The sequence below is a fragment of the Perca fluviatilis genome, chromosome 11, assembly GCF_010015445.1.
Source record: "Perca fluviatilis chromosome 11, GENO_Pfluv_1.0, whole genome shotgun sequence".
In the NCBI taxonomy this organism is placed as follows: Eukaryota; Metazoa; Chordata; class Actinopteri; order Perciformes; family Percidae; genus Perca; species Perca fluviatilis.
In genome coordinates, this window is record NC_053122.1 from 38,581,843 (window position 1) to 38,653,931 (window position 72,089).

Below are 72,089 nucleotides of genomic sequence, written 5' to 3' on the forward strand. Positions count from 1 at the left end.
GATTAGAGTTTGAAGTGAAACAAAACTACTACTACTAGGATTAGGACAAGATGATGGTTTGGGTTAAAATAAGTATGTCTGTTACGTAACTTAAGTTAGGTATGTGATGTAAGTTAAAATAAATCCACGATGACTTTTGCTTTCACACAGGACCCAAACAGAAGTCTCCTTGGTGAAAGTCCCATGTTTGTATGTTTGACCCATCCATGCACCCCAACCTCCTCCCTATGCAGACCTTGATTAGAAACATATTTGTGATACATCAAAAACAAACTGGATGAAAACATCCTTCCCCTTAAATCGTAATTGAGGATGTTGTATGGTTAGTTGTATGGGAATGTGATTTGTTAGGAGAAAGGGCTGTGATACAAGGCCTCTGCTCAGAACAATGCACAAACAGCAGCAAAGACTTTTACTTTAAAATAAAACACACTTTGCTTTTCCAATGATTTTGAACATTAAAAGTCAATACGTACAAACACAGACAGCTGTTTCCCAAAGCAGAGCAACTGAAGAAACTGGAGCTCAGGTTTCATTCACACTGTATTACTCACTAGCTTGAAAATGTCAGATATAATGCAAATTAGTTTTATTTGAATGTAGCGCATACAGCAGTGAATGAGAAAATGTTGTGATATCCCATTAAAATCACACTGTGTGCTGTCACACTGTTGTTCCATTATCCACCCTCTACGGAACAGCTCCAACGTTTGTCTCAGAATGACATCATCACTACCACCGGTTGTTCATGTGATTTTACATTTCACAGTGATATCAGATATTGTATGTGTAATCAGAATATGTAACGTATATTTCACAGTGGATTTTCTCAGCTTTGACTGTTGCAGATCAAGTTCCTGCCCTAAACCTTGTCAGTCATAAAGATGAGCTGTCATGTAGCCTCCAGCCTGAGGCTGAAGAAACGCCTCTTCACGCAGCTGAAGAAGCAGACAAAGAGTTGCACCATACAAAGAAAATGCTTTCTTTTTTTACTTTTAGCTTTGCAAATCTCCATCCATCCATCTTCGTCCGCTTCTCCGGGGTTGGGTCCGGGTCGCTTTGCAAATCTTTCTACTTTTATTCCTAAATTACTTTGACATCTCTCCGCTGAGCTAATGGCTGTCATCTAGGGGTGTCACGAGACACTCAGCTCACAAGACGATGCACGAAAGACGAAACAAGATTTGAACACTATTTTAAAGAAAACTTCAATGACGAAATATGACTGGAAAATTTGTCTTTTATTCAATCGAAAGTCACAAAATTAAAAACGAGCCCTGTGAAAAGTACTGCCACTTTTAATATAATTAAAAGTTATTGGGTCTAAAGAGGTATAACTGACCTCTTTAGACCCAATAACTGTGGCGTGAGCTTCTAACTTCTAATTGAAGCTGTCTGTGATTAACTTCTAGCTGAACTAAAAAAAATTGAAAACCGTGAAAAATAACTAACTTAATGATACGTTTCTTATTTCTATTTTAAGGGCAAACCATTATCAAAGTAGTACTCTCTCAATAATCAAAGTGCAAACCGAGACTGACCAATTTTTTTCTTCAAGCATGATGCACTGCTCAGCCTAAGATATAGTCATGTTCATTTTTAGGAATATGACCATGTCCATGTTTTCTGGCAGTAGTTGAGACCTTTTGGCACTAAATATGTCTCCTGCAGTTGAAACGACAAAGAAAAAGGCAGGTGAATTAACCATCGAAGACTCAACGGATGATTTTGTGGTGTGCCTCCTCTGCATTTCATTTGTTGCCGCAGTAAACAAGGAAGTAGATACTTTGGTATGAGGATTTTAAGACGAGGGGAGAACATTTCTCATGTTTAATATAATTAAAAGTAAAGTTAGGCCTTGCTGTCAGCTTCCCGACTCATTTGAAAAAAGACAAGAGGAAAATAGAAAGAGAGAACCGGCTTGAGACCTGTGTCTCAGGCGAGACTAAGTGGCGGTACAGTCTAACATTCTAAGGCTGGGTTTTACAGGCAACGTTCTTCCAACTGCAACTCCACTACCGCTCTGCAAAAGTTAACTGGGAGTTAGCTTTAGAGAAGGGGCGGGGGATCTTCTATGCTAATTCCGAGGTTTAAGCCAGACTGCGCCATGCTGGCTGCTGCTCTGCATTTCAACTGATATCGCAAGGGAACTTTTCACCTCGACGAGAAATCTCGTCACGTTTTAATATTGCAAGATCTCGGGGGACGAGATCTCGTCACACCTCTATTATCATCACAACATAACATGAACAACAACATCTCTGAAAGAAACCAACTGATAAAATATTTCCTAATTAATCTAATTATTGGTATATCCATGAAAAAGTGTTGGCAACAAATAAAATAATCCAACCAACCAGCTAACTAGCTAGCCATATGCTCATTTTAACTTCCTGCCACAAATATTGGCATGAGATTAAGCAGGCAACAGTGGATGTTAGGCAACGCTGCAGGAGTGAGTCATCGGTGTGAGTATCTTCACGGTTTTTCTCCCAGGAGAAATGTCTTGTTGTTTTGCCCTGATTACTCGACACACATGCCTGTCACCTTTCTGGGCTTCACATCACAGGTGTCTGTAGTGCATGACATACCACTGCACTGGGTTGGCCAACAGTTTTACTACTCATGAGAACAGTATGCACCTTAATACAGTTAAACTCCACCCAGGCTTAGCAAAGGCTTTAGCTTTTCTCTCTCCCCTCTCTATTGACTTGTATTGCGTGAAGGTGCCTCCTCATCTCTTCCATCTGCTAGCAAACAACAGAAAAATGTGTTGATATTCACTAACCCATGTCTGAAGTTTTTATAAGCTGCCAACCTAAAAAACTGAGCTTTTTTGAATCTACAAAAGTAGATACAGACATGAGAAATCAGCGGGAAGAATGTGAACACTAAGCTAACGTTATGTTCTTTTCCCCCCCGGTGGGGGCGGGACTTATATGTGCTCTGTTTCTATGAGTTCATTTTTTTTGTTTTTAGAACCTGATAAGTTCTTCTCAATATCATTTCTTAGATCATATGTGTTTACCACAACAATGTACACGATTCAGTGACGTATTTACAAGCTTGAAGATAAAACAAAAAAGATTCTGCAGAGAAAGATTTCAATAGCACAGTACATTTATGGTAAACAACCAGGGCAGGTGTTGACATACAGCAGTGTGATCTAATTAAATACCAAAACCACAAATTGAGATTCCAAAACATGTTGTGTAAATTTAGAATCATGACATCATAAAAACAACAGCATTGGTTGTTTGTTCAAATCCTTGGATGAAGTATGTATTTTCTTTACATTTGTATTAATAAAAAAATGACAGGAAATTAGACTCAAACCAGGGGACATTGCTGCTGAAGTGTTTTTGAGAAAGACAAGAAGGACAGCATTCTAACATAATAATAGGTCCTTGCAAAATGCCAAGATTTAAAAAATGGGGTGGCAGTAGCTGAGTCTGTAGGGAGTTGGGTTGGGAACCGGAGGGTTGCTGGTTCAAGTCCTCATACGGACCAAAATATGGTGGTTGACTGGTAGCTGGAGAGGTGCCAGTTCACATCCTGGGCACTGCCAAGGTGCTCTTAACCAAGGCACCAAACCCCCAACTGCTTGGGGCGCCTTTCCATGGGCAGCCCCTACTCTGACATCTCTCCATTAGTGCATGTATAGGTACTAAGCATGTGTGTGTAATTTGGTTATATATACTTCACATACAAAGTCACATTGAAGCAGATTTACAGTCTGATTTTTAATAACTTACAAAACTGGCTTGCAGTTAATAAGTTACTCCTCAATAAAACTAAAACACATACTATGATTTTTGGCACTTGACAACATCAAACTCAAATCCAAAACACATTCATTTTGTATTTCTTGTCTTGATGGCATTACATTGCAGAAAGTTGACCATATTAAATACCTGGGCCTAAACTTTGACTCTGAGCTTTCTTTTATTTACCATATTAATCACATTGTACATAAATTGAATTATAGTCATAGTCTCCTTTTCCGTTCGAGAAACTGTTTTCCACTTCCGGTCAGAAAAAAAATTGCCCTTCAACTTATATTGCCAATAATGGATTATGCTGATTCTGTGTATTGCATTGCTTCTAATACCTCTCTTACTCCTCTTACTAGAGTGTATAATATATTGTGTAGATTTATTCTTAACTTCGCATTCACAACTCATCACTGTATAATGTATGAACTTCTTGACTTGCCCACACCATATATAAGAAGACAGAGTCAGTGGTTGCACTTTGTCTTTAAGTGTGTTCATTTCAACTGTCCTTTTTATTTAAAACAGTTTTTGGTTCCTTTTTCCTCCACTCATCATTTAAGACATACTGTACAGCTTTTCTTTTCAGTACCTAATGTTTCTAAGTCCAGATCAAAAAAATTCTTTTATGTTTAAAGCACCTTCTGACTGGAATAACTTACCAGTAAATATTCATATTCATCTTTCAGACTGTTTAAACTTGCCTTGGCAACTCACTTTCATACTAACTGTACATGTAGACTTTAATTCTCTCCAATTTTATCAAATTCATCACTCTTCTCTTCTTATTGAACCACTTAATTTCACTGTTTTTCTACAGTTAATGCTTGGCTATATTTTGATTGATCATTATTCCTTGTTATTTATCATGTTGTAATTGTAGGCTCTGTGTTTTTTTTTGTTTTTTTTGTCTGTTTTGAGTTTGTTGTTGTTGTGCTATTTGTTTCTGTTTTGTTTTGTTTAACATGTTTCTATGTCTGTAATGTTTTTTTTTGTTGTATTTTATTCAGGATCCCCTCGAAAACGAGACGGTACATCTCAAGGGGTTATCCTAATAAAAGAATTTCAAAGATAATAACGAGTGAAAACATTGTAATTTCCCTTGCGGAATTAATAAAGTATAAATTAGGGCCTGAGCACCGACAGCGGCGAAGGCCCTATTGAAACAAGCAAATTAATCGCCTTTTTGAGGGGCTTTACATACTCAAAAAATCACAGAAATTGGCGGTTGCATCAATCCTTGTGAAAATTTACGTATTTTAAGGGTTTTGGGGATAGGCGCACAAAAATGGCCCGCTAGCGCAAAAAAAAAATAGAGCCCCTGCAGTACTTTTAACGTAGACTAATGAAACTTGGTACACATATGAAGCATATCAAGACGTACAAACAACGTCATCAAAGCCATACCCTAAACCCAACAGGAAGTCCGCCATTTTGAATTGAAAGTTAGAAATTAGTGCGATTTTGGCCATTTCCACGTGTCGTACTTTAACGAACTCCTCCTAGAGATTTCGTCCGATCAACTTCAAATTTGGTCTGTGCCATCTTAAGACCTTAAAGATGAAAAGTTATTAAAAGAAAAACTTTTCGGGGTGGCCTCTAGCTCACCCACTCAGAGCGTTCGCCCCATGTTGGCTGAGTCCTGCAGCGGCAGGGGTTCGAATCCGACCTGCTGCCCTTTGCTGCGTGTCATCCCCCATCTCTTTCCCCTTTTTCTGTCTATCCACTGTCACTCTATAATAAAGGGAAAAAAAACCAAAAACAATTCTTAAAAAAAAAAATCAAATTCGGTCTTTCATCTAAAGACCTTACTGATGAAAAGTTATTAAAAGCAAAACTTTTCGTCCAACGGTGGGTCAAAAAAGATTTATTTTTTGCAGCCAATCTCAGTAATGCTTGCTTTTCACTAGAGCCATGCTAGCAGTAGAATAAAAATATTATCATCAACTTTGGATTGATTGCCATAATACATTTTACTGACATTTATGGTCTCCAGAGGAGGAATGACTTTGGTTATCCTCTGACTCCTCCTGTAGCGCCACTATCAATTCAATTTTCAATTCAATTTTATTCATACTATCAAATCATAACAAGAGTTATCTCAAGACACTTTACAGATAGAGTAGGTCTAGACCACACTCTATAATTTACAAAGCCCCAACAATTCCAGTAATTCCCCCAAGAGCAAGCATTAGCAGTGGCTATTGTGAAAGTGGCAAGGAAACCTCGGCAGACCCAGGCTCTTGGTAGGCGGTGTCTGACGGTGCCGGTTGGGGTTATGATGAACAGTCGCGTAATAGTCACAATAGAGATAAAGTAACAGTGACTACAATGGTTGTCGTAGTAGTTCATGTCACAGCCGGGCACAGCAAGGCGTTACAGGATGTAGCGTGGCACAGCAGAGCATGGGTGGGTTCAGTGGACGTGGCAGGACGCAGCAGGACGTAGCCGGACATTGCAGGGAATCGGTCCACAGCGACAGCTGCACCTAAGACCCAGATCAGTGCTTGTACATGCACAACAGTAACAGGGTTTAGTAAATAACCAGGGGCCTGTTGCACAAAAGTAGAATGAAGAAATCCAGCATAACTGAAAAAGCGCAGCTTGACTTAGTGTGATCTGCTCATTGCGGTTTAATCAATTGCACGTTTGCCGAGCCAGGACAAGTAGGTGAAGCTATGTCAGCCAGGAGTAGATAGCTGGGATAAGTGCACGTTCACGGCTTTCTTAAATAGACCACGGTATCCATCACAGATTTACTGATGCAGAAATGGAAAAGACGTGTGCAGCATATGTTTCACCCGCTGAGCAGCAGCTTCTAATGGACAATTACGAGGAGGTGAAACATATAATATGCAAAAAGGGAAATACGGCTGTTATCAAACGGAAAAAAAAGCCCGACAGACAATAGCGGATCGACTGAATACGTATGGATTTAAAAAAAATCTACTTAGTCACTCCACATTTTAATTGCTTTAATATGCTTGTGTTATTAGTTGGTTTTATTGCTGTATCTGGTTTTATGCGCTAAATGTGCTGGTTTTAGTGTAAAGTGTCTTTGAGTAGCCTGTAAAGCACTATATAAATAAAATGTATTATTATTTAGCCTACTTTGCCTTAAAAGTGAGCAGAGGGAATTCTTGTTCCTCAGGTAAATTTACCCTAAGGACTAAGCTTAATTTCAAACCCTTATTCATAATGCAAGAATATGTTTTACAACCATATGCACAAATCTCCATAAGCTATGTCTAATTCTAAACATCTTTCTGCAATTAATGTTCATACAGAACAAACATGACTGGACAAAAACTAGAAAAAGAAGTGACTTCAATACATACTGTAAGCATATCTGTAAAACAGTGTAGCCTGTTATTATTCATGTTTTTTTATTCTCACGCCCAAGCTCGAAGATAACAAGTGACAGCACCAAAATAAAATGATTAAGAAGCTTTGTGGCATTCCAACACATTCTCACTCCCATTTGGTAAAAAAGGACGTTTGATCAGGTGCCAATGTCGTCGTTATTGACGCTAAAAGTCCCCTTTTAGAGTCCGCTGCACGGTGTGGGAGGACCCCCCTGCCTCCCCCGCCTCCCCGCGTTGCACGGGGCACATTTCACGGGGACAGCAGCGGAGGAAAAGCCCATTTCCTCCGTATCGTCCCACTTTATCTCAGGGTGCCAGTGCAACCATTTCTTACCATCTAAACAACTGCAATAGTAGGATTTAAATCAAACACGCGCACGTGGGCAATGATGGAGACACATGGAGAGGCGTGATTGGGAGGAACGGCCTCCCTGATCTAAACCAGAGTGGTTGTTTGTTGTTGGACTTCTGTGCTAGTCATGGATTGTCTATAACAAACACCATGTTCGAACATAGGGATGCTCATAAGTGTACTTGGTACCAGAGCACCCTCTGGGGATCCAATCTCTGTACGACCAAAGTGAGAGCTGTGTCCGGGTTCTCGGCAGTAAGTCGGACTCGTTTCAGGTGAGGGTTGGCCTCCACCAGGGCTGCGCTCTGTCACCAATCCTGTTTGTAATATTTATGGACAGGATATCAAGGCGTAGTCGGGGTGGGGAGGGGTTGCAGTTCGGTGGGCTGGGGATCTCATCGCTGCTCTTTGCAGATGATGTGGTCCTGATGGCATCATCAGCCTGCGACCTTCAGCACTCACTGGATCGGTTCGCAGCCGAGTGTGAAGCGGAGGCCATGGTTCTCAGCAGGAAACCGATGGAGTGCCTACTCCAGGTAGGGAATGAGTCCTTACCCCAAGTGAAGGAGTTCAAGTACCTTGGGGTTTTGTTCGCGAGTGAGGGGACAATGGAGCAGGAGATTGGTCGGAGAATCGGCGCAGCGGGTGCGGTATTACATTCCATCTATCGCACCGTTGTGACGAAAAGAGCTGAGCCAGAAGGCAAAGCTCTCGATCTACCGGTCAGTTTTCGTTCCTACCCTCACCTATGGTCATGAAGGCTGGGTTATGACCGAAGAACCAGATCCGAGGGTACAAGGCCCGCGAAATGGGTTTTCCTCAGGAGGGTGGCTGGCGTCTCCCTTAGAGATAGGGTGAGAAGCTCAGTCATCCGTGAGGAGCTCGAGATGAACCGCTGCTCCTTTGCGTCGAAGGAGCCAGTTGAGGTGGTTCGGGCATCTGGTAAGGATGCCCCTGGGCCTCCCTAGGGAGGTGTTCCAGGCGCACGTCAAGCCGGGGGAGGAGGCCTCGGGGAAGACCAAGGACTAGGTGGAGGGATTATATCTCCAACCTGGCCTGGGAACGCCTTGGGATCCCCCAGTCGGAGCTGGTTAATGTTGCTCGGGAAAGGGAAGTTTGGGGTCCCCTGCTGGAGCTGCTCCCCCCGCGACCCGACACCGGATAAGCAGACGAAGATGGATGGATGTTAGCATTGTAATTATGACAGTGTTGATGTTAGCATTAAGCTAAACTATTAAACACAGCCATAGCCTACATAAGCACAGCAACAGAGTCTGAGAAGGAACATTCACTCTTTGGTTGACCTGGTCAGACATAAACTATGGAACATTCTCACTCTCCCATCGCGGAAAATACGGACGCTTAGTCATGTGCCTTTGGCATTTGTTATTCACGCTAAGAGTGTGTCCTTTGGCGTTTGATATTCACGCTAAAATTGTCCTTTAGCGTTGGGACTCTTGACATCGCTTTTGACGCTCTGGGAGTTTTAAGTGACATGTGGGACAAGCACGGGACACAAACCCCGGTCTCCTGGGTGAAAGTCCTGTGTTGTGTGACCCATTCACCCCCCCCCAACCAACCTCCTTATGCAGCATTTTCTGTCTTTCATACTACTCTACCGTTGTCTCCCTTAATACTACGTCTTTTTTAATAAAGAGATAGGACCTATGTATCTCTGCATCCCAAGGACTAGATGCACCCTTGCCTCAGGACCTGTAAACACCTGCTGAGATTAGCAGCCCTATGTAGGCAGAGTATTATTATTAAAAGGGGGACCTTGTGTAATTTTTAATTAAGCCCCCAACCCTTTGTCTTTAATGAATTGCATTTGCATAAAATAGTCCTAGTCATTTTTTATACAAATGGCATACATGGAAAGTTGTTCTCCACTGTTAGTGTGTTAGTAGTTAAATGTCTTTCTATCGATAGTTACATAAGTCTTCTTGTCTGTGTATTCATGTGACTGTTAGCTTTAATTGTCAGCTTTTAACCATCTAGGTTGCTGCCTCAGTCTGCTGTATCGTTCATCTTTATAAATGAACTGTATGTAGCTGCTGGTCCATGTTTGCTTTACTGTTTTTATGCATCTGTGACTGCCTGTTTGTCTGCTTCAATTGTTAGTTTGTACAGTGCCTTGCGAAAGTATTCGGCCCCCTTGAACGTTTCGACCTTTTGCCACATTTCAGGCCTCAAACATAAAGATATAAAACTGCAATTTTTTGTGAAGAATCAACAACAAGTGGGTCCCAATTATGAAGTGGAACGAAATTCATTGGCTATTTCAAACTTTTTTAACAAATAAAAAACTGAAAAAGTGGGCGTGCAAAATTATTCAGCCCCTTTACTTTCAGTGCAGCAAACTCTCTCCAGAAGTTCAGTGAGGATCTCTGAATGATCCAATGTTGACCTAAATGACTAATGATGATAAATAGAATCCAGCTGTGTGTAAATGCACCTGCTCTGTGATAGTCTCAGAGGTCCGTGTAAAGCGCAGAGAGCATCATGAAGAACAAGGAACACACCAGGCAGGTCCGAGATACTGTTGTGGAGAAGTTTATAGCCGGATTTGGATACAAAAAGATTTCCCAAGCTTTAAACATCCCAAGGAGCACTGTGCAAGCGATAATATTGAAATGGAAGGAGTATCAGACCACTACAAATCTACGAAGACCCGGCCGTCCCTCTAAACTTTCAGCTCATACAATGAGAAGACTGATCAGAGATGCAGCCAAGAGGCCCATGATCACTCTGGATGAACTGCAGAGATCTACAGCTGAGGTGGGAGACTCTGTCCATAGGACAACAATCAGTCGTATACTGCACAAATCTGGCCTTTATGGAAGAGTGGCAAGAAGAAAGCCATTTCTTAAAGATTTCCATAAAAAGTGTCGTTTAAAGTTTGCCAAAAGCCACCTGGGAGACACACCAAACATGTGGAAGAAGGTGCTGTGGTCAGATGAAACCAAAATCGAACTTTTTGGCAACAATGCAAAACGTTATGTTTGGCGTAAAAGCAACACAGCTCATCACCCTGAACACACCATCCCCACTGTCAAACATGGTGGTGGCAGCATCATGGTTTGGGCCTGCTTTTCTTCAGCAGGGACAGGGAAGATGGTTAAAATTGATGGGAAGATGGGTGGAGCCAAATACAGGACCATTCTGGAAGAAAACCTGATGGAGTCTGCAAAAGACCTGAGACTGGGACGGAGATTTGTCTTCCAACAAGACAATGATCCAAAACATAAAGCAAAATCTACAATGGAATGGTTCACAAATAAACATATCCAGGTGTTAGAATGGCCAAGTCAAAGTCCAGACCTGAATCCAATCGAGAATCTGTGGAAAGAACTGAAAACTGCTGTTCACAAACGCTCTCCATCCAACCTCACTGAGGTCGAGCTGTTTTGCAAGGAGGAATGGGCAAAAATGTCGCTCTCGATGTGCAAAACTGATAGAGACATACCCAAGCCAACTTACAGCTGTAATCGCAGCAAAAGGTGGCGCTACAAAGTATTAACTTAAGGGGGCTGAATAATTTTGCACGCCCAATATTTCAGTTTTTTATTTGTTTAAAAGGTTTGACATATCCAATAAATTTCGTTCCACTTCATGATTGTGTCCCACTTGTTGTTGATTCTTCACAAAAAATTACAGTTTTATATCTTTATGTTTGAGGCCTGAAATGTGGCAAAAGGTCGAAACGTTCAAGGGGGCCGAATACTTTCGCAAGGCACTGTATGTCTATTTGATAGCGTTTTACCACGTGTGTCATTTCTAAAAGCCTAACCAGGGACAAGGACTGTGAATTAGCCTACAGCTAGGAGTCCCACATACATTGCATTGGTTGCACTTTAGATGTAACAGTGCCTAGATGCAGCCCGTTCTCATGGTACGAAAAGAGAAGCACTGTAATTTGTATGATTTTCACAAGGTTTTTTTGCTGTGTGCACCACATTGACTGCTGCTGTATGAGAACGTGGCTAGCTGTTTAGGGCGTTTTGTGTGGGCATTAACATGCAGGACTTTCAAGCCAGGGAGCGGAGTTCGCGTCCCGGGGAAAACAAAAGACTTTCACCCAGGAAATGCTTGTTTCTTGTGAGTGTTTTAATCCAAACCACTTTTTCCTAAACTTAAATTATTGTTTTGGTGCCTAAACTTAACTTTCATTGCTCCATAATGCTCACTTTTTCTTGCCTAAACTTAACTGTAATCTCTGCCGAAATGACCTCAAGCTCACGCTGCTCTGTACCCGCCACACATTCACCTATTCTCGGGTAACTGAACCACCAACAACGACCGGCAGTTCGCGGTGCTCTGTACCCGGCGCACAGAGCACCATGTGGAACACCGTAGCCGGTGTTGCAGAGCTCTGTAGCAGCTGAAACAGCTAGCAACTGCCGCTCTGTAGCACGGAGCTCAGTAGCCGATGTCACGTGACCAACCAGTGCTCTCTTAGTTTTCCTTTGATTTCATACGATATCATACTAGAATGCATTGCTATACGTATTGTCCCTGACAAATAAACTGATAAAATAAAAAATAAAAGATAGGTGTTGTTTATGGAGTTATATTTGTTTTTATGCATGCCCTTAGGGTAAGTGTGTGTGTGTGTGTGTGATTGTGTTATCTGTGCATGTTTCTGGCCATGTGTGCATCTGATTGGTAATTGGTGCTGGCACAGGCACCTGTAGGAGATCCATCCCCTCCACAGGCAGAGAGGCCAAGCGCCACAGCATCTCCCACACAGATGGACCTCACAGCGAGCGGGCTGGCCATGCAAACCCCCTCCCCCCTTACCAACGGATGGTGTAGCACAGTGGGAACATAGTTTCACATCCATCCCAATAACGGCCTGGCCTGCCTCACTGATGACATTTAGTTGTTGCGTATCGTTGGGTGAGAGAGACAGGGAGTTTTCTTTTGTGTGTTTGCTTTGGTGATGGAGGAATGAGCCTCTTGTGCCAATAATGCTGGTTTTCATTGTGGGAGGTTGCGACTGTGTGTGTAATTTTGTGTCCGCATGCATGCCAGAAAAATGACAGTTCAATTACTCCTAATCCATATACAAAGTATCTAGCATTATCTATATTTTAAGCATGTATTATTATAAAGATGTCTTTGGTATTTAAACAATCACAGTAAACCTGGCAGCATTCTATGATATCCTCGATCTGTTACTTTAACAATCCGATAATAATAATAATAATAATAATAATAATAATAACTATGCTAGCTCTCTTAATCACATATCCTCCTGTCATTTTCTTAACTTAAAAAAGAATAGACCTGATCGAGGTCTGATTGCAATCAGTTTAAATAAAACAGAAATGTTTTCATCAGCAAATGTGAAAATAACAGAACTCTTACTTTTGTATATACTGTATGATCTAGGGATGTTAATAATTAACTGTTTAACCATTCAACAATATGAATTTTCACTGATTACTACTGCTGTTTCAGTTAAACCGTTGCTGCTAATTACTGCAACATATATTATTTAATAATTAATCAAATTAATAATTACAAAGTTTGTTGCATGAAAATACGGGTGGACTGCTTATCTGTTAACAGTTAATGATCGGTTAACAAGGGTCGGCTATCGGTCTAACAAAACAAATCTAAATTAGCATCCCTAGGATGATCTTGTTGGTTAACTTTTGGGATTGTAAAACATTCATTTATGCTGACAGACCAAGCCACCGAAAAGCAGCTTATTTATTTATGCTTACCGTAAACAGCCAAAGATGTGGAAAATATAAATGTAAACTCCATTTTGGTGTTGAAGGACAGAAACCGCAGATAGAAACTCTATGATAATATTTATTTTTTAATCGGCTTTATGCAGCTCCTTGGCTGCGTATATTGTTTATCATGGGTGGCCTCTATGGAGATCAAACCTCAGCTTTAAGTTATTTCTTCTACTAACTGAAGGTCTAGTTTGCCCACAATGGAAATTGAGTCATTGTCTATTCCCCGTTCCATCAGTCGCAGCTCCACTGAAGCATTCAGGATGCAAGTTAGCCCACATTCTTAGCCCTCTAAGCCCTCATAAACTACTTTTTACAGCTCAAAAACAGCATAAATTATTCAGCTGTCACTCGTTTTTGCAATATACTGCAGATACTATTACACTGTTACAGTAAGAAACCTATATCCTATATTTAACTCTTATACCATCACACATACAACTTGGGTCTACTCCCCACAGTACCAAGCTCTGGCTTCTGCTACAGCACTGCAGGGTAACAACTGCATTGTCAGTGAAGAGATAAGCAAGAGGTAATGAGATAAGAATTGGATTGTCAGACCCACAGAGCCCTTGTTTGGGTACACATCACTTGAAGTATAATAAAAAAGCTAGTTTGAATAATTTAAGTTAATAAGTTTTCTGGAGACGACATGAACAACACAGCCAAATTAAATAGTAGACAAGGCTGAGATGGAAATTACTTGCCGATCCTATATGTGGACCCATAACACAACAAGGATTTCACAGGTTTCAACAGCCCAGAACTTGCAAACCAACAGAAGACAAACATTAATTCATCTCACTCTGCAAAAGCAGATTTATCATTACGTAATGCTTCAGAGTAAGGTAACCCAGCTCATGACACAGAGGCTGTTGGAATGTATCAGGACACACACCTATAGGAAAGAGTATGTGTGTGTGGGGGGGCATATTAAAAATACATGTGGGACGAGTGAGGGAGTGAGTGAATGAGTTGTCTCCTGTTATGTAATTCAGCGCTGTGCACTGCTAGACATTGAGTAACTGCTTTAGTGTTGTCGGAGTTAAGACTCATGACATTTTGCCAGAGAAAGACTGTGTGTGTGTGTTTGTGTGTGTGTGTGTGTGTGGGTGTGTGTGTGTGTGTGTGTGTGTGTGTGTGAGAGAGAGAGAGAGTCTGTTACAGCCTTTGGTTTAGTCCTAAGGGTCCAGCATGATCGAATAAGTAGACAGAAAACAATGGCAAAAGAAATGCATGTAAGATGAGATTCAGACTTTGTAATGTTTCACAAGAAAGTAAGACAGAGGAAAATTGCCAAAACCAGGAAGAGAAAAACATACTTAAAGGAACAGAGAGAGTGACAGAGAGAGAGAGAGAGAGAGAGAGAGAGAGAGAGTGTTACGTAACTTTGTCCTCAAGAAGCGCTGCCAAAACTCGGCCTGGCTTGCCTCGCTACTACGACGACAGAGCATTTTCTCATGGAACCGATTAAACGGCGCTCGAGCGGGAGACCAGCAGATGCATGATGGATCCCAGCTCTTCCAGCTCCCACAAACTGTAGTAAAACACATGGGTGCACTCTGTATATACTGCCTGAGGACGCTGAGACAGTAGAAATGGCGTGTCTTCATTTACAAACTGTACGCTCAGATAAAATTTAAAAGTTATCCATGAGGTATGTGTTCCGTTTAGCTCAGATTTAAAGGCTTTCGGCCCCTGTTTAAGATCATCCACTATTGGACTCCTGCCATTTTGGGTGCTTACTGTTTGTGGTCAATTACAGGTTGAAACAGCCCAATGTTTTTATGTGATTTTGATTGTAATTTTGGTATTTGAGCTTGTAAGTTTAGAAAACAAACCAGTCTCTCACTCAAGAAAACAAACTTTTTTTTTAGAGCAACTGAATGATTAACTGCAAAGCATACAGTCCTCATGAAATAAAAAGCATAATTCCTTTTTAAAATTTCAGAAATATGGTTATGGCTATTCTTTTATGTTTTTGTATAGATCATTTTCCATAGGCTTATAATACACTTTTACTGCATTTCTAAAAAGTATTCAGAGCTGGGCTTGGTGTCTTTGTGCATTCATGCAGGCTGTTATGAACCATTTGTACAAAAAAGCGACGTAAAGTAATGCCCTGTAATTCGTAAGCATTCCACATATTTTTTGCTGTATGCACCACAGTGACTGCCGCTGTATAAGAACACTGTGGACCACATAGGGAGGGGGTCGGGGTGGATGGGTGGGTCATAAAAAACACAGCTTTCAAGCCGCGGAGCGGCGTTTGCTTCCTGGGGAAAACATCTTTTTACAATACTAGTCGTTTTGGTCATCGCCGCATGACGCTCACTTTTTGTCACCTAAACTTGACTGTACTCCGAAAAGATAAGCATCTCGTGGTGCCCTGTACCCGGCTCACTGTCAGCTTTTATCGGGTTAACTCAACTAGCAACTGCCACTGATACATGGACATATCACGGAGCTCTGTAGCCGCCTACCAGTAACCTATTCTCGGGTAAACTTAACTACCAAGTGCCGCTGATTCTCACAGAGCACTATAGCCAGCGTCACATGAACATGGATGGGTGGGCTTTCAAGCCAGAGTGTGGAGTTCGCTTCCCGGGGAAAACTAAAGCCTTTCACCCAGGAAATGTGTGTTCCTTAGGAGAGTTTTAATCCAAACCATGATATTTTTCCTAATCTTAACTAGTCGTTTTGGTGCCTAATCTTAACTTTCGTCGCGGCAAAATGCTCATATTTTGTGGACTAAATTGAACCATGATGTCCGCCGAAACGGCCGGCAGCTTGCGGTGCTCTGTACCCGGCTCAAAGTCACCTATTTTCAGTTAACTGAACCACCAACTACTGCTGATACAACCGAGGTCTGTAGCCCGCGTCACAAGCTCTGTAGCGGCTTAAACAGCTAGCAGCTGCCGCTCGACGTCATGGAGCTCGTAGCCAGCCGGCGTCACATGACCACCCGGCCTCACGTGACCAATTCAATTTTCAATCAATTTCATTTATAGTATCAAATCATAACAAGAGTTATCTCAAGACCAGCCAGCAGTATCCTAATTTTGTAGGATATCATATGTTTTGGTGTGCAGACATTTTTGTACGATATCACACGGACCCTTTTAATGAGAATGCGTTGATTTACACACATAGCAGACAAAGTGCAACGTTATCACTCATCTGGATTTGTGTGTCTAGGTATACCTCTTTTAGTTGTTTTTTGGTCTCCACCAACTCTCAGAGGTACTTTAACTGCTTCTTCACCAGTTGCATGATCCGTTCTTAATATAAAATTGATTGTGCAGCTTTAAAAATAATTAAGGGCATAATTGAGTAATTTGGGGGCACAAAAGATTCATTTGAGAGAACAAATGATGTAGTTCCATAATACAAATTACAAAACAGAGATAATGTGTATACACAAAGTAGTAAGCGCACAAAGTAGTAATTTGGGGAAATGATTTGTAATTTGAGGGCTCAAATGACTAATTTGAGGAATAGGATGCTGTTTTATGCATCAACATGGATGTCAAGACTTTCCATTAAACATGACCTAAATCAGCTTTAAGGAAATCTTTGTGTGATTACACAAAGATTAGCGTGTTGACAAAAGTTAAGCGTTTAAAATGTTACCTTGAACCTTTACACTCTTTGTCCGATCATGTCATCCAATCATGTGTGCATCGCTCTCTTCCACTAATAACTCAGCTCTCCCATTTCATGCCTAATTGGGCTCTCAAGGATAATGGCCCATTTGTTTGTTTGTGTGTGAGCGATCAACAGTCTGTGGATGTAACACTGTGTTTCTATCCCCGTGTGTGTCTATGTTGCTTTATTTGCGTGTCCGGCGTTGTGTGTGTTTCAGATGGCCCCTTTCCTCAATGTTAATGTCAAGTGAATGAGGTAGATCTATGACAGGTGTGAGAACAGCTTGAGGCCCGTGTCATTAGCCCGCCACCGGTGTCACTCCGTCCTGTGTCGATCCAGCCTGGCACCATCCATCCACCACATGCTGCACGCACACTCTTATTAAAGCGTGGATTCGCTGCAAAATGGTTTAATGTGGACGAGCGCTGATCTCTGTTTGTGACCAGTAAACTGATTATGAAGGAACCTGCGGCGGACTCCATAAGGAGCTGTCTTCACTTTGGTTTTAGCTGATATTTCCCCAGGCATAGACCCAGCTGCCATGATGATATTGTGCATTTCAAGTCATTTTAAATATTGTTTTGCTCGTTTATCTGCAGAATGTATGTAGGTCTCTGTTTATACTGTCCTAACTAGAACTGTCAAACTCCACACTCCACATGATGGTTTTCGTAAAGGTTGAATAAAGACAAAAGTGTTTCATCCTCCAGATTTAAAAGAAAGTGAAAAGTGAGAGGAGCGCAGTAGGTGTTAAAGGGTGTCATCTCGAGCGTTTGACACTTTTGAATGTGCAAGAGTCAACATGAGCGAGGCTTTGGTGTGGACAAGGCACGGAACTGGGACAAAGTGACAGACTGCCCCGGTAAGCCTTTGGCACTGTCATCACACTGCATTGTGGGTAACACCGCATGACATAACCACAGGAGTCGGGAAATGAATTTTCCACTGTGGGCGAATGCCTTTTGGGATGATTAACAAGATAAATGTTACTAAATACTAATTAACACTTATTGATGCAGATTAATGTGCATTTAAGGTGTCATAAATGTTTAATTCTTGTTACATGCTACCCCTCAGTGGTTTTACTTTGAACCAATTTATGTGCATGCTTAATGAAGGAGTGGTAATAAGCAGTTGGTGGTCTTGATAGCTTGGCTTCATCTGGAAGTAGTGGGAAAATGAGATTTGCAAGAAATGAATCTAACTTTTACTCTTCAGCACACCAAACACCTAAACTTATGCTCATTGGAAGTTAATGACCAGCCACTTTCCCCCTATTATACCTAAAGATCACTAGACCTGTGATTGTTCATTATACTGTACACTTGGAAGAATTTTTAACCATTTTTTTTTGCAATCTCCTGCTTGTCAATTAAGATAAAGTTATACACAATGCAACCCGACTCTTTCTGCCGGATACAACGACAGTCTGCTGCAGACCGCGGTGGAAGAAGCACTCAAATATTTTACTTCAGTAAAAGTTATAATACCACGCACTCCATGTGTACAAGGAAAGGTCCTACAGTCATTTACTGGAGATGCATACACATTGTATCTCTAATTCACTGTACAACCTTTTTAGAATTTTTTGATAACAAAATCATAAATATGTCATAAAACCAAGTGGTGCTTCTTGGTGTTTTGCAGAATTCCCCAACGACTGTGATATTATGTGAATTCATGTTAAATGTAAAATCTTAATCTGTAAAATCTGAATCGGCTATTTAAAAAGTTTTAATAAAACCAAAAACAGCATTTCATCTTCAACAGTATTATTTACATTTTTGGCCTGAACTTGCAGTACGCTACCTGAGCCAGAATCAGATTTGTCAAGCCTTCCCCATCATGTCAGTATCAGATGGTTTTGCAGGTCCTGAGTACTGAATTGAGTGCTTTGTTCAAGGGCACCTTACTAGTTTAATTTAAACGCAATATTGCTATTGTTTTATATCCCAATTACATGTTCCCAGCTTGCAGTGAATAAGGGTTCATTAGGTTTGTGTCTGCACTCTCCTACAGCAGCTGTAACACAGCAAAGCTTGTTTGTCGGACTGGGCGGCTCTGGGGAGCGCCCTGCTGCCACACTGGTTGCCCCGGTACAAACTGGCCACACACAGACACACACACATACAGTACACGCACACACACACACAAAAACCTACACACAAGCCTGTGATCACAGTGTTCATTGTCAGTGTGAGTCAGGGTGGCGCAAACAAACACAAATGGTTACCATTCTTGTAATAGACCAAACATGCACACACGGACATACACACAAAATGATCCCACATGCATTAAATTGACATACCAGCCCACATACTGAGAAACACACACTCAAACACACAATCCCCAGAGCCCAATGTTGAGTCCATTACTTTTGGAATGCCACACTGCTTTGCTCTAAACACGAGATGTACTCAGACTTCGCCGGGCCTGACTGGTGTGAGTCACACAGGACTCCAACAAACCGACATGATTGCCTAGTTACCCGAGTGGCTGCCGCGACTACATGTTTAAGGACAGAGTGACTCACAAACGGCCAAGATTACCCTGGCATTAAAACCCACAGCTTGTGTAAATAAAGCTCTATTATTCCCGCTGAGCTCTCTCATTCACTGTATGCAGTGGAGTGATTCATACAGTGGCAACACGTGACCAGAAGAGTGCTGTGCTCTGAATCGGAAAGTATGCATTTGCACTGGGTTTCCCCACTGGAATGGACAGCCGGGTTGTCATTCTGCAAAAGTCTTCCTATAATTTTTGTTGAGATTATCAGTTATGACCTTAAGGAAAATATGGCCGTATGACATCATTTAATTACACTTAGTTACACTTGCTTTTATGAGCTGGACTATGGTAAAACTGTAGAATGATGTAAGAAATGAATGTGTTTCATCATAAAAAAGAACATTAAAGAAGGAAGTCATCTTACAGATTTTGATTGATAAAGAATAATCAAGTCAGTAGTTCAAACAAAAGCATTGTTATAGGAAAAGCCAAATTGTCAAAACCACACGCTGACCTGAAATCATACCTGTCAAGTATCCCGTTTTGGCCGGGAAAGTCCCGTATTTTAACCTGCGTTATTAAAAATAATAATAGCCCGGGCGGACTAAAAAAAAAAAACATTCCCAATCTGAGCTCTGTCACTAGCCTCGCGATAACTGCCACCTGCAGTAGCCTACTATGACTACAGGTACTGTAGGTGGCAGTTGTCGCGAGGTTAGTGTGTGAGGTCAGATGATGAGTGACAATGCAGGGAAAAAAAAGAAGAAAAAAACAGAGACAGATGATGGACGCTACGACAGAGACGGTGCGCTGCCAAAACCTATGAAGGCTTTACTATGTATTCCCCATAGCAATGCAAGTTCAGAAAGGGTGTTTAGTCTAGTCTAGGCTACTCTCATGTAAAATGAACCACTCTGGCCCAGCCCACAAATACACTCCTTCCAAAACAGTCTTAAAGAATGCAAAGTCTGCAACAAATTTGTACAATAACTCTAAAAGAGTAAAGAAAAGTTATGTGAAATGAAAAGAAAAACTGTAAAAGAAAAGCAATATGAAATGAAAAGAATGTGTGGAATGAAAATAAAATGTAAATGTAAAGACAAGCAATGTTATAAATTGTAAATGTTTTCAGCATTCTGCATCAAGTGGTGATTTTAGCTTTCTTGTACACCTGTCTTAAAATGTAAGGGATACTGGAGCTTGGTTGGGGTGGTGAGACTGCTCGCGGTGGGCGCCGGAAAAATGTCCCTTATTTTCAAATCCAAAACTTGACAGGTATGCCTGATATTACAACAGCCAATCTAATGAGCTTGCAGGGTTTTGCTCTTACAATTGTTTTTCTTTTTTGCTTTTGTAGTATGGGATCTCAAACAGGACAGTAGAGGATATTGGCCTATATAACGTTGGCATTTACCAGGTTGGCAGGTTCAGTTGGCATAACATAACATAACTCAAACTGTGTATGAAGCTGATGAAATACAATGGTAGGAGGCTTATCTTGGGCAAAAGGTCTCTGTCTGGACTTACATTATGGAAGGACCAACAAGCTCACTGAAAAGCAGTAGGTATTCTGTGTTGTAATTAATACTGCAAGGAGGGGTGAAAAATCACCCATTTAAGCACTCCAGATGGGATTAAAATCACTGATCCACGCATGCAAAAGTCATCCAACCTCACCAAGAGAAATATGTAAATGGCCTGCATTTAAATTGTGCTTTTCTAGTCTTACTAGACTACTCAAAGCACTTTACACACTACAGGCACCATTCACACACTCATACTCTGGAGGCTGAGGCTGCCATACAAAGTGCACCTGCTCATCAGATACAGTATACATTTACACACTGATGGCGCAGCATCAGCAGCAATTCAGGGTTCAGTGTCTTGCCCAAAACACGTAGAGTGCAGGAGGCTGTATTGTGAGGGCAATCTGCAATTTTTAATTAGTATATGTATCCTTTTCCCTTGTGCTAAGCCTTCTTGGGTATTTTTTGATTAGCAAAGAATCAAGCTGTGGTGAAAACAAGCTCTCAGAGGAAGCAGTCCGCCAACTATTCGTCTTCTTCCTCATCAACCACAAGAGAAAATTGCTTCAGCTTTAAAAACTGGCGTCGTCGTGCCCTGCCATCCTTGCATCTTTATACCTTTTATAGAAAAACCTAATTGCAATACACTGGGGGAGTTTCTGTTGCAAAGTGTAAATGAATTGGCCAAATGGTTTGGAGGGCTTCCACTGCAAATAGCTATTATGAGATTATAATGTGATTTACACATAATTGGAATATGCATGACCATGACAGACACAAAGAGGATTTATTTTTCTGCCTGCGCTATTAGGCAGCTTTCCAGTCTTTGCACATTGTTAGGGAATTCCAGGGCATTCTGGTTTGGCCATGTTGCTGACCAAACCCTTTTTGATTATGAATGTGGGCCTGAGTCCCCCCCAACATCTTTTACCTTTGTTACAATTATTATTTCAAATAAATACTGCTATCATTGGTTCACTTTTTGCTGAATCATCATATCAATTTCAGAATATTCATGCCGTTTTATCATGTTAGCATGTTTAGTTTTTCCACAAAGCCTTCTTTTCTCTTTGCTAAGAGTCAGTCAGACAGGATGTGGAATGCCGCTGACGGGGTGGAGGATTCCCCTCGGGGGGGTGGAGGGGGGTCAGAAAGGGGGGCTGGATTCAAAGTCTGGGTTACAGTGAGAAGTAAGGGGTCACGTTCCTGTTTGTTTCCATTATGGGACGGCAGCCGCGGTGGAGAAATCTAAATGGGGGTGGGTCGTGCTGGGTCCTCTGGGGTCATTCACTCCTATCATCACATTCACAGCTGCTGGGGCCGGGCTGAGTGGGAGGATGAGGGCAGAAAAGAATCTCCCATGATGTACACTCCTCAAGCATGCTGGACTTTGAGTTGGCGTTGAATGGGGACAATGAGGTGCATCCTGTTGACTATTGCTGAGTGAAGCAGTGTGGTGTAGCTGCCCAGCATTAAAAATGGAAACATCGATGCTCAGCCAAACGTCCCTGAATAAACACAGGTTCAAATAAAACGTAGCCATATCAATGCATGTTTCTGCAGACTTACATTAGAAAAAAACAAATCTGGATTGGTGTAAATAGAGCATTTTCTTTATTATATTACTACAGCGGGTTTCATATTTCTTTAGTTCCCATCTGGACTATGTAGATCACATATGTCAAACTCAAGGCCCGCGGGCCAAATCCGGCCCCGCGTAGATTTTGAACCGGCCTGCATATAAATTTAACATTAACAAAATCTTTTGGTCCACCAACTTTTTGTTGCTTTTTATGAAGGTTTTGTCACTTTTTCCCACCTTTTTTGGAGCTTTTTTTCTACGATGGCTAAAGAACTTTTTTACTGACTTTTTTAGGGCTTTTTGTTGACCAAACTGTGAGAAGACTTTATAAGACATGCAATAATACAGTACTAGATATTTTACTTTTTCAAAATAAAAGCATGTTAATAAACTATACATGTATGGCTCTTGATGTGATTTTCATTTTCCAGTCTGGCCTTTAGTGAAACTGAGTTTGACACCCCTGATGTAAGAAAATCAGATCCCGTAACATAGAATAGGATTCAACTAACTGAATTCTTAAATCAGAATTTGTCCGTTTTTGGTACTTAGCAAGCAGAAAGAAAGAAAGAAAGAAAGAAAGAAAGAAAGAAAGAAAGAAAGAAAGAAAGAAAGAAAAATAACCAATTTGGAATATGTAATCTAAAGTGAAATGAGTTAAAAGCTGAGACTGGATAAAACTGGGACCCAACTGCAACTATCACGTTTTGCTATCTTGGCTGCAAAGACCTTTAAGTATCTTTCCACTGTGTCTCTACACTGCTGCCATATCCTTAGCTGTAATGTTTGTTTCCACTACCTGTTTTTCCTATGAATTCATCTGTGTCCTCTGCATTTCCCATTTGCAGGGATACGGCGGCTTCCTTCCTCTCGTGAACAACAGGATGTGTGCTACTTGGACCGTACGTGCAAGATTTTGAAACTTACAAATCATGTTTAGCTCTCAGACTCCATTTCCATTTTGCTTCTCCCAGCTGCTGTTAAAGTGATTTTGGAGAAAAGGATGATTAGCAAAAATGCAAGTCTCATATCTGAAGTCATGCTGCGACTTTGACAGATTAACATGCTGTAAATGTAGATTTTATAAATAAGGTAGGGACTTTAAGTATACCTACATTTTAAAACCACGTACACCCTAAATCCTAATGCAATGCAGTGTAACACAAACCATTATGGACATATCGTTGTACATTACCAGGATGAACAGACCCTGCATATATCTCTCAATCTGTCATCAACTCCCAAGATGCAGTGAAGTCATTTCAAACCTGCTCTCATCTTTTTTTTCTGCTTTGTTAGGCTGAGATTCTGATGATTCGACTCATTAATTCAAGGCGCTTTCTAAGTGCCGGGCCGATAATGGAGATGAGAAACCAAATTGAGCCTGTCTTTGAAAACTGTGGCCCTGCAATATGAAAATGATGGGCGCTGTGCAACATTTAGGCACGACATGCACTTAACTGGTGCTATTACGACCATCCACTGTTTAACTTGATGGCAGAAAACAAGTGAAAGTACAATAAAAAATTTAATACGTAAGATTGCAGAGAATGGTCCTGAACTAGCAACAGATTGCTAACATGTGGAGTTTTAAAACTTAAAAGATGAAATATTTGGAGACTTTGTTTTCAACGTCAATATAAGGACAAAATATTACTTTAGGTGAATCATTCAATAATACTGTGGAAAGTGTTCACTTTCCCAACCAAGAGCTCAAGTTACCCCCAATAATAATTGTTGATAAGGTGCTGTTTTCATTTTGTGCCATCAATCACATTCTAAGGCGTAAATGCATCGACTGATATCTCACATATATCTCACTTTGGAGCGAAACTGTTTTCTTATTCCACCGAGGATCAGCATTCAATTTATCTCTCTCTCTCTCTCTCTCTCTCTCTCCCTCTCTCTCGATCACAGAGGTGATAAATCTCCAGAGCTAAAGCAAAGCTAAAACAACTGAACTCAGCGTTCACCGATGATAACAGCTGTGCTGCCCTAAACTGAAATCAATACTTTATCTTTTACATTTTTTTTTATATCTCACACATTTAGCTGATGCAACCGCGTGGAATGGATGGTTCACTGTCTCGTTCAAAAATGTTAAATGGTTCAATTTCACTTTATACCAGTAGAAAAATCTACTTGGTCTTTATGAGTTCATGTCTTCTGGGTACATACTGTGTATTAAAAATCAAATAATGGTACGATTGTGTCCAGTCAAATGTAAGCAAACATAATCTTACTTAAAGTGCCCATATTATGAAAAGTTATGGCAGTTCACAAAAGAGGTGCTATACTCAACAACCTAATTGGAATTAAAACAACCACTGCACTGACAGAACAGAATAGGAAAATCAAATGTGGACTATTAAACATTAGATCTCTGTCTTCTAAAGCAATATTGGTAAACGAATTGATATCAGATAACCAAATTGATTTATTTTTTCTCACCGAAACATGGCTGAGCCACGATGAATATGTTAGTCTAAATGAAGCCACTCCTCCCAGTCATAATAATACTCAAATTCCTAGAGGCTCAGGCCAAGGAGGGGGAGTTGCAGCCACATTCGACTCAAGCCTGTTAATTAATCCTAAACCTAAACTAAATTATAACTCGTTTGAAAGCCTTGTTCTTAATCTTCAACACCCAACGTGGAAAACGGTACAGCCAATTATATTTGTTGTTGTTTACCGCCCACCAGGTCCGTATTCTAAATTTTTATCTGAATTCTCTGAGTTCTTATCAAGCATAGTCCTTCAATCAGACAAAGTACTTATTGTAGGTGAATTTAATATCCATGTGGACGATGACAGCAATAGCCTTAGTACTGCTTTCAATTCACTACTAGATTCAATTGGTTTCAGTCAGAATGTGCATGAGGCCATGCACCGTTTTAACCACACTCTCGACCTTGTGCTAGAATATGGAATCAAAATTGAAGATTTAATAGTATTTCCGCAGAATCCTTTATTATCAGATCATTTTTTAATGACTTTCGAATTCCTATTACCAGACCATAAGAAATTAAATAAAAGTTTCTACACTAGATGACTATCTGACAGTGCTATAACTACATTTAAGGAAGATATTCCAACAGCACTTAACTCAATGTCGTGCCTTAATATAACAGAGGGCCTTTATGTTAACTTTAGTCCCTCCCAAATTGATAACTTCGTAGACGCTGCTACGGCCTGACTACGGACAACTTTAGACTCGGTCACTCCTCTCAAAAAGAAGACGATGAATCAAAGGAAATTAGCACCTTGGTATAACTCCCAAACTCGCAAATTAAAACAAATCTCACGAAAACCTGAAAGTAAATGGCGTTCCACTAAACTGGAAGAATCTCGTGTGGATTGGCAAGATAGTCTGAAAACCTATAGGAAGGCCCTCAGAATTGCCAGATCAGACTATTACTAACACTAATAGAAGAAAATAAGAACAACCCAAGGTTTCTTTTCAGTACTGTGGCCAGGCTGACAGATGAGCCATCTATTCCTGTAGCTCTGAGTAGTGACGATTTCATGACCTTCTTTAATGATAAAATTATAACAATTAGAGATAAAATTCATCATCTTTTGCCCTCAACTTCTAACAGCTCACCATTGGGCGCTGGAGGACTGGAGAGAACGATAAGACCTGATACATACTTAAGCTGCTTTTATCCTATGGACCTTCAACAATTAATGTTAAAGGTCTCTTCAGCCAAGCCAACTACCTGTCTCTTAGACACTATTCCAACGAGGCTACTTAAAGAAGCACTACCTGTGGTCAACACCACAATATTAAACACGATCAATTTGTCTTTATTAACAGGTCATGTACTGCAGTCATTTAAAATAGCTGTGATAAAACCTATTCTGAAAAAACCTACCCTCGATCCTGAAGTCTTAGCCAACTATAGACCTATATCTGACCTTCCCTTTCTCTCCAAAATCCTTGAGAAGGTAGTCGCTAACCAACTATGTGACCTTCTAGATAGGAACAATCTATTTGAAGACTTTCAGTCAGGATTTAGAATGCATCATACACATGCATGTCTCTGTGCATACAGCACAGAGACGGTACTGGTGAAAATTACTAACGACCTTCTAACTGCTGCTGACAAAGGACTTGTCTCCATACTTGTTTTATTAGATCTTAGTGCTGCATTCGACACTATTGACCATACCATCCTGTTACAGAGATTGGAACACTTAGTTGGCATTAAAGGAATCGCACTAAGCTGGTTTAAGTCCTATTTCTCTGAGCGATCCCAATTTGTTAACATTAACGATAAACCCTCCAAGCACGCTAAAGTTAGCCATGGCGTTCCTCAAGGCTCAGTGCTTGGACCAATTCTATTTTCCTTATATATGCTTCCTCTAGGTAATATTAGTAGGAAACACTCAGTTAACTTTCACTGTTACGCAGACGACACCCAATTATATCTGTCAATTATGCCAGACGAAAGTGGTCAGTTAGCTAAACTTCAAGCGTGTATTAAAGATATAAAATCCTGGACGACCCACAATTTCCTGATGTTAAACTCAAACAAAACTGAAGTTATTGTGATGGGACCAAAGCACCTCCGAACTTCATTATCTAAAGATATAGCTACTCTGGATGGTATTGCCCTGGCCTCCAGCACTACTGTCAGAAATGTAGGAGTTATTTTTGATCAGGATATATCCTTTAATGCCCACTTAAAACAAACCTCAAGAACAGCCTTTTTCCATCTTCGTAACATTGCCAAAATTAGGAATATCCTGTCTCAAAACAATGCTGAGAAACTACTCCATGCATTCGTTACTTCTAGACTAGACTACTGCAATTTCTTACTATCAGGTTGCTCAAATAAGTCCCTTAAGACTCTCCAGCTGATCCAGAATGCTGCAGCACGTGTTCTGACGAGAACTAAGAGAAGAGATCATATTTCTCCTGTATTGGCTTCTCTGCACTGGCTTCCTGTGAAATCTAGGATCGAATTTAAAATCCTCCTCCTGACCTACAAAACTCTAAATGGTCAAGCACCATCATACCTAGAAGAGCTCTTAGTACCTTATTGTCCTAGTAGAGCACTACGCTCCCAAAATGCAAAGCTACTTGTGGTTCCTAGAGTCTCTAAAAGTAGACTGGGGGCCAGAGCCTTCAGCTATCAGGCTCCTCTCCTGTGGAACCAGCTCCCAATTTGGGTTTGAGGGGCAGACACCGTCACCACATTTAAGAGTAAACTGAAAACCCTCCTCTTTGATAAAGCTTATAGTTAGTGAGGAGTTGCAGCGTCCGCCCCATCTGCTCCTCTTCGTAGTCATTAGTTTTATTTATCATATAATCAATAATATAGCGAGAGTAGAGGGAGGCAGGCCAGTACAGCCCGATCCGGTTGGGGAGAGTTCTGGCCCGACCAGGCACCTCTCTTTAACCTGCCTCTCTTAGTTATGCTATTATTTTTCTAGACTGCCGGGGAAGTTCCTTCCTTCCTATGACACACTGAGCTGCTCTCTCATCTCTGTTTTCACTTGTTTCCTTTTGTATGCATCCTGTTCCAGAAATGCTTATGCTTATGTTATGATTTGATACTAAATAGAATTGAATTGAATTGAATTGTTTCTAACAGTTCCAAAAGGACGCCGAGTTGGCTAATTTCCTCCTGAACAGGTAAGCATTAGTTTCAGGCTAATTTATCACGGCTACAAGGGACGGCATTTTATGTCATTTCATCATTCGTGTACTCACATTGAATTATATAGCTAGAGTAACCCGAGTTGGTTACTCACAAAAACAATTGAGACACAGCCAGTAAAGTGATCCCGACGCCACCATGCTAACCCTGCTAACCCTGCTAACCCTGCTAACTGCTAACGTTACCGGAGGACCAGGCAAGCGGGCCGCGGCTGTTTACAACGTGTAGCCTGTTCAGCGACCATAGCCGACAGCGGTGAGTTATTTTAAGCCAAGAGAGGGGGGGCTGTAAATCAGGAAGACAGGACTTTGAGTTTACAGTGCGTTTAGCAATTGTTGCCATAATTCTAAGGGACTGTTTGTTATTTATTTCAGGGGCCACCGGAGGAGTTTTGGGACCTATAGTTAAAATAGACATGACCCTCCCCTCGCCAGTAATACTTTTTCTATGACCCTCCAAAACAATTTGGAAAAAAGGCATGACCCTCCCCTATAATTTATTGATGTCTTCTGTACTGGTTTGCGCTTGGCAAAGATATACAGATTCCCATTGTTTTTTTATAGCCATGGCATACATGATTAAACCTCTACATTCTCATCTTATACATCCCACTCCTCTGTTATGGTGTGGGGGCCATTTCAGTAGATTTACTCACTAACATAGTTGTGGAAACACACTAAATGCACACTTTATGCATTACTGCATTACTTCAAATACTAAGTTACTCCTCTAGTAAACTGGTATTCACATGAAATAAAACAATAAAACATTGAGACCATTCAGCAAAGGACACTGGGTAACATTCAACACACAAACTGGTTGCTATGGACTCGTCACTAGGCTTCCTCCACTTCGCCATTTAAACAAAGTGGAATAAACGTATAAAAGTCCAAATCTACACAAAACCCGCAATCAATTAGTAAGCTGACATCAAATGTGGCATTTAGGAAACCTTTATTGCAACCTTGGCACGGTAAGATGTCCAGACTAGCAACAATCAATTTAGTTTTTTTGCATCCTGCTGCTCTCATCGTCAGCCAGGAAATATTTTTTTTACTAAAGCAGTATATGAAATCAGATGTATTACCTACCACCATTTAGTTGTTTTGTGTTATTTAACATATTCATAAAATATCTGGTCATGCCAGACGTAATTATTCCACTCATTTTTTAAACAATGCAATTACCCGTTTCAGCCACCAGGGGGGTCAGTAAACTCATGGGTCAGACCCATCTGGTAGCGAAGAAGGGCCAGGACGGCGAGCTATATGGAAAAATATTCACCCAACAAGCCACTTTGAAATTTTGTTGTTTCTATGAATGCAAAAGTTGGGTGACCCCCGCCCCAGACAAAAAAAATTTGGATGATTCTACCCTCAACAAAGAATAAAAAGACATGACCCTCCCCTATTTTCCTCCGGTGGTCCATTCCATAAATACCGAACGGTCCCTAAGCCAATAAAGTGTGTTCAGTCAGCTGGAGAGGACGGCGTGGTTGTTGTGTTTTTAGCAGTTCCTATCATAATTCTAAGCCGAAAAAGTGTGTCTGTCAGTTGGGTACTGTCAACATAGCCAGTATCGTAACGCCAGTAACGCTAGCTACTCCGCTGGGCTGTTGAGTAATGTCTGGCTATGTGAGACAAGTGTCTAGCAACACTGTTGTGGATGCTGCGGTCTCAGCCTGGCAACCAACGTGAACTTGGAGTCTGGGGAGGAGGGGACGGGGGAGATGACTCTCTCTAGTATTTTGAATATGTACTGCAGTAACTATTTTAAACACTAGCTGTCAGTATTACATATTGCACCTTTAAGTACAGAACTTGAGTAAATGTACTTAGTTACATTCCACCACTGCTTAAAAACTCAGCACAGTCACATTGAGATCAAACTTGTGACCCTCCAGCTCTTCACTTTTCTCTGTAACCCTTTGGTCACCCTGCCGCTCTGTCATCTCCTCAACAGGAGTTCAGTATTCAGTGTAGGGATATGTTTCCCTGTGGACCGAAGCACAGAAATTCAGCTGATTGACACACTTCACGGTTTATTGGTTAAGGTAAAGTAGAGGCCTCTGTTTCCACGGAGCAGCTGGTCATGAGATGAAGATGACTCACAGTGAGCTGTGACTAGACCATCCTAAGCATCGTTCACTCCAGCCGCCATCGATTATTCCAGTAAATGGCTCTTTGATTAGAGGTATACACACGTATGGCGCACAGCTTTGCCTTGCATAGCTGAACTGCAGTGACCTGTGTTGCTGCTCCCATCTACATCTACATATTGTGCCAATCAAAGTATTGCTTATTGAATTCTAGTGAATTCAGTCAGGGACAGTTGAAAGTTTTGACTTAAGACTTTTACCCTATGGGGCAAAAGAAAAGCAGGGCTTCAATTTGTTTCAAATAGATTATGGTGCTGGTGTGGAGGTAGGGTGCTATCAGTGCTGCGGTCCAAACCCCCCCCCAAAAAAAACAGAGAGCAGTTCTGGTAAAAAAATAAATAAAAAAATTTTACCAGTAAAATGCAATGCCATCTGACACTAACTGCATTGGCCAATCAAATACATGCATTTACACTCAAGGTCAGCCCATTATAATAACTACACCATAAAATGTATGCGGTTGATGGGTTTATGCAAAATTATTCCATACCATAAGTAAGTGAAATTAACTGCAATATCTTCCCTGATGGTTGAATTGGTGTTACCCTTTATGTTCAATTACTTTTATGTTGATTTTGACATTTTATTAATTATCATAAAAATGTTGAATATCACCACCAAGTCATAAAAGTGCATAACTCAGCCATGTCTATTCTGTGCTGCTGAGATGGCCATGTTTAGGACTGCAGTTCACATTTATGCTGCTGTCCACCAATTAATTACGGCTGCCAGAGGGCACATGTGGCTCAGTCTTTTGTTTTAAATAGCTATTGGCTGCTCAAAAAGTCATAAGAGGTTGCCAGATGACATCACACAGTGATTAGCACATCAATACATTTGCTACACCACTTCTGTTTTTCCCCAAGCTTGTAACAGGCAGAGTGTAAAAGCATCAGACTGCATAAGGCAAACAGTCATTCAGATCAGCATCAACTGCACCAATTTATCTTTAAAGTGATGGTTCGGAGTAATTCACCCTAGGGTCCTTTGCACCATGACCTCGAGCCAAACACCCCCCCAGAAGCTTTTTTCACCTGGGTCTAACATTGGGAGAGTTAGCGTACAGTAGCGTTATCAGCTGAATAGCTTAGGGCAGAGGCTAATGGACCCACGTTTGTATCTTGTAAGTTACCCCACTAATAATGCCCGAAATGATACCAAACGTCTACAAGTAGTACAAATAGGTTATGCTCTCATAAAACGATGGATTGGAAAGTTTGTAAGTACACCAGAAGTTTATGAACACTTGCCTGCTCTCTTCAGCTCTCTGTTGCTGCTGCTGCTACCTGCAGTTAGACGAGAATTTAGGGCCGTCTACAAGTTACAACACCGAAAAGAGATACAACAAAAATATGTATTAATTTAATGATTAAATAAGGTAATGTCTCCAAACTTACCTCAATTATTACTTGTCTCCTGTTAGTTATACAACAGCACTTACTTTAAAAAATAGTTAAATAAAAAAATATTTTTGTTGCATCTCTTTTCGGTGTTGTAATTTGTAGACTCGTCTTACAGCAGCAACAACAACAGAGAGCAGAAGCCAGCAGGCAAGTGTTATTTACATAAACTTCTGGTGTACTTACAAACTTTACAATCCATCGTTTTATGAGAGCATAACCTATTTGTACTACTTGTAGACGTTTGGTATCATTTCGGGCATTATTAGTGGGGTAACTTACGAGATACAAACGTGGGTCCATTAGCCCCTGCGCTAAGCTATTCAGCTGATAACGCTACTCTACACTAACTCTCCCAATGTTAGACCCAGGTGAAAAAAGCTTCTGGGGGGGTGTTTGGCTCGAGGTCATGGTGCAAAGGACCCTAGGGTGAATTACTCCGAACCATCACTTTAACTCTGGGACTCCACACATTTTCCTGATGGTTGGAAAAGACTTTGAGGCTCTCACTCACATATATAATAACCAGCTACACATTTAAAAACTGCATGTTGCATCAACTAAAAGCTTTCCATAAATGCCGAGCCATACGTATCGGCACTCACATTTCTCTGTCTTGCTACAGCTCTCGCTTCCTCTTTCGCTCTGTTGGATCGCTGCTTTAGTGCTCCCCTGGGACGCTCAAAGCCAGCATGCCAAGGTTCCAGCAAACATGCTGTAGTCAGGTCATCTGAAGCTGGCCTCTGTCTCTGAAGGAACAGATGACGTGTTCCTCAGATGGGATGAAGCAGAGTCATGACTCATCTAATGTATAGTTCATAGATCGTCTGAATTGACCTTTCTTTGTGTACATGTCTAACAAATAGAATTCTGGGTAATTCCTATAGGCTCTCTCAGAATTGTGTTTCTGTATATGGCTAATTCACAGAATTCTGATACCTCTCTTTCCATCCCCCACCTTTCCATAGCCAGATTTATGATTTGTGTGTCATGGCATATAGCAGTCCCACTGTAGATAACAACAAAATTGATTTATAGCACAAAACTAGAAAGATGTGTTGTACATTATCAAGCCATGCTTTTCATATGTCTCAAAAATATTCCTTTGTGAAAGTGCAACAATGGGAAAGTTTGCCTTGTCTAGCTAATGTAATAGCCAAAGTAATTTGTGTTTTGAGTGGAAAATATCAGTAAGCCTTTCTCCCACTTACTTTATGTTGTCTTCACTATCAACAGTCACCCACATTGGAAACTTGTTGGAGAATACACAAGCAGTCCAACAGACCATTCACTGTTATGGTCTTCACATCCAGCATTGCAATTATTAAATGATTGGTTATTGTTTATTTAGGACGGCTTACTTGTGTTCAGCTCTGTATTTTATTTATACTATAAAACTACCTTGTTGGACTGTTAGGAATTGAAAATCTTGTTCAAAAGCACTTTAAGGGCAGGTGTGGAAGAGGGGAAGAACATGTCTCATTCAGTTTCCTCAGGAATTAAAACAGCATTCCTGTCATATGTTTGCTCTTCCAAGCACTTAATGTGTTAGATAGAATCCATTCCCTTTAATGGCCGAGGTCTTATGATTCTGATTCAGCAGCAGTGCATCCAAAACCCAAGATCACTAAGACATGTGATGTAATGAACCAATTACATTAACTCTGCTTGTTTTTGCAGCAGAGTCACTCCACAGACTGTTGCTCATTGTGCCTGCTCTACGCTTTTACATACTGTACTTTTCTTTGCTCCGAATAGCATTTTGATTAGATTCAAGTGACAGTTGGGGTGCTAAACACTGAATATGTTAGCAAAATCTACTCTCTCATGCATACATTTGGCAGATGATCAATCAAAAGCGTAGACGCAACATGCACAGCTTCTAACTCATTGTTATTTGTTATTATGTTATCTGACTATTCTTTCCAAATGGCAATAACAAAACCTTTTTTTTAGGCCTAATTGCAACCGTGGATTTCTAATCAGGCACCAGACACTGTTTGCAAATTAAGAACTGGGCATTATCTGCTGTGCAAAGAATTTTAGGACAGCTAATTAAAAGTGAGTGACCATTTTTTGGCATTCTTTCCAAATGCAGTATTTTAAACTGTGTGTGTTGGATAAGAAACAGCAATGGTTTGTTTCTCTGCTTGAACCCTGATATTTTCTGGGGTTACACTTTTACAAAAGGACTCTGACTATGTAACGAAAATAATTTCCCCCTGGGATTATTAAAGTATTTCTGATTCTGATTCTGATTCTGATTCTGGCCTATGTATATCTATGTGGCCTATGTATACCTATGTGGCCTATGTATATCTATGTGGCCTATGTATACCTATGTGGCCTATGTATATCTATGTGGCCTATGTATACCTATGTGGCCTATGTATATCTATGTGGCCTATGTATACCTATGTGGCCTATGTATATCTGTGTGGCCTATGTATATCCTGTTTTCAGCTGTGGTATAAATATAAAGTTGTGGTTTTGGATGCTGTACAAAGATATGATTGCAGCATCTGTTTAAATGTAAAAAGAATCTACAAGACACCTTAATAAATGAAACGATATGAACATAAAATTATGTTTAGTAATACTGTATATAACTTTTCTACATCTTGCGCTGTCCCATTGTTCTATATGTGGTGTTGTGTTATTCTTTTATGTTGTAAAATGTATGTTTCTGCATCTTTAAATAGGCAAGTAGCAGTAATGAAATGGACACACTCTCAAGTAGACAAAGCCATCACACATACAGTGTACAGTACAGTGCATGGGACGTATAAAGAAACACAGAAACAAGGCCTGACCGGTACAGAGCAGTGCTGCTTATCTGTTTGCTGTTAATGCTCATTATTTTGTTGCTATGGATTCATCCTGTCCCAGAGCAGCATCAAACGTTGAACATCAGCCACTGATTTCCAATTAAAAAACACATTTTACATATTTGGTTATAGTGCTTGTTTTAAAGGTCCCATATAATGCTCATTTTTAAGTTCATACATGTATTTGGGGTTTCTACTAGCATGTTTACATGCTTTAATGTTAAAAAAAACAGATTCTTTTTCTCATACAGTCTGTCTGTAAATACCTGTATTCACCCTCTGTCTGAAACGCTCCGTTTTAGCGCCTGTCGCTTTAAGCCCCCCCTTTACTGAAAAGGCCCAGTCTGCACTGATTGGTCAGCTTTTCGGTCTTTCACATCTGTGTTCTTGGAGTCTCTGCATCATCACTGGATTTGGGGAACGACCGTAACGGCACTGTAGCGCCACTTTCTACCTATATATAGTATAGTTGTGACATCACAACTGTACGGAAGTCCTGACGGCTCGTTTAAAGACACTGTTTCTGAACATGGGATGTGTGCATTTCTCTGTGGATTGAGTGTTTTGATACTTTTACAGCATTTATATAGCACCTCAACTTGCTTTATAATACAAAAGACATGGAAATCTTACTTTTTACAACATGGGACCTTTAACAGTATCTTTTTCCCATATTAATGGTCATTGTTGAACTCTGTATTTATGTTCTTGACTGTTGCAGTACTTTGCTTTATTTTTTTATTTTCTATTACTGCATGCACCAAACACCAAGGCAAATTTCTTGTCTGTGAAAACCTACTTGGTAATAAACCCCATTCTGATCCTGATCCATGGCAACTGTACTGATTCTTTACCGTAGATGACTCATGATTTCTATCGATAGAACAAGAAATGTGCAGGGATTTGATTTGTTGACACTAAATATAGAGTTCCACAGAGCACAAAGGGGTTTTTAGTGATGACAGAACAAACGTGTCCCTTTAGAAATATTAGTTGGTGAATGTGCTGCATTCTTGAGGTGACAGTGTTGCAGAAACATACTAATGTGAGTTTCAAATCCGAATGTCACATGTTAAAGCCACTTCAGTAATAATAAATGGAAGCCGGGTGTAAATGTTACAGTAGCATCCTGGATGTGCTGTGTTTTAGGCCATTACGTATAAATGACCTGTATTTTCTCATCACTTTACAGTTAGAGAAATGCAACAGGTTTTTGGGAAATAATCTCGCTTTGCCAGACGATCCACATGCTGCGGAGCGGAGGAGGGTCTGGCTAGTCCACATAGCATTCCAGGATGAGAGAAAAAGGTGTTCTGGTTTATTATTGGCATTTATTTAAACCAATCACAATCGTCTTTGGAGGCGCTAAGGTCTGCACGGTGCCTCTGCTAAATAGTCTCAGGAAGGAACATGTTTTGGTGGAACATGTGTACGTTCAAAAGTAGTTTTAGTCGTGCACCAGAAAACTCAGATTGGACAGATAGTCTAGCTAGCTGTCTGGATTTACCCTGCAGAGATCTGAGGAGCAGTTAACCATAGTCCTCACAAATCCACCGGAGGTTAGAACGCCAACACAGAGACAGAGGAAGGACATCAGCGAAAATACATGCATCCGGCTGAATGCAATCCCGGCTGCATATAAAAAAGAAGTATTAGATACTGAAGGCTACATACACTATGTGCATAGATATAAATACTCTATTGTCCTCTGTGTATAAGATCAACACTGAATCAAAACTGTACATAGACTCTGTACTACATTAAGTATTTTTACTATGGACTATGTGCAATGTGTTACTGCCATACCACTTGGACATCACCTCGCACAAACTGTATATCAACTTTTTATTTGATCTGTATTTTTGTAAATTCTTTGTGTGTTTATATTTTGTGTATTTACTGTGTAACTCTATGTTGTCTCGCACTTAATGCTATGTCTTGGCCAGGTCGTCGTTGCAAATGAGAATATGTTCTCAATTGGCTTACCTGGTTAAATAAAGGTTTAATAAAATAATTTATGCTGTAGGGAAGCATGACTCTTCCCTTCTATTACTTATCATCTGTGTCGCAACAGAGACCTGTCCATGTGCTTTCTGTCCCCGAACCCCATGGACTCATGACCCAATGTGATGCTGCTGAGTGCTGCAAATGTGCCCACAGCTGAGATCTCAACAAAAGAGACTGCGTTGTGGAGGCGCTCGGCCGGGCCGATGGCTCAAACAATGGTTCTCTGTTCCAAATATGTTGTTTGTCACATCGCCTGCCTTTAACTCATCAATGCCGCTGTTGTTCCGCTTGATTTCAACTTTATCCCACATCTCATGCAACTTAATGTGTAGTTTTACTCACATGTACTGTTTGTTATGCATTAGTGGGCTTAATAATAGCTCAGCATTAGTCATAGTGTTTGAGTGAGATTAAATAAGATATGCTGCGCTGGAAAGAGTGGCAACTGATAGAGAGCACATATTCAACCCAATTAAAGTGTTGTTTGTCATATTAGTTAAAGGTAAGTAGGCAATTTAACTCCTCACTTAACAAAATAAAAGCCTAATTATTTCACGGACTGGATCACCTGTATTTTAAAGCCCTGGAATAATGAACTATTGAGATTTTATGACATTATGGCATTTTACAAATGAAGTTTTTATGCTAACAGGGTAATAAAGCCTGAAGCAGAGCACATATCGAGGACATAAATCTCTTCATATATCAGCATGTAGGCCCATTACCTCTGATTAATATTCATGCTTTCTTTGATCTGTGGGGAAGGGAAGTGGGGTAGCACTGATCACTGCAGAGCAATGATTACATTCAAAGGAGGAAAAAGGCAAATACATTTCTGGAAGAGTGCCAGTGTGTATTTATAACATGTAATTCTGAAGCTGTGAGATATATATATATATATATATATATATATATATATATATATGTGTGTGTGGATCTTATATTAGAAACTATCCCCATGCACCATGGGTGGCCCACGCTTTTTTTTCTTTTCTTTTTTACCTCTTGTTCTTCCTGCTAGAGGAAACAAGTAAACCGGCAATGTGGTTGATGATCGTCATTGATAATAGTACTAAACGTGCTTTGGTGCAAACGTAAGCTCTCCTTTGTAGAAAGAAAAAGCCACAGGTGATTGAGATTTAAAACGCACGCACACACATGTGCGCACACACATGCACATTATCTCCTGCAGAAGCAAACCTGTCCCTCGTGATACGTCTCAAGCTGCTGCCACTACAATAACCTGCACAGCATTTTGTGAATAATCATCTTTATGGCAACTCTGTTATCATTTAATAGCTTATTAAACTGCCTCTACGGGGACAAGGAGACTCATAATAATACTCATAGATATCTGGACAGCCATGAAAAGCAGAAGTCTATCTGATTTGTTTCATAGACTGCAAAAATGGATCAGATCTTGGACGGTCCCCATGCGTCTGCAGACACCTCTGAACATCATAACGCCTGATTTGCGCTCTACAGACAGGAGGGACGCTGAACCGATGCGAGTCTTGCTTTGCAGACTCTCCTCTTTACATTCGAGGCTTGAGTCGCCAAGAGGAGAGCTGTCCGTAGTGTAGCCTATATGTGGAGATGTGCGTCTATTTAGAGACTGGAGCGTAGCGTCACAGCCGCCGCCAGCAGCCGGCTCCGGAGAAGCTACGCCACTTGAATCAATAGAAAAGTCCACTTCCTCGTTTTTGGTACGAGGAGTCTGGCTTATATAGCGCTCTAAAAATAGCGCAGATTTAGCCCAATGGGAGGCGAAGACGCTTCGGACCACGCACCAACCACAGCAGACAGGATAAGACGGCTCTGGCTAGGCATTGGCCAGGGGTGGTCAGGTAGGCGGGCGGTGCGCTCCTGCGATCCCATTGGGCAACGTGCCGAAACGTAATGTAATCACATGGGGGTGGGTTTGTCTGTAATTTTGAATCGGGGGGGAAGTTTACAGTGCGCTGACAGACTTTTGGAGAGTTCAGTGTTGTGCGCTCTCGGTGCGTCACACGCTCCAAAACCTCCAGTGGAAGCGCACGGCTCCAGACGACCATACATGCACGCACAGCCGAGACTCCAGCACCGCTTCGTTTTCTCCACAAGCTTGAATTCGCTTCTACTTGTGGCTGCATCTTAGGAGTGAAATGGATGTCATCCCCATGTGTAGCATCTTCCAGGAGCTCCAGATTGTGCACGACACCGGATACTTTTCAGCTTTACCATCTCTGGAAGAGTACTGGCAGCAGGTAACGCGCTATTCCCTCCATCTGAACACAGCCTGACGGATCGTCCCGTGCGATGGTTTGATGTAGCTAGAAGTGCGAGGCATGTTGGTCATTTCGGGGAACTTGCTTCCCAGTGACAACTGCGTGTAGACGTGCAAATGTCAAAGTTGTTTACGGAACTCCACGTTTTATTTATTTCCTATCAATTTCCCCGTTTAAAGTCGCCCTGCATGCTTTTTTTAGGGGAAGTGATGCAAGTTCCCTTAATGACAGATCTCTTTTATTCCTATGACATTTCCATATGCTCTAAAAGTGTGCCGGTGGTACAACACAGTGACTTTTAGGTACCTTGTTATACTTCCATGTGATTATTTTGAATTTCTTACACTACTACTATGATATGACTATGATCTATGATATGACTTGTAGTTTTTTATGTTTTAGCATTGTTACAGATAATGTAAGGTTTGCTTGTTGCTGATATGTTCACATATGATACATTGGCTTGTGATCATATGAAAACACGATCTGTTGCAGATTAAGCGACTGAGTAGCGAGCCGTGCGTCTTTGCGCGGATCACCTCCTCCTCCTCCTCCTCCTCCTCTCTTTCCACTCTCCCCCTCTTTCTCTCTCTCTCTCTCTCTCTCTCTACCTAGCTCGCTGTTGCTCTCTGTTTCACACATACACACATACACAGATGAGAGAGTGACAGGCTGACAGAGAGAAAGAGAGAGAGCCTGATTTCTATTCCAATTTGGCTCGACAACGCGGCCCCTGGATGACAGAACAGTGGAGTTTTATACTTGAAGCGAGGGGAGGGCGAAAGTCGCTTCTTGTTCGGCCTGGGGAATGAAATGAATTGGCAATCCGCTTCAGTCTCCTTCTGTCTCCCCGTCTATTAGATCTCCTCGGGCTTCGGGCCAAGTCGCCCTCCCAGGCATTTAAAGCTCGCCTGGGATTTATCCAGCACTGCTGACGACAAACATTTGCCTTGAATGCATTCTCTCTCATTAGCAAATTACTACGACGTTACCATAATATTCCTATTTTAGACATAAAGGGTGATAACCTGTAGAGTGACCTTTCCCTACCTTAGGCATGTCGGTTGAACGTGCGTTCCTGAGTTAAACATCATGTATTGACCTTACCATGCTTTTGTAAGTTCCAAGTTTGTAATCCATTTATGATATCACTATATGATTTGAATGTTATTGCTGATGCTTGTCCTGTTTTTTTAATGAAGTGTTTCTATAAAATATAATAATGTTACCTCAGAGTCCGCACACTCTTTTAAATAACCCAGTGATGCAGCTTATGTTGCATAGAGGGATATTACCTTCTCAGGGAGGCTTATTTTAATATTAGACATATAGAGACCTGCCGAGGTAAAACTCCAGAATTCACTTTAAAATAAGGTTTAAGAAAAAAAATTGTTCTTCTTACTCAGTTTGCTAATCATCTTGTGACCCTTCAGATTTATTGTGTGACCTGAAGCTGGGGGTATCCCTGTTCCATTCACTTCTGTTGTCATTCATTTTGGCTGTACATTGTGATCTGCTTCATTTGGAAACTGCACGGGCCTATTAGCTGCCCTCATGTCTGGCCTGTGCTCGCTGACTGCAGTGGGTTGAGGAAGTGCTCTCTCACTTCCTCTTCAGAGAAAATAGGCCCACAATCCACAGCGGCTCTTGCAGTATTCATGGCCGGCTCTTTATGAACCCCCATGAACCAGACCTCCCTCCTCTCAGTCCCTGGTGTGCTATGTTATTTCTAGCGATGCCTCCAAATGCATTATTAAATCCACATTATCTTGAATAATTGATAGATTTAAAAAATCTACAAGCACTTCCCTAACCCAATGGGGGGGCTCTGTAGCATATGTAAATTTCATGATCAACTCCAACACACACCTACACGCACCCGCACACACACAATCACACAAGCGTTCGCGGATAAGAGTTCTTGCATGCTCTCAGAAGGAAATGTGGTGCTTGTAATCTTCCCTGATAAGGACCCAGAACGTACTTGACTATCCTCTGCATAGGACATTGTGTCTTGCCTCATTCCTGCAGGCAGGAAGGAAGCAGGGCCAGTGGTGTTTCAGTGTCACAGCATTTCCCCCTCCTGCTGCTGCTGCTGCTGCTAAGAATACACCCAGTGTAGAGTAGAACACCACAGTTTGTGTTCCCTGTGAAAAGAAGTCACTTTTTTTGGTGGTGTTTTAGGGACTTTCCTGTTGAAGAGAAGTGTTGTGTTACAGGCCTCAGGCTCTGGGCACCCGTGAACTCACTGCTATCTCGTCTTCCCTCCACACAGACCTGCCTGGAGCTGGAGAGGTACCTCCAGAGCGAGCCCTACGTCTCGGCCACAGACCTCAAGTTTGAGAGCCAGGAGGACCTGTGGAGCAAGCTGATGCTCGCCTGCGGGGACAAGTCCAACGAGTCGGACCCAAAGATCCCCCGCATCAAGGAGGAGGAAGACAATCAGGACAGCCAGCACCTGGACGCCGGCGGCTTCAACTCGGACGCCAGCAGCGAGGCCTCGGACAGCTCTGAGGAGCTCTCCCCGACTCTGGACTTCTCCTCCAGCTCTATGACTGACATTATGGGCGACGGTGGCGAAGACCTGGGCTCGGCCATCATCAGCACTCCGCCGTCCTCGCCGGAGCTGGCCAAGGAGGGTTCTGTCGCCAAGGTGTGGAGTGGGATACAGACTGTGCTGCACTCGCCTGGGAAAATAAGGACTGGGGGCATAGAGAGGAGCGTAGAGAGGTCGGGACTGACCAGCGGGGAGGCGTCGCCTGACGGCAGGAGGCGGGTGCACAGGTGTCACTTCAACGGATGCAGGAAGGTGTACACCAAGAGCTCGCACCTCAAAGCACACCAGCGGACGCACACAGGTAAAGATGTTTTGTCACTGCCATGCAAATGTCAGGAGTGCACACTCACAGGAGCCTTGACAGGTTAGGACATCAGATTTTCCGGTGTCCACACCTTTTCTTTTTTTGCAAAGTAAAACCTTCTCAACTCATCTGAAGAGTGAAAACCTCTGGAAAGTGCGAGTAAGATGAACTTCGGTGTTGATTTCCTGCTCAAAGTGCTGAAAACACTCCCACATACTTTGAATAGTTTGTCAGGAGGAATGCCCTCAACTGTGACCTAATTCACACAGAGGAACGTGACTTCGTGCAGGGGAAGACAGGGAGACAGAGCGAGCGAGAGACAGGAAGGGGGGGGGGGATGTGCCTTTGTGGCCGAGCAGCACCCAGAGGATGTGGATCCTGAAAACAAATCAACAGTTCTCAGATTTCACCATGGGAAAAGACTCGGAAAAGTCACCCGTTTGCATTCACGGTCCAAGAAAAAACTGAAATAATTATGGGAATCTGCCATTTGCAGTGTTTTGTCCGGGGTTCAATTTGAGCGGTTTCCCTAGTCACCTTTGACCTCTGTCAGGCTGTTTACAGCTGTGCCGCCCATTAGCAGAGGAAGTCACATTCCTAGCATCCTTCACTGACCGTGTTAGCCACATAGTTAATGGCCTTCAGGACCATTAAGAACAGGCTCTATTTTTTCCTGCAGCTCGCCCCCATTACATAAGCTGTCTACTCGAGCAGCTCCTTAAAGCTGCATTCCACAGCTCTGAAAACAACCAAGGCACAAGGTTGTTTTTCTCTTCAACTTACAGGAGTCAGCTCTATCTGCTTAGCACCTTCTTGTACAGGGTGATATTTTCTCTGAAATCAGCACTGTAAATAACAGTGATGGCATTGGTCACAGGCGAAAAAAGTAAAGAGACACCGAGATAAGATTCAATGGAAAAGGTTATTTGCCAAAACACTATCATGTCTATAAACCTATGTATGGGTGAACTGTCAACAAACAGGTTTCTGCAGGTTTTGTGGAGGACAGAAAGTGGCAGAGATGAGATGGCCTTTAAGGTTTTGAAATCTTTAAACACCTTTTGACAAAGATTGCACTTCCTGATCATTGTTATTTTTTTTTTATTATTTGCAGGTGAGAAGCCCTACAGGTGTTCATGGGAGGGCTGCGAGTGGCGCTTTGCACGAAGTGATGAACTCACTCGACACTTCAGAAAGCACACTGGAGCAAAGCCATTCAAATGCAGCCACTGCGACAGGTGAGCGCGCTGGAGAGTCAGAGAATGTGCATGAAAGTTGACACGTAACCTGGGTCACCTTTAACAAGAACAAAAAGGGAAAAAGCATTACAAGCAGCCGAGGCAGTCAAGAGTTTTTATTTTGTGTGCGGCAAATTGTCTCTTGAGCAAAGTGTTTGTTTAATGCCTCTTTCAAAGGATTCCCAGAATATTAACTTCCAAACATCCCAGTGAATCTGTAATCCCCTTCTCTTTACCTTTGGTGCTAAGCACTCACTCACTAACAAAGACCACCACTTATGTCTGCAAATTGGTTTATCGAAATGACACGTTAGGTGGAGGGGTGAGTGAGGTTCAAGAATGGGCCGATGGTCAACGGGTTGGATGAAAAGCAAGTTGAATACAAAGTTGAATACAGCAATTTTTTAAATGTCCAGTCCTAGTGACAGGAAACCCGACTGAGCGAAGCATGGGGTCTGTCCCTGAACCTAACACAATGTCCTATCGTACAGACCAAAGAGTAGGCAAAACAGAACTGTCTAATATCAGACATTTCTGACATCTAAGATGTCTCCTAGATGTGTGAAAACAACTACTTTAAGTGCCAACAAATCTGAATGCTCAGAAAAACAGGAGGTTTTCCCTTTTCTTCATTCAACCATACCTCTGGATATAAGAAAACAATATATTTATATGAAAACATTTTAGTTCTTAAACCCAACAGCTAAATCTTCTCTCTGTCTTCTCTTCCCAGGTGTTTCTCCCGTTCTGACCACCTGGCGCTGCACATGAAGAGGCACATTTAGATGGCCTCCGTGTCCAGATCTCTGAGGGATGATTCTGGTTGGTTGTCCTGACCTTTGGGGGATCAGCGAGGCCGGCGTGTCCTGGGAGCGTTAACAGGGGCACCGCCGTGTTCCAGTCGGTGGAAAAAGATGAAGCAACGCAGGCTATTATTTGCACCATACTTAGTGCCTCCAACACCTCGCTGTGGAGATTGCTCTTGAAAGGCTTTACGGAGGAGCGGGGGGTGGGGGGCAGGGAGAGAACCTAAAAATGTAAAAAAAATAATAATAATAATTGGGGAAAATCTGGACTGGAGTAGACGGAAAAAGACTCTTCTGTATGGTGTTCAACGCTTTTTTCCTGGAGGATTATGGGACTCCAGCAGGGGTGCCGTTCCTCCAATGACAGTGTGTTTGCCTGTACGCATGGGGACTGTGAGTGCCTGTGACTGGATGCCTGTGCTGGCTTTATGGAGCGGATGGAGCTTGCATTGTGGAACTGCGAGTGAATTACATGAAGCGGGTGATGTTATGCGAGGGAGGTTTATGGGGGAATATTTGTGGTCTCACTCAGAATGAATGCAAGCAAAAAAAAAAAAAGGTTCTGTCTGTGCTGTTTGAGTCTATTGGCTGTGGACGGGAGTAGGGACATGTTTTGCAGAGCTGATTTGCTAGAGAGCGCCCCCTTTCTGCCCAGATGTGGAATTACGGCTCCTTATTCAAACAGGAGGTCGTTTTGTTTAGTGCAGCTATTAAATGTGCAATGTATTACGTAGCCTGTCTCAAAACATACACGCTATAAAGCTCATTTTGTTGTCCATTGTGTAAGCTCTTTATCTTAGTAACAAAACAACAAAAACAACGGTTATACACCAACAGTTATTTCCATTATAACAGAAGTTGCATGGGATCTTGGGATGTGTAGCTCGCCTGTGTGCTTATAGGACAGCAAAATTCCCTTCAAGAGCAGCTACCTTCATATTACTCAATATCATAGTATTGTACAAAACACATAAGGCAGTCATTTTGTTTTTATTTAAATTTTCTTGATAAGTTGGGAATACCACTATTGCTTGGCAACTGTCTTGATCGCCGGCTTTCCGTTCCTTTTCTTCACTTTTGCTCTTTTCTTTTGTTCTATCTGTAAATGCACTGTTGACCTTACTGATGCCTTATGTAAGTGGCCTTGTCCTGTCAAGTAGATCTGTCTCTCTCTCTCTCTGTCTCTCTCTCTCTCTCTCACTCTCTCTCTCTCACTCATACACACACACACACACACACACCAAAAGGGGGTTGCAAGGCACTAGTGCGTTATTGAATTGCTTTATGAAGGCTCTGATCTGTACAGTCTGCCTCCTCTTGCCACAGACTCCTCTAAACTCCTAAAAAAAAATGAAAAAAACTTAAATATCAGCTTCATAATGACTGCCATTTTTACATTTCTGTGCATTCTTTTTTGAACATATAACTATATCAAATATAAATCATAAAAAGCAACTCAGTTTTGTAAAGGTTTACTACCTTGTAGTATAAGGTGTTGTGAATGCACTTCTGATGGACTGTAATTTGCTGTCAAAGGTACAGAGTCTTGGAAAAATGTTCTCATGAAATATGGCATGCTCAGCCACCAAGGTTTTGAAAAAATTAAGATTTACTGCAAAGAAAACATTTTCGCTGCAGCCATTTATATCTGTTGATATGTCCGAAGCTTCTAGTCTCTAAAGAAAAGCTTGTGTCCCTAAGAATAATGACTGCATTCTGAATACTGAGTCTTGTTTGATGTTGTAAGTAAGTCTCGCCCTCAGGGTGAGTCAGCATCTTTACTCAGCCCTGGTTTTAAACAACCCTTGATCTGACTAAACGGTACCAAAACCAGTCAAACCAGTTCAGCTGAGCCTTGCTGCAGGTCTAGATGTTTCTGTCTGTGTCTGCAGTTGAACTGAGATAAGACCAGGACCAGATGTATGTCTGTACCACCTTCACTGTATGCATGTTTTAACTTTAGTTACTGCTCATGACTTCAACGCACTCCTCTGTGGGTTGATACAATTCTCTGATCTTTCAGGTTTATTGAAATCCCCATCAGTTTCACAATTGGACAAACCCCATCACCATTTTAGCTTTTTGTTGAAAACATTATGGAGCCACTGTGTCTTTACTGGATAAAGTTGTGTTTAAAGTAAGACACATGTACGTGTTGAAAAAGAACGTATCTGCTTTGAGGGTATGGCTGATTTAAGTGGTAATAAATCTTGTTGATGTCTGTCACTCAATCTTACAGCTGTACAGGAGAACCTGATCAACATTAAAGGAAGTCCATACACTGAGAAATGTCAAAAATGCAAAGATATGTACATTGTAAACTAAGAATTTTGTAGGGAAACTTCTATTTTGAAAGGCAATGGGACCAAAAACAAGTGCAGTGTGTTGTTTCTAAAGATTAACTAATAAAGGCAAAAGGCGGATGAATTATTGTAAAATAGACACACTCCATTCTCCTTCATTTGCTTCTGTAACGGCATCAATTGCATATACACCTGTGGCCTATCATCTTTCAAGAAAAAAAATCTTTTTTTGAACATGAATTGTTCTGGACACTTGAATTGTCACCGTTTTGCATTCTGTTGCCCACAAAGTATTCTTATTTTTATTTGTTTTTTGCAATGTGATGATCAACTTTTGAAAGACCTGCGAAGGCGCCCTATCTTTAGCTAGAGAAACGTTATTGGATAAACATGGAGATAAAATATGAGGCTCTATTTTTGTTTGTTTTATGGCATAACAAGATTTTTTCAGTTGAAATTGTTTTGTAAAATAGTTACTGTATGAATGTATTTTTTATTGGAAAATCGATAAAAAGAATTTATTGGATCTACATGTCGTTTTTATTGTTTTTTTTCCTGCAGCCCTCCCAGGACACAGTCAGCCAGGAAGTCTCTGTTTAAGGGATGGTCAGTAGGTTCCCAAAGGAGAAATGATCTCTGTTACCCCCTTTTTAGAACTACCCCATACTGGGTCAGGGTTAGGGTAAGGGTTAGGGGATTCTTCAAGTAGAACCAGGACCATGTAGGCCTACTTAGATGGCAGCTATCCATCATTTCATAACCTTTATATTAAAGGATTATTCTGGTTTATTACAAATTGCTCTTATTTGCCTGGTTTGGCCATAGATGCTATCAGTAATAATAACATTGACTGGTGTTATTATATATTGTTTTTATTGTCAATAAATCACATAGAAAAAGACCAAATCCAACAATGCTTTGGTCCGTCTCTCAATACGTTAGTCGCAACTTACCCTGGTCTGGAATTACAATGCAAATATTTTAAAACCGTCTCAGTATTTCCCCAAAACAGCTGGCCACTAGGTCAAACAGGAATAAATAATGCATTTGTTGGGGACTATTTTCGGCAGCAGATTAATCCGCAATTCATTAATTGCTAAAATGGTGAAGCTAAAAACAACAACATTACTAAAGAGAAATCCAGTGGTGTCAGAAACACAAGCAATACGGTCATACAGGTTTGAAACAAACCCCATATTATATTTCCCCACTGGGGATCTATAAAAGTATGGATATTAGCCAGCAAACTGTACAGTTGTGACCCAAACTGTTAACTGGCCTAGAGTTTAGAGACAAATTTCCCTTTTTAACTCCAGTTTTGGTTCAACATTGCATTGTCATTGTGTTCTCAGATCTCAGCAAGTACTTTGCTGAGTACAGCGTTATCATGACTGATAGAAATGTCGGTCAAAGCTGTGAACATAAGACCCAACTTGTAATAAACTGGAGTTATCCTTTAAATACAGTCATCTCATGATCCAATCCTCCCTATGGAAGAAGCTGGGATACTTAAGGCATGGAAAGATCTGGCAAAAATGAGAATATTATGTAATTCTTACAGATTCGTGATCAGGATATTGAGATGGAAAGCTTATCGCAAGTTCCACAAAAGAGCAACGATGTGAGCAGGTAAGTGGAATGTGCATGTGAGGACAATCTCTTCCTCCGGCTCCAGCCAAAAGCGGCGGGTTTTCATCTTACGCTCCAAGAAATGTATGCAAATTAAGTTGTGCCACAAACAAATCCCTGATAAGAGCTCTGCACACTACACAGACAAATAGCCTCTTCATCTCCGATTGCAGGCACAAAGTGCTTCAGCTCTAACTGCTCCGCCGAGCCTGCCACGCTCCGTACCCCAAAGCCCCGAAATAATTGAAGCACTTTTCCAAAAATATATTTATTGCTATTTTAATTTAAATTGCCAGAACTAAAAACTGTGCAATGTAATAAAATAAGTAAAGAAAGGGAAAAGAGAATAAATAAAGAACAGTCATATTTATTCATACTGATACAGGAAATGAGAAGCTTCATTTCCTGAGGAGACTCCCTGTTGAAAAGAAATCTTCTGAAAGGCCAAAATGTTGATGCTGTCTTTCAAAGGATCTCATATGCCCTGCTCTCATTTTGGGGAGTTGGTTTTTCCAAGTATTGGGGAATTGGGCGCAATCTCGATTTGCATTGCCACACTTTATTTATTTATTACATAATTATTTTGTGGACACAATAATAGAATTTATATCAATGAAATAAGCATGGCCGTGACAAACTCAAACATGGCCTTACTTATTTCTAGATATTGTATTTGTATTTTAAGAACCATCAGACTAATGGTTGTGGTCACAGCTAGTTAAAGATACAGAGCATGCATTGCAAACATTAACAAAGGCAGGTATAGTTATTTAAACCTCACAAATGTATTTAATAAAGTGAGGTCAATTGGAAAATGTGTAACAATATCTACTGAGATAAAGCCAATAGAGAGAGACTTTGGTGATTAGACTCCATTTTAATCAAGAGCGACTTCATTTAAGAGTGAAATAAGTTTAATGAACATGGTGCATAATATGTTGATATGTTTAGAGTCTTTGCGAATAGACTCCATCACAATATTAATCTTTAAGGGGTATAGAGGCCGTGGATATATAGGAACATCCCCCGATGGAGTTTAGACACTGGTGGAGGTGATGAAGTGATAACGGAAGCCTGGAGATCTGGATGGATGTGATGTGGAGCGGGGCTTCTGATGGAGGAACCCTGGCTGCTGGGAATGATGAGAACTGGAAGTGAATGGGGGGGGGACAGCAGCAGAGAGTAGAACAGATTTGAAGTTTGAATGCAACAACGCGATAGCTCAAAGAGATTGTGTCAAATCTGGTTGGTTTCACTGAATGAGTAAACGCCCACATTCAGCTGATGACAATGCAGCTGATTAGGTTGGGGGGGAGAGAGAGAGAGAGAGAGAGAGAGAGAGAGAGAGAGAGAGAGGGAGAGACATGTGAAGCATAGAAGTCTTCCTGAAAGAATTTACGCTGAGCTTCATTAAGATGTAGCCTCTTCATTCAATGTAGGCCTATGTAAATATGTAATAATATGTGATAGGACAAGAGAGTTTAGATGCTGGTGCTGATGTTTTCTCATGTAAACCAACCAATTCAAAAAATATTAGGTCTTAAAAATGTCAGAATTAGCCTAAATCCACCATTCATTTCATCATTTGTGTGTATTTGTAGAACTTGTAAACTCTTCCTGATTTTAACCATAATCCCCTAAACCCATACACAGGACATGAACTAAGGATCCTACAGTCGTGCCTGACTAGACCTGTTACTCCACTTCCTACCGCTACAATACCTTCACCCCAGTTCCTCTATAAATCTAATTTGAAGGAATTATGTGAGAAGTAAGGAATAGCAATTCAATGTCAAATGTATTTGAGGGAGAAAATGTACATTTCACGGTTGGAATTAGGAATTGTTGCACTGAAATTTTCCAAAGTTTGAGCCTTGATACCTGCTGGGCTTTGTACGCAGCTGACAAGCATTGGTTTCCTTTAACACAGTGTTCCCCAACCACCGGTCCGTGGACCGGTACCGGTCCGTGGGTCATTTGGTACCAGGCAGCACAGAAAGAAAGAAATAACATTATTTCCATTTAATTGATTATCAGTTTGCAAGATGTTTTATTTAGAAAAATTACCAGATTCTGTCCCGTCTCTCGCACGTGTCTTCTTCTTGACATGTCACGTGATATTTCTCAATGAAGCCCACTTGCCCCCCAACTTGCTAAAAAGTGAGTAAACAAATGTCTTTGCAGAATGTTTTTGCTCAGGGGAAAAGGCCCGCGGAAGAGGCGCCTACAACTTCAAAGAAAAATACATTTAACAGACAATACCAGGAGTCCTACTTAAAATACGGATTTATTGCAACACGTGATTCTCATGTGCCAAGCCCACTTTGCATAATATGTGGCGACAAGCTAGCAAATGAGGCAATGAAGCCTTCAAATCCTAATCGGCACATGGGGACCAAGCATCCCGATTTTCTGCCGTGACAAAACAAAATCACAGAATAAACTGGACATAAGGAACGCACTACAGGTGTCACTGTGACCCGTTACCCCCAGATGGAACCGTTTGGTTGCACAGAAACAAGCGCAGGGCTACTACTCATACATCGTTAAGATAAATTGTGTTTTTCATGCATTTTACATTTGTTTTCATATATTATTAGATATTTGTTTTCATGCTGGTCGTATTATTTTATTTTGTTGTCTTTGTCCGCCACACCTTGAAGACTGGCCTGTCAAAATATGTCTTACGTGAAAACGGTTGGGGGCCGCTGCTTTAACAGACACATTTATCTCTACCATTTTACAGCTCCTGCATTGTAAGTACTACAGTACAGTTGTCATGGGGCAGCTCCAGTGGATATCAAATGCTTTGCTTGTCTCATTTGAATCTCTGCCCTGGTTAAAGCTTGAGCATGAGTAGAGACAGTATTCATATTCAGAGCTATCAGTGATCATTCAAGCTGGACCAGGAGAACAAGATCTTCCCCACAGCAGGGTTTCACATGCACATATGTATATACACACACAGTCCTCCCCCTCCTCAGGGCTCAAATGTCCTGTGGGCCTGCAGGGGTTGCTTGTTAAACCAGAAGGAAAGTGGAGGTCAGCGACCCCACATGGGGATGGCAGTCCGTCAAGTCCTTGTCACCTGGGAACCTTCCGGTTGAAAATCATTCATATCAAGCCACAAAAAGCCAAGACAGAATCCTGCAAATTTGACACATTCACCAATATGAAATATTGGACTCCAGTGGCTTATAATGCACCATTTACATTTGGGCAATTAGCTGATTTTGTCCAGTGACTTTGAATTAATGCAACAATCCTAAAATGATATCAGCATAAGTAAATATAGTTACAAATCTATGGTTTTGATTTAATTCATCCCGGATTCAATTCAACCCTGATACAATAGAGGTGAAAATTACATTCAAATTACAATTACAGAATTCAACAGTAGCTCTTTCCAGAAACAGTCCCTGTTACTCTAGATAATCAAAGGAACACACCGTCAACAGTTTTTATTTTTTATTTTATTTATTACTGGTTTACATTTCAAGATGAAAAACATTGATGATGAAAGAGATGTGTTAACAGAAAGTTGACTAGGTTTAAACAGAAACCAATCTGGGGACCGAAAGAAAGATTCAAATATACACTTCCTAATTACAGCCCACAACCATAACTTTATTTCTATTATATTACAATGTGTGTAATTTGTGTGGACTTTCCACTGAAAAGAGTTCCATGAGAGCCAACATCCATTCTGCTGAAGTGTCAGCTCTAAATATTTACGAGCAACCAGGATATCTGGACAGGAAAGGGATGCTCTGCTGTATTTCTGCACAGCAACATGATCCAGTTCCGGTGTTCAGGATCTATATATATATATATCTATATAGATATATATATATCTATATATATATAATATTTTGTAGGAGCATTTGGTTTTTTTCCTCCCTTGTACTTAGGCCTGTATAGCTGTCCCAACCCTGTATACACAGACAGTGATGAAGAGGTCTGGGTATTTGAGGGGGCGGGGGCTCTGGCCAGACTATGGGTTCGGTGCCTGATGGATGGGAATTCTTCAGCCTTCCTCCCCCTCTGAATCCCCCCTTCCCTTACTCTCTCTTTCCCTAGGTGATGAACAAGCTCATTATTATGGCGTACTGATAAAAGGAGGCCATCATTGTGACAAAGGAATCCCCCCCTCCCCCCTTTCTCTGTCTCTGGCTTGGGGTTACGTAATGGAGTCATGGCACGGTGAAATAGGTGGCCCACTGCCAATGTTTTAAGTGGACCCCACGCTGGAATCTACTCCAAGATACTGTCATGGCCACATTCAAAGCATTGTAGCTTGTCAGTGAACCAAGTCTATCTCTATTTCTATCCTGCCATGATGCCTCTGTCAACAGAGGGGAAGCCTGTCATCTTCACCGGCATCAAAAAAGAACATTAGTATGGGGGGGGCAACAAGGGATTTATCATCTGGGCACCATGGATAAATAAATTGTAGTTTTAGACGCCAAAAATCAATTCCTGTATTGAGAGTGTTGTGCAGTTTTGCTGCCTTCATTTTTGAGGACAGTATTAAAAGTGCAGATTGCGTGTGTACTGTAAATGTAATTATTTTATATTAATTTATCTAAAAAAAAGTTGAGTGGTGTCTGCCGCTCTACCAGCTCTACCAATCAGATGATGATAATGACCTCTTCTGAAGAGTCATCGTGTTTTTTTAATCCTTCGTGTCCTCCTTGGCTACTAGCAGTGGAGGAGCGGTGGGGGGTACGAGATCATGGAAGGATTGTATCATGTGGACGTGCCGACAGTTTTGATGTCATTACTTAGAATTCCTCACGGGGGAGACAGAAGCTACACACTATAGCTTTAAAGGGTAACTACCTTTTTTTTTTACCTGGACATTGACTTTGACATTGGTCCAGTATTAAGCGAGATCGCTGCAGTCAGCAGCGGAGAAACAAGCTACAGTGTAAGTTAATTCAATCAGGAGAGACTTTGTTTGAAGATATGCAAAAGATTTATTCTACAATGCATAATAAAATTTACAGAGTCTTTGGAGATTAGACTCCATCATTGTAATAACATTTTTTAAAGGGGTAGAGAAACAGGACATAACCCCCGATGGAGTCTAGACACTGGTGGCGGCGGAGAAGGAGGCCAGAGACCAGATCGAAGGAGGCAACGGAGCAGTCAGCTGGAGGAAAAACGATGACCGGAGGCGGCAGGGGAGGTTGAGCGCTTTGCCTGAAACGACAGCTGACAGCACAGGGAGAGAACAGATTTAAAGCAGAGTTGTAATGCTGTGATTGGTCCTTAAATTTCATGGTGAAGTCTGATTGGTTTAACTAAAAGTGACGCCTCTAAACAGCTGATTTGATTTAAGAAGAAAGAGTAGTGATTGGGTTATTTGACATCTTCCTGAAATAATTTGCACTGAGATTTATTAGGGCAATTGTCCAACTTGTATTTACCTTCACAGAAGTGCTCATTTTGCCACTGACAGACTCAGATTAATATTCTAAGTGTCTGATCTCTACAGAGATAGACCTTTAAGACCTTTCTGTTGAACCAGAAACAGCTCTGAAGTCGCTAGCCCTAAACCCATCAGACTCCATAAGCCATACTTTTTTTTCTTTCTTTTATTTTTTTCTTTTTTCTTTTTTTTCCTACCACCCTCTTCGGAGGACAACTTTATTTTTATTATAAAGCAATATATTGTATAAACACAGTATGTTACATTCAGATTTAGAATTACATTCAGTGCATTAACGGTTGCCCCACCGTAACCAAAGCAATAATTTTAGCGTGTATAGAGCCAACATATTTTCACATGTAAATCAGTAAACTCTGTGTTTATTTCAACCAAAACTAGAGTTGTGATGGATGGAAAAGTAGAAACATGACCCAAAACGACTTTTCATAGTTTTATTTTGTTTCTGCCGACTTTGAATAAAGTGTATTTTACGATGCTAAAATGACTGTTTATTTACATGGAGTCTGGTGGCTTTAGCGAATGCAATTTCACGGATGTTTTTATGTTTAAAAAAAGGATCTTACTCTAACAGAAAGGTCGACCTCCTTAGAAATCCTTTCAAAACGAGCACTTTTGTGAAGGTAAATACAATTGCCCTATTAACTTACATTGTAGCTTGTTTCACCGCTGCTGTTCCTTGCTTAATACTGGACCAATGTCAAAGATTGTTGTTCTCATGAGTCAATTAGACACAAAAACATAGGAAAATAGGGTCCAGGTTTAAAAAAAAAACAGTAGTGACCCTTTAATGCTGTCCAGAGACAAAGATGTATTATGGTAATAACCAGGAAGACGCTGACAGCGGTAACAGCTGATTAGTCCAGTGAGTTAAATGTTTGTTACGGCAGAACTTATCCGGCAAAGGTGTGCCCATATCCCATTTAACGCATCAGTTCTTTTTCAACAAAAGCAAAAACCACCTCAATTAAGCATAAAAACCTTTTTGCGCAATTGAGGACGTTTAATCAAATGTTGCCGTTTCCATCCAGCTTTTCTAACGCAATACTTCAAAATGTGCATAATTATATGTTAATGGAGACACAACTACAGAGGCATGTACAGATTAGAGTGTATCTGGATTTTCCTCAACTCTAAGCTGAGTGAGTCACTCAAAGGGGGGCATGTACAACTGAAATGATGCCCTTATACAAACTTTCAGCCCAGGTGCGACTCACTGTGCATTTGAATGTAGAAAAATTGAAAACACAACACCCTGCAAGTCTTCATCAAGGTCGCAGCAACTTTTCTCTCTTTCACAAAAAAAAATCCATAAACACACCCCAAACCTCCACTACCCCACACATATACACACGCACATAAAGGAAAAACTCACTCACACACTTGCACCTCTTTCCCTGAAGGTTTGCGAAGCCCTGTTTGAATTCACCTATCACCATGACAACTACTCTCTCTTTACCGGCTGTGCCCGTGGGAGGTTTTCGCCCAGCCTTTTCTAATTTCACACTGTGTGGATATCTCCATTCAGTAATTACAATCCCATCCATTCTCATTTTCCCTGTCCAGACAATGTACCCTGGATATACACACAAAAAAAAATCTCCTGCCTCTTTACACATATACACACACTAACCACTAACACACACCAGTATAGACCCCCTGCTTTCATGGACACATACAGAAACAGAGGGAATGTGCAGTTTGTGGGTGTGTGAGAAAGAGATAGAGGGAGAGAGACAGATGTGAACTGTCACTCCTCCAAATTCACCAAAGCACACAATCACACACAAGCACACACAAGCACATCGCTCTCAAAATCCAATTACAAGCCAACTGCCAGCCTGTAAAGTTGGGCTCATTGTTAAAAAGTTAATAATTGCAAAACTCAAATCAATATGATTTTTTCTTGCAAATAGGCAAGAACAGATAACCAGTAAGAGTAGATACGGTATAGAAATAGATTGAATACAGTAGGTACAGTACAAAAAAGGTGTTAAAACTAGATTAAGACACAGGACCGCTCTACATGACAGGGCCACAACCTTAAGCAATAACACTGACAACCATAATGCTTAGTTGACATTGTACATCAGTGGTGCTATTTAACAATGAATTAAATGACCAAAAGCCAAGTGATACACCTACATCTGGCAGTTGCACATTTTACAGCCTGACTGACAATTAGAAACATGCATTTTTTTGCCAATGAAATATAGTTACTAAGTGGGAGGGTAATTTTAGGCATCCAGTGTTCCAACATTTATCCCATTCATTCACTCCTGAAGGGCAACACACACCGGGAGCATTTGATGCATGTCAAAACACCTGTTGTTATATAAGCCTACACACCGGCGGTGGCTTGACACTGTTGTATTCCCATGAGTTGACAACCGCCAACCTGTTAGGATCTGCTACTGTCCTATTCCCAGTGTCAGCACATGTCAACGATCCAGAGAAGCAGCAATTGTTTCTCCCCGGGTTTGGCATATAGAAGGAGCTTTATTTATTTTTTCACATACAATCGTACAGTGTCATGAAATTCAATCTCTGCATTTTACACATCCTAAGCTTTAGGCGCAGTGGACAGCCACATAGCAGCGTCTGCGGGAGCAACTTGGGGTTCAGAGTCTTGCTCAAGGACACTTGGACATATGCCACAGCCATCCCCAAATCCCAGCTACTGTCCATACTTCTTCTGTCTATATTACAGGTGACGTCAAATAGAGTCAAATGACGTGATGCTCTGCAACATGGCAGGTGTGTATTGCACTTAATTAACTCGGCCCCTGAGGTCGAGACTTAACAGGTACCTGGGAGGGACCGCACAGTAGGATTTACTGCACACATGCTCAGGTTTTCAATGAACAGACACATCTGAATGTATTATATCTCTGTTGATTACTTAAGCTGATCTGTATTTCCATCCTTTTTTGATTGTTGTGTCTCTCTTACCTTGTCATGTCTCATATGTGTCTGTCCTATCCTTTTCATCACTTGTCTTTAAGTGCTCATATTATGCTTTTTTGCTTTTTCCCTTTCCTTTATTGTGTTATATATCTTTTTTGTGCATGTTATAGGTTTACAAAGTGAAAAAGCCCAAAGTCCCCCCCCAAAGGGACTTACCATCTCCAACAGAAAACACTGTTCACAAACTGCTCCAAACAGCTCTATTGTAGTCCAGCCTTTACTTCAGAGACAAACGTGGTCACTTTGTAACACACGTTATAACTCTCGCCTAGCTGCTAGTGTCCTTCTTTACGTCCGGATGTCCGTCCCCTTCCTCTTTCTTTGTGTTGGCGTTCTAACCTCCGGTGGATTTGTGAGGACTATGGTTAACTGCTCCTCAGATCTCTGCAGGGTAAATCCAGACAGCTAGCTAGACTATCTGTCCAATCTGAGTTTTCTGTTGCACGACTAAAACTACTTTTGAATGTACACATGTTCCACCAAAACAAGTTCCTTCCTGAGGCTATTTAGCAGAGGCACCGTGGCTCCGTCCAGAGCTTTGGGTAATGTATTATAAAGATGGAGGTATGTCCCTCTTTGGCTAATGTATTTTAAAGATGGAGGTATGTCCCTCTTTGGGTAATGTATTATAAAGATGGAGGTATGTCCCTCTTTGGTTAATGTATTATAAAGATGGAGGTATGTCCCTCTTTGGTTAATGTATTATAAAGATGGAGGTATGTCCCTCTTTGGCTAATGTATTTTAAAAATGGAGGTATGTCCCTCTTTGGCTAATGTATTATAAAGATGGAGGTATGTCCCTCTTTGGGTAATGTATTATAAAGATGGAGATATGTCCCTCTTTGGCTAATGTATTATAAAGATGGAGGTATGCTCTTTTTATTATAAAATGTATGTCCCTCTTTGGTAATTATTTAAAAGAGGTATGTCCCTCTTTGGGTAATGTATTATAAAGATGGAGGTATGTCCCTCTTTGGCTAATGTATTTTAAAAATGGAGGTATGTCCCTCTTTGGCTAATGTATTATAAAGATGGAGGTATGTCCCTCTTTGGCTAATGTATTTTAAAAATGGAGGTATGTCCCTCTTTGGCTAATGTATTATAAAGATGGAGGTGCAACATGGCTGCCGTCATTCGAGCGAGTCGCTCGTATGTATTCTGAATGATTCTGAATGTCAGATTCTACGCTTACGAGAATACTTTGATTAGTTGGTAGAAGTAATTACACATGAATGAGCACAGATTTGTGAAAGAACAAAGTTTTTTTTTTGCTAAGAATCAACTCAAAAAATTACACAATGGAGCTTTAAAGCTCATAAATGATCAAACTGCCAGTTTGAAATATAACACATAGTGCATGTGCTGTAACGCGTATTTAAGCTATGCCAAGGCCTTTGCAGCCTCTAAAATACTGAACCAGTGTTTAAACTTTTGTGTTCAACACATTGATGGCAATTTAAATGAAGACATTACGCCACACTTAAATGGGGCTCTTTAAAGGGCCATACAACTTGTTACATGAAAAGAAGGTAATGAGAAAAGTTTCAAAAATCTAATTTAAAGTTCATGTTTGCATCATTTGAAAACATTGGAGCACACGGGACCTCAATTTTTCCAGTTATGATGGGATCAGAACATTCCAATAGCATTATTTTCCATCAGTGGGTCCAGCAGGCCTAAATGAGGTCCTTGATAATAGCATATGTTTTTCTCTGTATACATAGTATACTGTATATGTGTAGTAGTGAGTAGTCTACTCTCCATTTTATGTTTCCACATCATATTTCCCCTCTTTTTAGCTAAAACATTCCAATCAAATGCACACATTTGAATACTGACTCATCCGTCCTCATTCTAAATCACAAAAGGTTGAAGGATTTTATTAGCTTATTTTCCCAACATCTCCTTGCTTTTTGTTTACTGCTGTTCTCAGGACTCCCAGAGGACTTGCACTGCAGCAAACCACTGCGCTGCATGTAAACGCTGTCCCGGCTTAACTTGTGTTTACCCCACAACTCGTTTTGGTCATCGCTGTGTCCCCCACATCGGCCGCTTAAGCAGATATCAACACTGATAGCGCGCTGGATGACGGCTGTGCAACAATGACAGGGATGAAGCAGGGCATTCAGTGGCAAGAGGTCATTGTGGTGGTTAAAGCATAACAGTTGGTCATAAATCAAGTTGATCAACTCAGCTCAGGCCTTTCAGTTTCAGTGTTCCCAGAAAATTTTTATGTCCTGAAATTTTGTGTTTTCTACATGATAGCGTATTTTCACTTGACTAAAAATCTAATCAAACCCAGGAACTGTACATTTGGATCACCTGAACTTTAGAGCAGGCTGCCAGGGAAAATACGATGAGCAAACCTAGTTTTGGCTTGTATAGAGAGCCGAAGTCCCGCCCCTTCCGGTGGACCTCATGGGACCTTAACTCAGAAAAAATATGAACGGTAGTGAACGGGGAGAGGCAAATTATTTTTTTGATCCCGTTTGAATTGAGCCATGGATTACAAATATGATGTTCGTCAATTTAAAAGATAATTTTTCAACCGAAGAAAGTCTCAGTTAGCCTTAGGTTTGTCATAGTACCATTTAGTTTAGTGTGAAACCGCTCAGCGAACTACATCTCCCGTCTCACACAACCTACCTCACCTAGCTTGATGCTCGGCTTGCTAGCTAGCTAGCTAGCTTAGCTCTGTTAAACAACACATGTAACGTTATCTTAGCTGATGTGTTTTATCCAGTGAAGTGTTTTCAGCAGGTAAGCAAAAGAACAAGCAAGATCCTCTGCTCATTAGAGTAATGTTACATCCCCGGTACGATACACACAGACATCGTAGCTTCAGAGAGACATCATCCATGAAGTGTGAAGTCTTTCTAATTACGTATTTTCACAGTCTTATACTTCAACAGTATAACAATAAACTGAGACTTTCTTCGGTTGAAAAATAATGTTTTAAATTGACGAACATCACATTTGAAATCCATGGCTCAATTCAAACGGGATCAAAAAATAATTATTATCTCTCCATTGACTCTCGTTCATATTTTTTCGAAAGATAGGTCCCATTGGCCGGAAGTAGAAGGGCGTGACTTCGGCTCTCTATGACCAAATTACAAGATGTTATGCATTGCATTTTTTGTCACTACGCTGCTTGTTGTTTGTGTGTCGAGAGTCAAAATAATTTAGCAGTCTCCTAAAATGATTTAAAGGAGCCAAACAATTTGTCTTATCTTTGTTTTCTATCATTCCTTGTTCACTTAATTTTACATACTTTCTAGCTTTGCAAGAAAAGTGCTATAATACAGTTATATCTTTCATTCTCTTTGGAGCCACGGCTTATAATTGTTCCGGGGTCAAGGGCTGTGATAGTTTTCCCCAGCAAATAATTAACGTTCCCATGCTCTGAACATAACATGTATGCTTGACTGACAAACATGTATGGAGGAACAATTAATTGTTCATGAAATCTTGCCACATTTTGACATGTTTCCCACCCCAGACGCTCCAAATATTTGGCCACCCACCAAAACTCCATACCAAAGCAGTGTAAACAACATGTCATTTTCATGCCTTTTGATCACTGAGCTATTCTGAGTGAGCCTCCTGAGGTTTTGCGACTGGGGCTACGAGGTGCAGAGGCGATGCTCTGGTGCAATGATAAGCTGAGGTTTCTTCCCCCTCCTCCTTTCTCTCTTTCACTTTTAGGATTGAGGTTTTGAAAAAGAATAATAAAACAACTGTCAGCTAATTGGCAATAGGAGTGCACTATGGAGGAGTAACAAAAAAAACTACAAAGTGACTCCACAAGGGAAATGTAGAAAGCTACACTGTAAGAACATACACACACACATGCACATACAGTCAGGTTTTAAGGGCTTTCTCCTGGTGCAGAACAATCCCCAGTCAACTGCTTTTATGCTTTCATTGTTCAATTTTTCATTTTTTCTTTTCTTGCACAACACAGGGAGATACTTACATTAAGTCTCCGTCTGAAGAAGTTGACTTGGAGCGATGGCGGTCCATAGCTGAGTTTTTTGTTTTAAAGAAATGCAGAAATATGAGAGGAGAGGTTTGTAGCAGCATACAGGTGATTGAGATACACTCAGGGAAGTCGTCACTCAGTTGTATATGGTTATTAAAGGAGGTGAAGGTGCACTCGGTCCGTATAAACTTTTAAACAAATTTGGCTAATGAAGCCCCCCGTGGGCTGTTTTCTATGGTCCATCAGCGTTGGAAGCTGATAACCCAACATAATGGGAAAATGTAATCTTTATTTCTCAGAATCAAGTCAAGAGATACAAGCAGGTTTTTAATTAAAACTAATATGTAGGTCTGTTCTACAGAGATATTAGCAGTCAGCTTTTAACACATTTGAGTGGGCGCATCTCTGTGTTTATTACAGTTTACAGTCATGCCGATGTAAACTACTCTGAAATCTAAGTTCAGTGGAATCTGAGGTTTGACTGACTGATGCACTGCAAAGCATCCAGGGCATGGAACTCTCCTGACTGAATCAGCAGTACAAAAGATTTGTTAGAAGATTTATTTTCTTTACTAAAATCAAACACTGTGTGCATAGAACTACAACCCCCAATGAGAATTTTGGTAAAAGTACAATGTGGATATGCAGTGCATAAGCCAAAAAGTTATACCTTCCTTGTTTGCTCTTGCATTGTGCTGCACATTGCTTATGCACACTAGTGTTTCTGTCCCTCGCTGCGTGGGCTCAGGATTATATCACACACATAAAAAGCATTGTTCTAGGCTTTGGGAATGTTTTGCAAATATAAAACTTTCAGGGTTAAAAAAAAAACATACAAGTACCAGAATAATAATTGACGTTGTTTGCAGATGGAGGTGTCCTGTCTCTTTTACAGATGTCTCTTTTATTATAGCAGGCTGTGTGGAAAATGTTTTTTTGTGCAGCAGGGTAACGCAGTACCACAGTTTGCCACTGGGGGGAATTGGCAGCGTGGTGCAGTGTCCAGTGTAACGATTGTCAAGCATCAGGGGGACAGAGGCGAAATGTTGAATTTTTCTTCTTTATTTTTCCTTTGGAAAATAAATCAGAACATTGTCTTCAGACTTTGGTGTACACATTTACAGCATTTTTAGAAAATTTATATACTGGGTGAAGTACTTTGTACGTTGAACCTACCCGATCAAAAGTATACAGCTTCTCTGATTGGGGAGGGAAGTAACGCGAGACTACACGCAGCAGATCTGTAGTACACCATACAGCCAAAGGTGGCTCCATTCACAACTATTAAACAAGGGTATTCATTTTTGGCGAAAATCATATATAACAATACACTACATTTTTAACTCTGTTACATCCACCTCCCCTGAATTTCGCCAAAATCTTAAAAAAAAAATTATGTTTGCCTCTACCAAAACAAAAGAAATAATAAAGAAAAAAAATTAAACAAAAATAAATAAATAAACACACATGACATGGTTATACATATACTCCAACTTGAAATGTATCCCAAAATGGATGAAGTGGAAGGAGAGTGGTACAAAACTCACTACCAACTTCTGGAAGCAGGATGCAGTCTACACCCCACACAAACCATGTCTCACAGATAAACGCAAGTCCCCACACCTGGACTCTGACTCATGTAACGTGAAACAATGCCATATCAAAACACACTGAGATTACATCAAGACCCTCAGTCTCACTGGGACATCTGAAACATTGACCTAGAAACAGCTTCACTTACAATACCCTGTTTGGACATCTGACACAGCAAACGGTTAACTGGCTTCACTATACGCCCAACACGAGTCCTAACTGTGTGTAAGGAGTTGGGATCTAAGTGAACGGAGAGTGACCCTGTTCTTTTTATGTCGTCTAGGTGCTCTACGTTGTGTGTGTGTGTGTACTCCGAGAGCTAGTTAGGGGGGCGTGAGAGAAGCTACATCCAGAACTCAACTCCATCTGTGACTGTGACTGTGAACTGCCTGTATGCCCAGACCTGTTACTCATGCTCAGGACGTCTTCTGGGGAGCCACACTCTGCATGGACATCTGCGCTCACAGTGGTCAGGTTATCGATCCACTCCCGAGTCCTACTTCCAGCATCCTCCCTACCCGCAACAGGCATCGATCCATCCACATCAGCGATGTCACTTGACTCTTTCCCACAGGAGGACACAAAGGTCCCATCTGAAACACTGTCCGCATCGATGGGCAGGAAATTAACGAACATCAGCAGGTTGCGATGGACAAGGCTTTCTTGGCCTGTTTCAGGGTGTTGGATCCGGTAGGTGTGGGTGGAGGCATTGACGCTGACAACAGTATATACTGTGGACTCCCAACGGTCAGCAGTTTTTCGTTTCCCTCTCTCTCTCTTGTTGGACACCAGGACGCGATCACCCACAGCAATCAGCTTCCCTTTTGCACGACGGTTATAGAGTTCAGCCTGTCGATTCTGCTCTTTGTCGACATGTCTTTGAGCGATAGCCATGGCCTCTTGTAGGTCTTTGGTCAGAGACACCACATAGTGATCGTAACTACTAATCTCCGGATCTTTCAGGATGTTTTTGAAGAGAATGTCAACAGGCAGGCGTGGGACTCTAACATACATAAGGTAAAAGGGAGGATAGCCTGTGGTTTCATGTACCGTGCAATTGTACATAAACGTCAGTGTCTGGAGGTGACGGGGCCAGTTAGATTTAGCTTCAGGCGGGAGGGCGTGAATCATGTTCCCCAGTGTTGAAGCGCTCCACACTGCCGTTGCCCATCGGATGGTACGGGGTGGTTTGGGACTTCCTCACACCGGCAACCTTCAACAACTCACTGATCAGTTGACTTTCAAATGAGGCCCCCTGGTCAGAGTGAATCCTTTCGGGAAAACCATATACGCAAAAGTACTTGTCCCAGAGTTGTTTCGCCACCTGTTTGGCACACTGATCACGGCAGGGGAAGGCTTGTGCCAGTCTGGTAAAATGGTCCGTAACCACCAACACATCAACAGACTTGTTGTTCGAATCCTCTGCAGTCCAAAAGTCTATTCACATGATTTCCAGAGGAGAGGATGTTTTTATACTCTCCAGGGGCGCTCTTCCTTCTGGATCGGCAGTCTTACTGATGATGCATCTTGGGCAGTGACGGACATATTCTTTAACGTCCCTGTCTATATGAGGCCAGAAGAAACGCTGACAGGCCAAGCTCAAACTCCTGAACTGCCCCTGATGACCAGCACAGTCGTGAATGCCCTTGAGGACCTCGGATTTAAAAGAGCCAGGGACCACCAACTGGTGTCTTTTCTTCCTGGACAGCTGGTCTTTGGACACCCTGTAGAGGATGCCATTGCAAGTGGTCAGTTTCTCCCAGTGCTTCAGGTACCTGATAACCATAGCCGGTTCCTTGGACTCCTCTCTCCTGGATGGACGACGGCCACGGTCCACATAGTACAGCACCCTGGAGAGGATGGGATCACTCAACTGCCCTTCACGCAGTTCTCTCTCTGTGAATGCAGGCAGGGGCTCTTCATCGGTGGGAACCAGCTGCGGGAGCTGTTGGAGTACGTGGAGTACTCAGTTGGAGTAGCAGACTGCCTAAAGGTGTCCTGGACAGTGTCAGCTGAGACAGGGACTGCTTTGGCCAGGAGCTCATTGTAGGGGTCTCGGAGCAGCTGCCTCCCAGCAGCTGACTTCACGAAAGGCCGACGACTCAGTGCGTCCGCGACAGTGTTCTTGGGGCCCGGGATGTACTTGATATCGAACACGTAAGACGCCAACTTCGCCACCCAGCGCTGCTCGCAGGCATCCAGCCGTGGTTTGGTCATGATGTGGGTGAGGGGGTTATTATCCGTCCACACAGTGAACACACGACCCTTAAGCCAATGGCTAAACTTGTCACACATGGACCATTTTAGTGCCAGAAATTCCAGACGATGGGCAGGGTACTTTTTCTGAGCTCTCAAAAGGGATTTGCTGGCGAAAGCCACTGGTCGGGCCACTGTGTCACCCTTCTGAACCTGCGATAGAACCGCTCCCAAGCCATCCAAGGAGGCGTCGGTGGACAGGACGAAGGGGCGTGTGAAGTCTGGGTGCGCTAAGACCACTGACGTCAGTAATGCGGTCTTCAAATCCTCAAAAGCTTTCTGATGGTCTGGCATCCAATCAGCAGGGGTCAACTTCCTGAGCGGAGCAGGGCGTTTTGTGCGGGGCCTTCCCTTGTGCTTCTGCTTCTGACCAGCCAAGAGGTCAAAGAGAGGCTTAGCCATTGTGGAGTAATTAGGCAAAGTGCTGGTAATAGTTCACCATTCCCAAGAAGGACCTCACACGAGTCTGAGACGGGGTCACTCCATCAAGTTCCATCAGGTCAGTAGCCACCATCGTGTTGACGGCCTCAACTTTCGCTGGGTCTGTTGACACACCTGACTCATCAATGACATGTCCCAGGAACTTCACAGACCTCCTGAGCAGCCAGCACTTCTTTGGGGCCAACTTCAGGTTGTGCAGGCGAAGCCGACTAAAGACCAGCTCTAGCCTCTCAAGAGCCAATGCCTCAGTTGGTGCAAACACTAGCAAATCGTCCAGGTAGCATAGCAAGCTAAGGAAGTTCTGGTCATCGAATATGCTAGTCATCATCCTCATGAAACTGGCTGGGGTGTTGCATAGGCCCTGTGGGAGTCGGTTGTACTCGTACAAGCCCATGGGTACTGAGTACTTGCGGTCGTCCTCATGCAGCGGCATGTTATAAAAGCCGGACGTGAGATCCATCGTGCTGAAGAACGTGTTCCCACCCAGGGCAGCTAGACAGTCAGCTTGGTGGGGAAGGGGATGGGCATCCTTCAGTGTCCGTTTGTTGAGCCATCTGAAGTCCGTGCACACCCGCAAGTCACCATTTTTCTTCCACACCAAAACGAGAGGTGAGGCGAACTCGCTGGTGGACTTCCTGATTATCTCCTTCTCCTCCATCTCACTGAGGACCTGGCGGAGCTTCTGATATTCAGCAGGTGGGACACGTCGGTAAGGCAAACGGAATGGTCTCTCGTCAGTGAGACAAATCCGGTGCACAAACTCTTTGGCCTCGCCACAGTCCAGGTGATGGTGGGAGAAGATGTCCTCATATTTGATCACGAGGTCCGCCAGCTTGGCTCGCCACTCTGTCGTCACGTCACAAGACTCAAGGTCGAGATCTCTCAGGCCAACATGCTCCAGCCTCTCCCGCACGATCTCGATATTCACTGTCGGCGCTGACGTTCCTGCAGGCCCAGCAGACGTGACCTGTTGAGCGGCACTGAGCTCCGTAGCTTCCATGTCCTCCAGCGCCAGACAGGTGTATTCATCGGCGAGCTTGGCGTTTCTCTGCAGCATGACAGGGCTGTCCGAGACGTTAAGGATCTTGAGAGGGACCCACCTGTCGCCCCAGAGAGGTGTTACGACTCTGGCGACCATAATGCCTCTGGGTGCGGAATAAGACGACGTCGGCTCAGTCAAAACAGTGCTGCCGGGAGATATCTTGACGTTCGTAGGAAGCCTGCCCCACACTAGAAATTCACTTCTGGCCGGCAGGGTGACAGCTCTGTTGCACCTGACTGTTCCAACCTTGTCCGGCACTTCATCATCGGACCAACGTTCCAAGCCAGCGAGAAGGGAGAGAAACTTTTCACGTTCTTGGTCACCTGAGCCAGAAGATGACACGGCCTCCCAGTAGCTAGCATCACATTTGAACTGACAAATCACATGTCTTATGACGTTTGAGCCGATGATTAATTCATCTTGTTGATTCTGCACAACGAAAGTGGGCACCAACACCCTGCATCCATACACTGCCATCTCAAGGTTCACCACCGATTCCGGCTTCACACGCACACCTCCACATCCGACAAAGACAACGTCAGTCATCTCCCGATTGTTCAGCTGAACACCAGCATCGATCAACTTCTTCTGCGCCTCAGTGCTTAATGAGCAGGCCATTGAACCGCTATCTAACATAGCTCCAAGAGTCACTTTGTTTTCAACTTTAACAGGGGTATAAAATAAACTGTCACTGTTCCTGAGTTTTTGAGTATTCTGAATGACAACAGTCTCCGACTCATCCAAATTCTTCACTTTGTCAAACAGCTCAGCTGCATTGTTAATGTGGGAGTTTTTGTCATGACCTGTACGGCCTCCCTCAGCGCACAGGCCAACTAGTTTCCCTGTGAGTTGTCATGAGCTGGGAGCTGACCGGGGCATGACCGGCTTGCATGGTCGGGCTTGAAACATGCGAAGCAAAGACGGTTAGAACGGCAGTGTGACTCAGTGGTGTGACTCTTATTATTACAGACCCGACAACTTGTTGCATGGACATGAGGCTGGCCGCGGATCTGTCTGCCACCTCGGCGTGCGGTGGGCTTTGCGTGTCCAACCTGCACATTAGACAGCAGCTCTCTGAGCATTGACATCATCTCGCCAAGCATAGCTTCGTTGCCTGGCTGCTGACTCAGCGGCAGCTGGTCCTGCGGTGCAAAGGATGGGTACAGTCTCTGATACTGTGGCAGCGGAGAGAGAGTTTGTTGTTGATGCTGTGGCATGGGTGGCACATAGGACTGCTGACACTGAGAGACAGGAGAGAGAGAATGCTGCTGGTGCTGTGGCAGGGCAGATGAGGGGGAAAGAGATGGTATGCCCGGTAAAGAGAGAGCTGGAGGAGAGAGGACATTAGTACAGGACGCCTCCATGTCGGAAGCGTTGCGGGACTCTGTGTGCGTTTCATGACAAATCAGCGCAGCCGCATGAGCCTTGGGCACGTGAACTTTTGCCGAGGACATCTTCTCACGCTGGTACTCGTCCACCCTCTCCTGTACTTCCTTAGTTGTCCATTCATGTATCTGCTTGTATTTGAACACAGACGCAAGCTCTAAATCCGGGCAGTGCTTCACAAACATCTTGGCAATCTCTCCTCCCATATTCTCCATGGGTCTGCCCTGATGCTTCCGACCCTCTTCGGCTACATCGGCAGCCTTGTTAAGGCGTAGCCAGTAATCAACGGGATTCTCTCTCTGATTGGGCAGAGTAGATTAAAAATCTTGGAGGGGCAGGCATGAGGATGTGCTACTGAAATACTGTGTCAGCATGCTATATATGACCTCTGGTGTGCATGAAGACTGAAGTGAGGGGTCACTCCTCAGGCCTATCTTAACTACATCCCTGGGTTTCCCCATCAACCTCCCCATTACAACTTCTGGCTGCAATGAAACATCACACTTCTGTTTCTTGATGTATGCTTTCATCAACTCAACCCATTCAGTCACTGTGTATTTGTCAGTATTATCACCCCTGAAAATGATGGGTTCCTTGTCAGACTGAACAACAACAACGCTAACATGTGTGTTCTCACTAAGTGTACTAGTACCACCACTAGGCTGGGTGTTCTGGGCGTTGTATAGACTGAACTGTGTGCCGTTTGTGTGGTGCATGGGAGAATTACCCTGACCAACCCCACTAATAACGCCATTAGAAACAAGAGAGGCTGTAATAGACTCGCCTATCTGTGATCCTAACAGTGAGATTATATCAGTTAACTGATGCAATGTGGCATTTTCATCTACAGGAGTTGAATGATGCGGCTTATCTTGCGACATATGCCTAGCAGATTCCGTCGGGTCTTGCGTCAACCCCAAATCCCTATTTCCCGCAGGCAACACCGGAGAAGCACCCACATGCATCCCAACAGACTCCCTAGACTACAAATAGCCACCCATCAGACCTCTACCCCTCCCTAAAGAGAAGTGGCGAATGTCAGACTCATCATCTAGCTTCAACTTACTAGCCATTTCACAAAAAAAAGAGAAAAATATACAGCAAAAAAAAATGGCAGACTTGAAAATGTAATCGCAACAGTTCACTCAGAATCTTCAGTCATTAGAGCATTGTCAGCCCTGAGTACCTGACCATAATCAAAACTGTAGTACAGATTGTTCCCATAGAATTCCATGCAGCTCCCTCGGCGCGGCGATCTGCATCAAGCTGATCTGGAATCACGAGGTCATGGCACCAGTGTAACGATTGTCAAGCATCAGGGGGACAGAGGCGAAATGTTGAATTTTTCTTCTTTATTTTCCTTTGGAAAATAAATCAGAACATTGTCTTCAGACTTTGGTGTACACATTTACAGCATTTTTAGAAAATTTATATACTGGGTGAAGTACTTTGTACGTTGAACCTACCCGATCAAAAGTATACAGCTTCTCTGATCGGGGAGGGAAGTAACGCGTGACTACACGCAGCAGATCTGTAGTACACCATACGGCCAAAGGTGGCTCCATTCACAACTATTAAACAAGGGTATTCATTTTTGGTGAAAATCATATATAACAATACACTACATTTTTAACTCTGTTACACCAGCACTCTTTATATATACGTCCATGGTAAACACCTGTTGATTACATAGGGCCCTATGAAATCCGTTTTATTTTTTTTCAAATTCCGCTTTTTTTTTTTATTCCATGTTTTCGAAGTTATCGGATTTGCTTGTTTTCTTTTCTCCTCTAAGCAGTATTGACCTTTAAAAACTCAGTGACACAAACTCACAATTCAGCTTTTTTATTTAAACTTAAAGTGATGGTTGGGAGTAATTTCACCCTAGGGTCCTTTGCACCATGACCTCGAGCCAAACACCCCCCCAGAAGCTTTTTTCACCTGGGTCTAACATTGGGAGAGTTAGCGTAGAGTAGCGTTAGCCGCTGAATAGCTTAGCGCAGAGGCTAATGGATCCGAAGTGTCTCTTAACATTACCCCACTAATAATGCCCGAAATGATACCAAAGTCTACACTAGTATATATAGGTTATGCACTCATAAAACGATGTATTGTAAAGTTTGTAAGTACACCAGAAGGTTATGTAAATAACACTTGCCTGCTGGCTTCTGCTCTCTGCTGTTGTTGTTGCTGCTGTAAGACGAGTGCTTAGGGCCGTCTACAAATTACAACACCGAAAAGAGATGCAACAAAAATATTTTTTAATTTAACTTATTTTTTAAAGTAAGTGCTGTAGTATAACTAGCAGGAGACAAGTAATAATTGAGGTAAGTTTGGAGACATTACCTTATTTAATCATTAAATTAATAAATATTTTTGTTGCATCTCTTTTCGGTGTTGTAATTTGTAGATGTCCCTAAGCACTCTTACTGCCCGGTAGTAACAGCAGCAGCAGCAGCAGCAGCAGCAGAGAGCAGAAGCCAGCAGGCAAGTGTTATTTACATAAACTTCTGGTGTACTTACAAATTTTACAATCCATCGTTTTATGAGTGCATAACCTATTTGTACTACTGTAGACGTTTGGTATCATTTCGGGCATTATTAGTGGGGTAATGTTAAGAGACACTTCGGATCCATTAGCCTCTGCGCTAAGCTATTCAGCTGATAACGCTACGCTACGCTAACGCTCCCAATGTTCGTCCCAGGTGAAAAAAGCTTCTGGGGGGGTGTTTGGCTCGAGATCATGGTGCAAATGACCCTAGGGTGAAATTACTCCGAACCATCACTTTAATATATTCAGCAAAGTACATAAAAAATTACCTAAATAAAAGCTAATTGCATGCTCACCTATAACAATGTTGAGGACACTGCGATCTCGGTTGTCAGAGGTTTCGTCGACAACAACGAAGATTTTCTTTCCACGGATCTCTGGCAGCACTTCTTGCATGTGTGCTGGTCAAAGAGCCGCGGCAGGTGGCTCTGCCTGAGGCTGCTGGCGTTTTCTGGAAGCGCGCCTGCAATGTTTAACAAGAAATGGACGTATCCTCTTCATTTTCTCTTAGCGGTATGTCAGCTTCAGCACACATTGCAACAAAATCTTCCACAAACTCAAACCTTGTATGTATTGATTTTGTCGTTGCCTCAATGGTAACCTGGAGGGATTTTCCCGCTGTAGATTTAGCTTTGTTCTTGAGATGAGCTTTTGATTTCAAATGGTCGTTACGTGTGTCTTTGCAGGTCCAGTCAACAGTATGTTGACAAAACTTACAAAGCAGTCTTCATTTTTCGGGAGGCGCCACTCACTTCAACATTTTTTCCCTCGCGACAAACTCAACGTGAACGTGATGACGTATGGTTACTAGGCAACAGGCTGTGCCATTTGGCCACGGTTTAGGTAGAGACCGGTCTCTGCTTTCTGTTGAGACCTTTCTCCGCTTGATGTTTTAAACTGAAAAATGAGAAGGAAGTAAAAACAAATATGTCAACAAAATATATGCAAATTCTGTGCGATTCTGCGTGTATAACAGAATTCCATTTTCATGTGTAGATTCCGCAATTCTGTCCGTGTTTTCCGCATCGAGGAAATCATAGGGCCCTAATTACATAAATGAAGCACACTGCTTTAATTTGCATACAAATCTGACTGGCTCCTTTTCCACAGCAGTGGAAGCAGTGAGGCTCATGGTTATCATAGTATTAAAACTGGTGGCCATAATATGAAACTATATATAGTATCACCAAATCATCAAGGTGTAGGATTCTCGTAGGGTACAGATTTGATCATTGGCAAATTATCAAAGATGTTTTATCAATATTAATAAAGTTATGAATATGGTTATTAATAACTTTATCAAATCGACAAACAATCAAAACGGGGCACCACCCTGCTAGTCAGGGACCAATAATCAAACTGTGGAACAGTCTCATTTCTGTGATAATCCTTTAAAAAGGAAATAAAGGAAGGTGTGAATCCAAGCAATGGACCTGATCGACCAGCAATTATTACAACAAGTACACAAATAATCACAAGCAACTGCTAATTAAGTATAATAAGATTTATTAACTTCACAATTATCAGTAGCTAAACAATAATCCTTCAATAATAAACTCATATACCTTTTTATAATATCACAACCAAAAACAAAGCAAAAACAAAGCAGCATGTGTCATGGACACGTCTGTGTCTGTGTGTGTGTGGGTGTGTGTGAGAGAGAGTGAGTGACAAAGGAGGGGGCGGTGTTGGAGTGTAGTTCTAAACACCAAAACAACTCCAAAGATGGCTACTCCTGTGAGCTGCACAAAACTATTTAGCCTCAAGAGGGCGGTAGTAGTGCTGCGTGCGCGGAGAGGGCTGAAGAAGCCGGGGGGGTTGCTAGGCAACGAGAACGCTTAGCCGATCTGGTAGCTAGTTCCTGTTTTAGCTCTGTACCCGAGCGTAGGAGATCCCGTGTGAAGCTACAGCGTTAGCTTGGTAATGTCGCGGCTAGCCTGTGTCGTGTGTGTGTGTGTGTGTGTGTGTTAGTAAAGGAAGAAAGAGAAGGAGAGTAAAGAAAAGAGGCACTTCTGATCTTAAGATATTGATAACAGCCAGCTCAGTGGCTTAACAGCGGATTCATCGCGATTATCTCGCGGACAGTAACTAAAACTCCTGAAAGGAGTTAGCAGATAGCAATTACGGTTTTAACCCAGCTACTTTAACACAACCAGAATCAAACGATATAATGATCAGTTATATATTCACAGAACAGATTAATAACCAGATATGGCCCATACATGATTACAATCAGATCACATTAATGGCAACAGCGGTAGCGATCCCTTTGCTCATTAGTAACAAACCAAAACGCACTAGTTCTAATATCTGCCCAGAACTGTGTAAGCCTCTTACTGTACATGCGTTGTTTGTCAGTTAAGTCTCTCGCCAGAGCTTAACGATCCGTTTCGTCCGAAGCAGAGGGGACGAACGTAAATCCAGGTCGACCAAACAAGAAACAGAGCGTAGTCCTTTTCTTGAATCCAGGCTGATTAAGCCCGCTGCAGATGAAGGAATACTTCGGCCAGTATTCCCTCGGATCCCCTTTGTATATCAGGCCGATATAAACTTTGTACCAGCTCGAAACTCGACCAGCGAGGTGATGCTAGTTTGCTAGCTAGCTAGTCCGGACTAGAGTGCTTCCTGTAGCGACGTGAGTCACGGTGGAAAAGCGAAGAAACACACAGTGCCGACAGCTTTTATCCTCCCTCCGCCTCCTAGTGGCGGGGTGGTGCATTCAAGGACCCGACGACCAATGGGAAAACTG

The 72,089-nt window shown here is 41.9% G+C and overlaps 1 protein-coding gene across 1 annotated transcript; it reads left to right on the top strand.

Annotated features, from left to right (window-relative positions):
* Positions 1-38,493: 38,493 nt before the first annotated feature.
* Positions 38,494-46,568, top strand: LOC120568674 (Krueppel-like factor 6). Its single transcript, XM_039816328.1, has 4 exons — positions 38,494-38,809; positions 41,106-41,688; positions 42,806-42,929; positions 43,663-46,568. Exons 1-4 carry the CDS (start codon positions 38,708-38,710, stop codon positions 43,712-43,714), a joined length of 861 nt encoding a protein of 286 aa, XP_039672262.1. The 5' UTR covers positions 38,494-38,707; the 3' UTR covers positions 43,715-46,568.
* Positions 46,569-72,089: the final 25,521 nt, after the last annotated feature.

What these genes read in the sequence shown, in the direction of transcription:
- LOC120568674 (XM_039816328.1), top strand. Translation starts at nt 38,708, where the DNA reads ATGGATGTCATCCCCATGTGTAGCATCTTCCAGGAGCTCCAGATTGTG. An exon ending in ACACCAGCGGACGCACACAG is followed by an intron (nt 41,689 to 42,805) that starts GTAAAGATGTTT and finishes TATTATTTGCAG; the next exon opens with GTGAGAAGCCCTACAGGTGT. An exon ending in AAATGCAGCCACTGCGACAG is followed by an intron (nt 42,930 to 43,662) that starts GTGAGCGCGCTG and finishes TTCTCTTCCCAG; the next exon opens with GTGTTTCTCCCGTTCTGACC.